Source organism: Megascapheus bottae, chromosome 7 (genome assembly GCF_031878675.1).
Source record: "Megascapheus bottae isolate mThoBot1 chromosome 7, mThoBot2.hap1, whole genome shotgun sequence".
NCBI classification, from domain to species: Eukaryota; Metazoa; Chordata; class Mammalia; order Rodentia; family Geomyidae; genus Megascapheus; species Megascapheus bottae.
Window position 1 is genome coordinate 7,328,050 of NC_143515.1, and position 72,089 is coordinate 7,400,138.

General features: G+C 41.7%; 1 protein-coding gene across 1 annotated transcript; it reads left to right on the forward strand.

The window, feature by feature from the left end:
- Window positions 1–6,362: 6,362 nt before the first annotated feature.
- Ckap2l (cytoskeleton associated protein 2L) lies at window positions 6,363–36,289 on the forward strand. The gene is made up of 9 exons (XM_090336364.1): window positions 6,363–6,474; window positions 9,896–9,962; window positions 12,316–12,367; window positions 19,424–20,595; window positions 23,604–23,811; window positions 30,222–30,377; window positions 33,116–33,179; window positions 34,543–34,717; window positions 36,026–36,289. Exons 1-9 carry the CDS (start codon window positions 6,444–6,446, stop codon window positions 36,249–36,251), a joined length of 2,151 nt encoding a protein of 716 aa, XP_090192490.1. The 5' UTR covers window positions 6,363–6,443; the 3' UTR covers window positions 36,252–36,289.
- The last annotated feature ends 35,800 nt before the right edge of the window (window positions 36,290–72,089 follow it).

Below are 72,089 nucleotides of genomic sequence, written 5' to 3' on the forward strand. Positions count from 1 at the left end.
GTGTGAATTTTTCAGCTTCCTTCAGGACATCACAAGTGGCTGCTGCTACCCATTTAAGGAGGCTATCCTTTGTCTATGTAGTCCAGCTGTTTTGAGACATAGACTCCTCCAAGCACTGGGCTTGAACTCAGCGTCCCATGTCCTTACTTAGCTTCTCTATTCAGGCTGGCACTCTACTACTTGAGCCAACTCTACATCTGGCTTCTTTTTCTAGGTCATTAGAGGTAAAAGTCTTTTAGACTCTTAGGCTGGCTGCAAACCAAGATCCTTAGTTCTCAGCCTCTAAGTAGCTAGAATAATAGATGTGACTCATTGGTTCCCAGCCAACGAGCCAATGTTGGTTTTTGTTTTTGTTTGTGTCAGTACTAGGACTTAAACTCAGGGCCTGAGCACTGTCCTGTAGCTTTTTGCTAAAAGCAAGTGTACTACCACTTGACACAGCTCCACTTTTGGCTTTTTTGCTGGTTAACTGGAGACAAGAGTCTCGTGAACTATCTATCCTGTGTTGGCTGGCTTTGACACTTAGATCTCAGTCTCCTGTATAGCTAGGGTTATAGGCATGAGCCACCAGTGCCCAGCCTTAAGTGTTTTGTTCTTGTTGTTGCTGTTGTTGTTGTTATGTAGCCCCAAAGCAGAGGCAGACGTTAATTTTCCCTTGAGAATTTTAGAAGCAGTTTCATAGCCCATTGACAAACTATTGGCTCAAGATCTTTCCAACTCAAACCTCCTGTAGCAGCTTTGCTATTAGCCCAAAATTAAGTGTCTATATTCACAGTAGCCTACCATCCCTGGAAATGTTCGCAACTCTTTTTAGCTCCTACGAATTTGAATGCAAGTCTTTTCTGGTTGTATAATTAGGTCTTGTGGACCGCATGTAAACAACTTGTTCGTTGAAAACTTGTACTTTAGAGGAAGACAGCTTATATGTACATTCAGCAAGTGATTAAGAATCTGATTAGTGTTTCCCAGCAAAGCTCCTTAGTTCTGCTGGCCATCAATAAATCAACTACACATTGCAGCTAGATTCTCTGATTATTTCAACATTCTTAGATCTTCTATTCAGTATCTTACCAAAGACGATAGGTAAGTGTTTGTTTTTGTTGTTTACCTACCCTGGGCTTGAACTCAGGGCCTGGGTGCTGTCTCTGAGTTTTTGTGCTCAAGGTTAATGCTATACTACTTGAGTCACAGGTCCACTTCTAGCTTTTAGGTAGTTAACTAGAGATAAGAGTCTCATAGACTTCCCAGCCTGGGCTGGCTTTGAACTGTAATCCTCAGATGTCGGAGTCCTGAGTAGCTAGGATTACAAGTGTGAGCCACTAGCACCTAGCTAGGTGAGTTTTTTAAATCTTTGAGTGAGCATTTCCTGATACTAGGCACTGAAGAATAATTCTAAAGCATTTTATTTTTATTGGAATCAATCAGTTGCATAAGAGGATTTCATTTTGACACATACAATGTGCCTTGACTAGATTTTTTCACCTCTGCCACTCTCTCATATCCCTTTCTTCACCCCTTCTCAAGCCAAATTCAACAAGTTTCATTGGTTGGTTGGTTGGTTGGTTGGTTGGTTGTTGTTTTTGCCAGTTCTGGGGCTTGAACTCAGGGTGCTATCCCTGAGCCTTTCTGTGCTCAAAGCTAGTATTCTTCCACTTGAGCCACAGCACCACTTCTGGCTTCTTCTGCTTATGTGGTATTGAGGAATCGAATCAGGGTTTCATGCATGCCAGACAAGCACTCTACCAAGCCACACTCCCAGCCCAATGGTTCTATTTTTTTTTAAGTTTTTTTTTCTATATTCACCCTCGTTTGCCCTCTGTTTGCTCTTTCCTCTTCCACTCGTACCTGTAATCCAGACAGAACATGTTTCACACACCTCGATTCTGCTTTGACAATCTAGTTTTGGAAAGTATTGCACATGCTGTAAACCCACTGAGAATCTGACCACTCTGGCAAGCTCCCTGGAACAGAAAGCTGAAGTAAAACTACAAGAGGTCAGCAGTTCATTTCTTTCACATCTTAAATGCTTATAAACCCCAGCCCTAACCCCATTTGTGGTCAACACTGTCTTTCAGTGTTTACCCCCTTTTTTCTCTCAGAAAAGGAAATAAACCTTTGCCTCCTTGATTTCTACCCTGACTCAGGGTGAATTCCTTCAGATCCGAAACACCAACTGAAGACCCCAGACCTAAAGCTCAGAGATAATAAGAACACTCAATAGCAAAAAGACATGATTAACAACACGGGTGTTGAAAAGTTTATTTCAAATGCTGTTGAAAAGTAGAAATTTTAAGGGGTAGCAAAGTGATGAGGGCTTGGCTTGCATAAATGATTTAATGCTGTAATGCTGTTATTGCGGAAGTGAGTTAGCTATGTGAGACTAGTTCCTGATTTTTTAACAAGTCCAACAGCCCCTCTCCTGTCTGTCTCACTCTTTCTCACACTCTCTCCCTTTTCTCTACTTCCCTCCTCTTGCATGCACACATTCTCTTATCTTTCTTCCTACCTCCACAAGATAATAGAGCATTAAAAATAATAACAAGATGTGTTTCCCTTGACCTTGGACTTTCAATCCATCAGAAGTCTATTTGAGAAAATATTCAATCTCAGACATTTTGTAATGTAATGACCCATTTTAAAACAGGCAAGAGCTCCCAATAGAGAGATTCCCCCTTCTAAGAATATATGAAAAACCCATGTCTATTCAATAAGCATATGAAGAGATGCTCAACATCATTAGCCATCAAGGAAACACAAATGAAAATCATATGAAATGCTGTCACACACTAGGATATAAATATAGGAAAAAGCACTGTGGCTCCAAGTGGTTGAGCACTAACCTTGAGCAAAAAATAGTTCAGGTTCAGTGCCCAGGCCCTGAGTTAAAGCCCCACGACCAACCAGAAAATGGAGGAGGAGGAGGAGGAGGAGGAGGAGGAGGAGACAAAGGATGAGGAGGGGGAAAAGGAAGAGGAGGAAGGAAGAGGAGGAGGAATGAAGGAGGAAGAGGAAGAAAGAAAAGGAGGAGGAGGCAGAAGAGGAGGAGGAAGAAGAGGAAAAAAGAGAAGGAAAAGGAGGAGGAGGAAGAAGGAAGAGGAGGAGGAAAGGGAGGAGGAAGAAGAGGAAAAGAGGAGAAGGAAAAGGAAAAGGAGGAGGAGGAAGGAAGAGGAGGAGGAAGGAAGGAGAAGGAGGAAGAAAGAAAATGGGAATGAAAATGGAGCAACTACTTTTGGAAGATATTTGACAGTTCCTCAAAATGGTTAAACATGGAATTACCATATGACACAGTACTTCTATTTATGAGATATCTCACAGGCCATTTTCTGTCCTAATAGAACACCTGAGACTGCTGTTGCTAAAGGAAAACTCTTTGTTTAGGGATAACAGTTGTAGAGGATGGTAAGTCAGAGACTGGATTACTCCATTTAGTAAGTCACACTGGATACACAAGGATGCTATTTCCTTATACCATAGAGGACAAAAGAAGTGACTGCATGCAGAACAAGCAAGAGAGGCTGAGCTCTTCTAATTGCACATTCTCTTGATAACTTATTGAGATCCTTACCTTAAGAAAATATTTAGTATCACAAGAAAAGTATTCACCTCTCTACAACCACTGCAGTACCAAACAAATTCCAATGAAGTTTCAGATGGGGCCAAACAGAACAGATATATATACCTATTAGTATTGAAAACCTAAGTCCAAACAGACCTTGCAAATGAAAGTTGATATTCATAGTAACCAAAAAAAAAGCAGAAACAATCAATTGTCCATCAACTGAATGGGTAAATAAAATGTGGCATGTCCATACATGAAGTACTGATACATAATACAACATGGATGAATCTTGAAAATAATATTCTAGTTAAAAGGCCACATATAACACAATTCTGTGCACATGAAATATCCACAACAGATACATCTATACAGCTAGAAAGTAGACTGGTGATTTCTGGGGGATTGGAAGGAAAGAGTGAAAGGGAACTGACTGCTAATGAGAATGGGACTTCTTTAAATTGATTTTAAAAAAATGTTCTACAATTGGATTGTACACTATACATAAATGAGTTCTGTAACACATAACATCTTATTATTATCATAAACATAATAATAATTAAGTAAAAGACATGGAGAGAGCTTGAATTTTCAGACTTCAGAATAGAGAAAGGAAAAAACAATGTACTACTGTAAGCAAGAGGAAAGCAGTGCGAGCTACTGTGGATAAGTTGCTGGATGAAGTAAGGATTTTTTAAACTGCCTCACTTTTCCCTCACATTTTCTATCCTAAAAATTCAACTATTCAAATAATGGAGAAAAAGGTTCAGCTCTAAGCTATGTTGCTCCAAAGGCTAAGGACCAATGCAAAAAAGACACTAAATGAGTGACTTTGCTTTACACCTGTAATCCAAGGTTCTCAGGTGCTGAGATATGACAATTGCAGTTCAAAGCCAACTCAAGAAGAAAAATCTCAGAGATTATTATCTCCCACTAACCTGCAAAACATAAAAATGGAGGCGTGGCTCCTGTGGCAGAATTCCAGCCTTGAGAAAAGAATGCTCATCTGGAGAGAGGAGCCCTGAGTTCAAGCCCTAATACTAGTACCCAAGGAAAGAATATGTTTGAACTCCTTTTAAGGAAAATTTCATAATGTCCCTTAAAATTGGTGAAACAAGACAGCTTTCCAACACCAGGAGCATTTCTGCAAAGTACAATACTTGCGTGTGAGCTGGAGAATACCCTAGCATTAGGTAGGAAACAGGGCAAGATAACTTCTAAAATGGACACCCATCCAGTCACTCCGATTCACCAAAGACCAACCTCACTTTTCTTATACTATCAAGAATCCCCTTTCTTATTCATTCTCAAAGTGGTTCTGTAAGGTCTGCCGAAAGGAAACTCCACGCAGTTCAGAAGAGGGTTTATTGTGTGAGAAAAGAGCAGACCCCTGCCACCCAAGATGGAATCAGGCGGGCAAGAGAGCTTATGGCGGCATGTGAGAGATTATATAGGGGGAGCGGTATAGACACAGGGGAAGTGGATGTGATCTCGGATGGGGAAATACCTCAGTGGGGACCTTCCACTGCCCCCAGGCATGCCTGTTGCCAGGGTTACAGGTGCTGGGCGGGGATTTCCAGGGTGCAGGGGGAGAGAGCCAAGGGAAGAAGTCAGTTCTTCCAGGGCATCCTACCAGGTTCTTGCCAAGCTACTAGAATAATCATGAAGCACAAATTCATAATCCTCATAGCCCTTGTACAAAACAAACAAAAAAGCCCATTTATGCTACTAATGTAAAAATCAAAGTGCATAAATCCATAAATTCTATTGTGGCTGTTCCAAACTGCCTATACAGAGCAAAAAAAGAGAAGTTTGGTTCCAGTAGCTTTATGCCCAGTACCCCACTGTTAAGCCAGTAACCAAAGACCCAAGTATGTGCTGCTCTATCTATCAACCTCCCAAGGACACAAGAGTGTCAAGAACATTTCCCAAGAGCTTCACGAAATGGCAGAATGTCTAAATAAGGGGGAAACTTCAAATAGGGGGACGGGGGAAAGACTGAAATAAGGACAAAATCCAAGGGACTGAGACAACTGACCTACCCTCTGCCATTCCAGCTGAGGAGGCCTAATAATTTACATTAAAACAGAGCCACCTGTCAGACGTGGTGGTCTATGTTTGTAATCCCAGGCACTCAGGAGGTAGAAGCAGTAGAATCAGAGTTTGAGGGCTTTAGGGCTGTGGCTTAAGTGACAGATGCCTTGCCTAGAAAGTCAAGTCACTGAGTTCAAATCCAGTGAGAAGTGAAAGAAAGTCCAGAGGGAGGGTCCACCACTTGAAACTTCAATTATGATGTGAGGCAACAGTACTGCTTCTCAGTGTATTCCCAGCGAAGAGATAATTGTGCACCAATACTCACAATAACATTCGCCACAATAGCCACAGGGTGGAAGCAACTCACAAATCCATCTACGGATGGGTGAATAAACAAGAAAAACGTGCTACAGCGGACTAAAGAAGAGACTAGGTACAATAATACATAACACTAATATACACTTATAATGGAAATTCATCTAACTTTTTAGATTTGGGGTGTGCTTGTTCTCCACTGTGCCAGTGAATAGGAACGAATACCTAAGCCCGGGAGTGCGGCCTAGTCCGCCGGGGCCCACCGGGTCGGCCTCTACCACAGGCTTCCTGGACCGACAGCGTCCGCGGTGACGTCATCCCCACAGGCCGAGCGGGGCCGGGGCCGACTTAGCCACGCCTTCTGCCAATCAAAGCGCCCGGAGCAGCCTGGCGGCGTGCGTCTGTTTCCTGCGACCGCGCTTCTGATTGGCGAGTTTCAAACTCACGGAAGCCAATGAGCGCGCGGGCGCGCGGTTCCGCCGCCGCGGCTCCCGGCGCGGCGCGGCCTTTGAAGGGAAACTGCCGGTAGTTGGGAGTCATGGTGGGGCCCGGGCCCTCCGCAGCCGCCGGTGAGTACCAACGCGCGTCGCGCTTCTTGCAGACGTTAAGCACAGGCAGGGAAATAGGGAGTCCACTGGGGGAGTCCTTGCAGCCGACGTCTGGTCTCGCGGCTGCCTCAGTCTCCCCAGACCCCGGCCCGGAGGAAGAGGCCGGGACCCGGGATGACGAGGAACGTACGCGGGGGCCAGAGGACCCCGGGCATCTCCAGGGCCCACCAGGGGTTCGCGATATAGAAACGAGGGCCCGCCCCGGGACCACACCCCCAGGGCCCACCAGGGGGAAAGGTGAGGCCCGGCGCCGGGGGTGTGGCCCAGGCCTCGGAGCCGGCCCCCGGCGCCTCCACACCGCTGCCTCCTGGAGCTTGATTGGACGCGGGCGCGGGGTGCCAGGCCCCGGGGATTCCTGGAGCTCTCGGATGAGTCTGGAGCCCTTTCCTGCCCTTCGGTGTGTCCCGGCTCAGGTGCCACCAAGCCATCTCCAGGAGACACACCCGATCATTTCCCCTCACGTTTTTCATTGGCGCTTGGCGTTCGTGCTGGAGGCTCCGTCCTAGTATTTCCACACATGCATATACTACGCTTTGATCAGGTTGATCCCCTCTCTCAATTTCCCACAACCTACCCACTTTTAAAAAAACTTTCTTACAATTTTTCATGAGTTTTATCATGACCGTTTCACACAGACCTGCAATTCTCTCCCATTTTCTCTCCCCCACTTCTCCCAGTTCCCCTATCCAAGTAGTTTCCCCATGTTCCATGTTCATGTCCATTTTTTTAAATTAGTTTCTAGAGAAAACATGCAATATTGGTCTTCCTAAGTCTGCTCATTTTGCTTAGCATGATGATCTCCCAGATCCACTGGTTTTCTTGCAAATGACATAATTTCATTTTTGTTTTTTTCTTTACATATATAGTGTATATATGCCACATTTCCTTTACTCACTCACCTGTTGATGGACATCTGAACCGGTTCTATCGGTTGGCTATTGTGGTATCTATGGTGTGCTGACTCACATTTCCTCCATGCCCAAGAGTAGTATAGGATGATCATATGGTAGTTGTTAGTTTTCTAAGGAACCTCTGTGCTGATTTGTGTAATTGCAGCACCAATTTACATCCCCACCAACAGTGTATCAAGATTCCTTTGTATTCAGTGTTGATTGATCAACCATACCTGTTGATGGCCATACATCCTGGGCCCTGGCCTAGGTGCTTCATGCAACAGCTCTTCAAGATTTAACGTCCTAGATGTCTCAGAGCTGTGACTCCAGCCCTGTATGTGAGACTCTACACATTGAACATGAACCTAAGTATATTTCTCAGAGCCATCTGATAGAGATGCAGCACAGTCTGAGAGGAAACTCAGAGGGTTAAGAATAGTTTTGCACCTCTGTAACCTTTAACAAACTGATTATGTATTTTCATCTTTTCAAATGATTTGCTCCTCCTACCATGCACTGATGAAACCCCACAATTTGTTTTCTTTGACCTTTGCTTAGGCACCTAGAATTTTACCATATATAAGATATGTTGTGCTGTGTATTATCTCCACTACTAGACTGAAAGTGTTCTGGAAAGCAGAAGAACAGTTTAATTGTCCCTTATCTGAATTACTAGTGATCAGAAGGGTTTCAAATTTCAGATTTTGGAATATTTGTATAGATGATAAAATATCCTGGGGATGGGTTCCAAAACTTAATATAAAACTAATTTTCATTTCTTTTTTTGACAATACCTGATTTTGAATTCAGAGCAAGTACTCTACCACTTGAGCCATGCCCCATCTCTTTTTGCTTTAGTTTATTTTTAAAAGAGCTTTTGAGGGGCCAGGAGTTTGGCCTAATGGTTAAAGTGCTTGCCTAGCATGCACGAAGACCCAGGTTCGATTCCTTGGTACCACATATATAGAAAAAGCTGGAAGTGGTGCTGAGGCTCAAGTGGTAGAGTTCTAGCCTTGAGAAAGTCCAAGGACAATGCTCCGGCCCTGAGCTCAAGCCCAGGACTGGCAAAAAAAAAAAAGAGCTTTTGCCTGGGCCAGCCTCAGACTGTAATCCCCCTACTTGTACCTCTTGAGTGGCTGGGACTATAGTCATATGCAATTACATCATGCTTGTTTTTGAGATAGGATCTTACTACTTTTTTCCCTAGGCTGCCCTGAGTAGCTGGGATTACAAGGTGGGTCACCATGTCTGGCTATGGTTATAGTATATATACATATATATATATATAATATATATATGTGTGTGTGTGTGTATATATATATATATATTACATATAATTTGAAGGTAATTTCATGCAGTATTTGTAGTACACATGTGTTTTAATTGATCAGTTATAGGAGGTATGGATTTTTTTTTTTTTGCCAGTCCTAAGGCTTGAACTCGGAGCCTGAGCACTTTCTTAAGGCCAAAACTCTACCACTTGAGCACAGCACCACTTCTGGCTTTTTCTATGTATATGTGGCACCAAGGAATTGAACCAGGGCCTTCATACATGCCAGGCAAGCACTCTACCACTAGGCCAAACTCCCAGGCCAAAGCATGAATTTCTATCATGTTGGCCCTTTTTAATTTCAGGTGTTAGATGAGTATATTCAGCCTATACTTTTTATCTTCCCATAAATGCCTGGCATAAAAAATTCCTGCCATGAAAAGTGTAGATGTTCACTAGTAACATCCCCACCTTGCCCTGCTAACCTGGCTTTTTTTTCTTTAGTCACAAAAGGAACTGAGTAAGGGTTTGGGTGTAAAAAAAAAAACTCTGTCCCTCTAAGAAGAGAGATAAAAGAAACTACACCAGTTCTCACCAACTCAGGTGGGCCAGTTAGAGTTTCTTCATGTAAAGTATGGTGTGTTATAGCTAAGAACAGTAGTTTAATTAAGGACTCTGGGAGTCAATAAATGTGGTTTCAGATGCTACTTTTGCTTCATACTTGGAATTTTGGAATGCACTATACCCAATAGGATCATTGTGTGAATTAAAAGAAGTATTACAAGTATAAGGAACTTATTATGAGACTTGGATGTTGTTGATGTTGACCCTAACCAGAAGCTGAACTTAAAGACTGGCTATGGCTGGGTGCCACACCTGTAATCCTAGCTTCTCAGGAAGCTGAGTTTTGAGGATTGCAGTTCAAAGCCAGCCAGGGCACGAAGGTCTGTGAGATTCCTACCTCCAATTAACTACCAGAAAACTGGAAGTGGCACTGTGGCTCAAATGGTAAAGTGCTGGCCTTGAGTTGAAGAGCTCAGGGACAACATTCAGGCCCAGAGTTCCAGTCCCATGCTGACAAAACAAAAAGACTGACTACTTTATCACAGTATGTTATAAATCAAAATCATGATAGAAAAGTGACATGTTTTAGGATATATATGAACTTGGTAAAATTGCCAGCTAAATTCTGTTGTTTATATGATTCTGTGTTTTACAGAAGAGCGTCAAAGAAAGCTCCAGGAGTACCTAGCAGCCAAGGGAAAATTGAAGAACCCTAATACCAAGTGAGTTTGTCTATGTATTTATGCCAGTTTTGTTGCCCTTGTTAATACTAACTTAAATCATTTTTTAAAAGTAGTCTTTTTCTGTTTGCAACCTATTCAGCCCATATTGTAGATCTGATGATAACTTAAAAAGAACACTTGAGTCCAGATATGACTAGCACTTGCTAAACCTAGTCTATTGGCAAAGATTTAAGCATTATTATTGTGTTCCAAAAAATGGAAGACCTACAGTATTAGTTATCATGCTGGAAATATTCTTGTCTCTTCTTTTTCTGGGGAAGTTGATTCTTACAAAGATAATTTTTGGTCTATCAGTTGAATCACCCCAGTTTGAGTCTTTCTTGTGCATCTCTTATAGCCAGTTCTCAATATTGGCATCTGAGAGCTCCCCACATGCACTTTTGTAGATAGAACATAACCATTTCACTCTTGTCTTTTGTCAATGTATTGTCTTCCCATTGTATTACCCAATTTTACTTGAAAATTGGTTTTTACAAAGTTAATAGTCACCCTTAATTTTGCCTTGGGTTTTTAGTCACCTATTAACTATTAACTTCAATTAATTTGGTTAATTAAACTGAAATCATTTTTCTTTTGAAACAAGGTCTTACTGAGTATACAGTTTACATGGTAAAACCCTTGTCTGGAAAACTATATTTTGTGTTCAAAATCCTACTACATGGCTGGAAGAGCGGCCTAGTGGTAGAGTGCTGGTCTAGTGTGCCACATACACAGAAAAAGCCAGAAGTGGTGCTGTAGCTCAAGTGGCAGAGCACTAGCCTTGAGCAAAAGTGCCCCAGGCCCTGAGTTCAAGTCCCAAAACTGGCAAAAAAAAAAAATCCTACTACATAAGGGTAAGAACCTCTGTGTCTTATTAAGTATATCTCTAGCATTGATTCATAGAGCCAGATACTGGTGGCTTATGCCTATAATCCTAGCTACTGAGGAGGTTCACAGCCGGTCTGGGCAGGAAAGTCTGTGTGACTCTTATCTCCAATCAACCACCAGAAACTATCTCATTATGAGCTGTGGCAAAAGAGCTCAGAGACAATGCCCAGACCCCTCACTAACACACACACACACACACACACACAGCGCGTATTTGATAGTCTGGGAGTTGTAGCACACTCCTGTAATCCCATCTCTCAAGAAATTGAGGCAAGAGAGTTATGAATTTGGATTACCTTGAGCTAAATAGCGAATTCTCCCCTAGCCTGTACTACACAGCAAGACCGTTTTTCTGTCTTTTTTCCCAATGGAGATTTAATCTTTCCAAATTCTGCTGTTTTCCTTCTATTTTATTTTATTAGAGTTTTACTTCACTAGGTAGATAATAGACCTGTTTTTGTTCTTGTTTTGTTTGTTTGATTCATGCCTCAGTGTACATAACATTGATTCTGAGACTACCCCCAGATGCCAAAAGCCTAAGGTACTCAAGACTTCTATAAAATAAAATAGTATTTGCATATAAACAATGCACAATCAGCTGTCAGTTACTTATGATACCTAATATGGTGCAATAGCCTACTGTTGTTTTTCAGCAATAATTACAAAAAAAGTTCACCATGTTCAGTGACAATGCAATAACATTTTTCAGGTTTGGGGGTTTTTTTTAACAGAGGTTGGTTAAAACTACAGCTGTAGGGCCGGGAGTTTGGCCTAGTGGTTAAAGTGTTTGCCTAGCATGCATGAAGACCAGGGTTCGATTCCTTGGTACCACATACATACAAAAAAGCCGGAAGTGGTGCTGAGGCTCAAGTGGTAGAGCTCTAGCCTTGAGAAAGCCAAAGGACAGTGCTCAGGCCCTGAGCTCAAGCCCAGGACTGGCAAAAAAAAAAAAAAAAAAAAAAACCTACAGCTGTATAGTCCACGGATATGGAAAATCAGCTATATATCACTTTTGCCCCTGAAAAATCCAAGATTTGGAAATACTTTAATAATGACCTTTTTAAAAGAAGTAGATAATTGTCTCATCTCCAGTGTCTGGCACATCATCAAGTCAAAGAATGATGTTTGAATAAGACTACACATATAATGTAGAAACCAGATTGTTTTATTAGTGTTATTAGAATACTGCATTTATGCATATGTTATCTATGAAAGGACTACCACAAAGTTGGTAAGAGCTGGGATACTTTCTTGAGGGAATATAGGACCAGGAAAGTATGATAATGAGACTTTTTACTTGGTAATTTTGGGTTCTTTTGTCACATACAGAAATTCTTACGACTTGAAAATTTTGATTGTAATTGTTAATCCCTATCCTTCCTAGTATACATATATATATCATATATATATTTCAGACTTGCTGATCCTTCTGTACTAAGGATTAATTTTATTTTCTTTATTACAGGCATTACCTAAAAGCCAAGAATAATGATTCGATTCCACCACCTTCCAAATCTGTAAGTAGAAATTAGTCTTTTTGACTAATTTTGAAATTGATAAGTAATAAAAATATTAAGGATGCAGCCTCAAGAAAATATATTTTAAATAATTTCTCACAAATGTAAGAGCATTTGGCTCAGTAAGACAAATATTTTTTGAAAACTACAACAAATTATAGCTTCATTTTGTAACAAAAAAAAACTAAAAATATCTTAAGTGGTCTTTCAATATAAGTTTAATATATGCTAGCTAGCATTTATTGAATGCTTAATATCTGCATAGCACTTTCTGATTTTACACTACTTGTTGAGTTCTCACAGACTGGCCACAGACAGACCCCCCCCCCCCTTTTTTTTTTACCAGTCCTGGGCTTGAGCTCAGGACCTGAGCACTATCCTTGGACTTTCTCAAGGCTAGAGCTCTACCACTTGAGCCTCGGCGCCACTTCCAGCTTTTTTCTATGTATGTGGTACCAAAGAATCGAACCTGGGTCTTTGTGCATGCTAAGCAAGCACTCTACCACTAGGCCAAACTCCCGACCTCTGACACCATTTTATAAACATGGAAACTGGTAGAAAAGCTTAATAGTTTCCCAAGGTCATGTAGCTATTAAATGACAATACTGAGTGTCAGTGGTCTAAACCACTTTGCACACTGCCATGAAGTCGAGGAGATCAGGGAGGGAGCTAGATGAACACAAGAGAGAAAGGTAGTGAGAATGCAGTCATAAAATTCAATGCATATTTTATGAAGTTCAGAAAATTGAAGAGTGGGATTGGGGAGAGAATGATTAAAGGGGTAACATATTCATAAATGGCTTTGAATGGCAACTGTTTTATGCAACTACTTAAAGATAATTTTTTTAATTGAATAGCTCTGTAGTCACTAAAGGAGAACACTGACCTCTAGCACCACCAAGAAGTAAACAAACAAAAGAGTACCTTTGTTGAATATTTTTAGTTGCTTAATAAGAATGTAATTCAGCTATAATGTGAATAAAATAGATTCCTAACATACCAACATTTTTAAGTTTTAAGAAGTAGCCTTCTGTAATAAGTATCCCTAAAAATCCTGTCTCTAGTTTCCAAAACCATAATTTTATTGAAGTTCTAAAGTGCTTTGTGTTGCCCAAGGTAAGACAGGTATTGGTACCAATTTGAATAAGATTAAACAGCTCCATTACATGTATGAATGCACATATACATATATGTATATGTACAGACATGTTGTGTTTACATGGATATCTATTGCATGGGTATTATGTGTCATCTGTATATGTGACATGGTTAGGTACAGTGAAGGATTGAAAAGTTAATGTAAGGCAAAATTATTATGCAATGATATGAACAATCAGAAAAGCATTTGGTTAGCCTTCTTCTATCTACAGTGAAGATTGCACTGTATGACAGAAGTTGTAAAGAATGATTCCTCATACAAATTCCCAGAGGCATATCAAACAGTAACAGTGCTGTCTTCAGCAAATCATCTTTTAATCAAGCAAATCATCTCTTAATTGAGCATAATACCTCTCTTATCTGTTTTATATAGTGTAAAGATAAGGATAAGGAAGGCAATTCTGAGCAAGTTTATAGACATTGTTACATAACACACTTTATAAAACATTTGGTACCTAATATAATAGTTAACTTTTGAGTACTTACTGTTTGTTTCCAGTGCTGGGCAGGGCCCATACATTATCTCAGTACTCAGCCCAGTAAAAAGGTTGGCCATATGAGTTTATGATCAAACCAGAACACTTGTAAGAATAATTATTATGGACCAAGAAGCCTAAGTTAAAACTAACTTATAAAAAGCAGAATGTATGACACTAGAAGGTAGATATTATTGCTAATATTATTATTATTATTATGGTAATTTTACAAAATGACAGGACTGAGGTTTAGAGAGATTTAGTATTTGGTCAAACAATGCACCAAATAAAGATAAAATCTAGCACTCATGAACAAAGCTTTTCCAGGGTCCTCTTACTACAATGTTAACCACTCGCAGGATCATAGCTTTTCATTTCCTGCTCTTGAATAGGTGTGTGTGTGTGTGTGTGTGTGTGTGCGCGTGCGCGCGTGCGTGCGTGCGTGCGTGCGTGCGTGTGCACATGCATACACAGACTAACCGTAGGGCTTGAACTCAGGGCCTGGGTACTGTCCCTGAGGGTTTTTTTTTTGTTGTTGTTTTTTCCTGGGCTTGAGCTCAGGGCCTGAGCACTGTCCTTGGACTTTCTCAAGGCTAGCACTCTACCACTTGAGCCTCAGCACCGCTTCCAGCTTTTTTCTATGTATGTGGTACCGAGGAATCGAACCTGGGTCTTCGTGCATGCTAGGCAGGCACTCTACCACTAGGCCAAACGACCAGCCCCTGTTTCTGAGTTTTTTACTCAAGGCTAGCTTGCTACTGCTTTAACCACAATTCTGGTTTTTTGGTATTTCATTGAAGATACGAGTTTCACAGGCTTTCTTGCCCAGGCTGGCTTCAAACTGTGATCTTCAGTTCTCAGGCTCCTGAGTATTAAAGGATTATAGATGTGTGCCCACCTGTACATTGATTTTTTTTTAACCTATTGAACCAAGATATGAAAAAGAGTCCTTGAAGACTCTTTAGAAAATTTACAGAGAAACAGTAATGTAAAATAATTAAGAGCTGCCTGGGTCACAATTCTAAATTCATTTTATAATAAAATGACCTTAAGTGTGTTTTTTAGCTGTACGTGTAAAATGAGTGTAGTAAGACCTCACAGAACTGTTTGAAAGGACAGAGTTAAGAAACACTAAGACATATTTATTGATACCTGCAGACTGGAATTTCTGTTGAGGTAGATAATAGTATGTGGACACACATTTCAACAGAACCAGTTCCCGATCTCCAACTTTCACACTTGCTTTTACCTAAAATTGATTTGTTTTAGAATCTGCCTGACCTGCAGTTTCTCTTTTCCAACCACACCGGGTACCTTCATCCTTATGCTTGCCAAGCAGGCACTCTACCACTTGAGCTACTGTACTTTTCTCATTGGTATTCTGGAGTTAGAATCTCACTTTATGCCTGAGCTGGCCTAAACTGTAATCCTCCTATTTGTGATTTCCTGCTTGCTAGGGTGACAAGTGTGCCCCACCATACGAGCTACTGTACTATACCTCCATGGTTGGAAGTCACAGGCACCAGCTACTACACCCAGCCTAACTTTACTTTTTCACAAGAGAGGAAGGTTACTGGGTTAGCTTCACACAGGACAAGCCTCCCAGGCTCCACCTCACAAGCAGGTGAAATTATTAATGTAATCATACATCTAACCAGACTATTTTTGGCAGAGAGATTTTAAGCACATACATCTTGCTTAGCTCAAAATGAGGAGTATTAACTGCTGTCATCAGTCTAAGCCAGGCGCCAGGTGCTCATGCCTATAGTCCCCAGCTACTCATAAGACTGAGCTCTGAGAATCACGGTTTGAAGCCAGCTGGGCAGAAAAGTCCCTATGAGATTCTTACCTCCACCAAAACTACTCAAAAAGGAGTGGCACTGTGACTCAAGTGGTAGCCAAAAAAACTTAGGGACAGTGCCTAGGCCTTGAGTTCAAGCCCCAGGATCAGTATACACACACACACACACACACACACACACACACACACACACACACACACACACACACACAATCACAAAATCCCTCTAGTCTTACCTACTTATTAGAAGAAGAAAAAGAAATAACAGTGATGTGCATACAACCTTATTCCAACAAAATATATTTAATAACTAGGCTTGAACACATGAACTAATTGTGGGATCCTGAGTTATTAAAAGGCTAGAGTGTAAGAATAAAATGTTTGGACACCACTATGCTCTGCCGTCCCTACCAGCCTCTACAGTGGCCCTTATTTCACTAAAGCATACTTTTCTTGTGTTATATCTTTTTTTATCAGGATAAAACTCTCCTTAGAGTTTAGCATAGTGCCAATTGTACAGCCACCTGTCTCTCTTGATTTAAACCTAGTTTTATCCATTGTGAATTTTCTTCCTTCTACTTCATATGTCCAGAGAACAGATAGCAACTTTAGTTTGAACCATTTCTTTCTTCTCCTACGAACTGTCTTGTTATTTTTGTTATTGGTGTTTTGTCTATTTCAATTTTGTTCAGTTATAAGGTGGGTTGAAAAAGACCAACAGTCAGAGTCCAGAGTTCAAAAACTGAAATTCTACCTCCAATCTGGCCTCTAATTCTCTACCTACTCTTAAGCAGGTTATTTGCTCTCTCAGATGAGGGGACTGAATTTAATGATATCTAAAATCTCTCCCAGTTCCAATGGTCTGGATTTACTTATCAGTTGCTAGCCTTATAACAACTCTTCTATACCCAGTTTCTTTCTCACTGGGATACTTGAAACTGCGTAACTAGTTCTATATCCTATAAGTTGGCCAGATCAGACTGATCTAAAATCAAGATATAAAAGATGTAGAAGTGTAAATATTTGCAAGTCATTTATCTGCTAAGGCTCTAGTATCCAGGATATATGACTCTTACAACTCAACTACTAAAAGACAAACACTAGTTTTTAAATGGACAAAAGATCTGATAAGACATTTCTCAAAAGATAAAGATATGAAGAAATTCTCTACATCATAACTGTCAGGAAAATACAAATCAAAGCCGCATTGAGATTCTACCTCATACTAACTGAAATGTCTTCATTTAACAAGATAAATAGGGTTGGGATGTAGATAAGTAGTGGCAAAGTGCTTGCCTAGGAAGTCTAGCATCCTGGGTTCAATCCTCAGTAAGAAAAGACAAGACAAAAAAAAAAAAAAAAAACAAAGAAAAGGCAAAAGTTAAAAGCCAGGGTGGTGGCTAACACCTATAATCCTAGCTACTCAGAAGGCTGATATCTAAGAATCATGGTTCAAAACCAGCCCAGGCACAAAAAGTCTGTGAGACTCTCATCTCCAATTAACCACCAGAAAACTGGAAGTAGTGCTATGGCTTCAAGTGGTCGAGTGCTAGCCTTGAGCTGAAGAGCTAAGGGATAGCACCCGGGCCCAGAGTTCAAGCCCCATGACTGACAAAAAGGTTAAAATCATAAAAAGGCAAGCAATAACTAAAATTGAGTAGATGTAGGGAAATTAGAACCTGCGTACATTATAAGTAGGAATGTAAATTGGTTCAGCTACCTTGAAAAATAGTTTTTAGCTCCTCAAAAGTTAAGCTTAGATTTACCATATGACCCAACAATTCTGCTTCTTGGTATATATTATATAGGTAAGTATGCCAGAAAATTAAAACATATACTCTCACAAAATGCACACAGATAGTCTATAGCAACCCAAATGTCAGTTGATAAGTAAATATATATATATAATGAAATATTTACCCTAAAGAAGTAATTAGGTGCATATTTGGGAAAAAACAATTAGGGTATCCCTGGGTACTTTCTGGACAATTTTAAAGTGAACCTAAAGCATTTCTAAAATAGAAGTTATATATAACTTTGATAAAATAATGAAGCTTTGATACATACTATATATACACCATGAGTGAATCTAGAAAACATGCTAAGGAACTAGACACACAAAAGGCTATATTTTTTTCCCTAGGTCTAAGGTTTGAACTCAGGGCCGGGGCACTGTCTTTGGGCTTTCTCAAGGCTAGGGCTCTATCACCTGAGCCATAGCACTGCTTCCAACTTTTTCTGTGTATGTGGTACCAAGGAATTGAACCCCAGGCATCGTGCATGGTAGGCAAGCATTCTACCACTAGGCCATGCTCTTGGCCCATGATTCCATCAGTACAGATATACAAACAGAAAGTAGATCGTTAGTTGCCAAGGGCTATGGGGAGAGGGAAGTAGAGTAACTGCCAACACTTTTCTGGCACTACATAGTAGTGATAGTTGTCCAGCCTTGTAAGTACAGTAAAACTCACTGGGTTGTATACTTCAAAATGGTAAGTTTTATACTATATGAAGTAACTATATCTGAGTTTCATTAAATATGTAAGATAAATATATAAGGAAAGACAACAAAAATAACACATAGGGAAGCGTTCATGCCACCATTTCCACTTTTTTTGTTAGCAATGATGCAGAGATCTGAGATGGATATAAATGTTGGGGCCAAGGAGTAACCCCTATATTTGCCAGCTATCTCTCTGCCTTTCACTTCCATACTCTTGTACCCCACTCTTAGCAACAGTAGCACCAAGAGTTTTCAAGACAGATATCTCTTGCCATTAATGTCATAAAGCCTCAGAGTTCCTTTCCATACTCATTACGTAGTTCTTCACAATAGTCTCAAGAGTATGGTAACTGTCAACACTTCCATCTCCTTTCTGGGCCACCAGGTATTCTTACGTTCCAGAATCTCTGTTCTGACTGACTGCCTCCACTGTGGATGCTTTAGAATCCACAGCAGCTCGTTCCTATTGGTCATCATGTCAGTTCTAAACTCCTCTCCCTAGTTTCCAGATTGCTGTAACCTCATTCCTCCTTTCTGATCCAAATTTAAACCATGTGGCTAAAATACTTGCATATTAATAATAAACACTCTAACTTAAAGCTTAGTGCCTTCACAAATATAACTCCTACTGAGATGTTAGGTGTTTAGCGAGGTGCTCCAGTACGCTATATTTCTAGTAGGAATTCGTTATAAAAGTCACTCGTTAGTGAGCTGAACCTTTTTTCTACTTTCTTAAATGAAATTCTAACTTATGCTATCTAATATATGTTTAAGCAGTTATTTTTCTTGTTATTGTAAAACAGTGATCTATTATAATTGGAGGGGGGGGCTAGAAGAGCTGTTCCTGGGGTTTGAACTCAGTACCTAAGCACTGTCCCTAAACTCTTTTGCTCAAGATTAGCACCCTGCCACTTAAGCCACAACTCCACTTCTAGCTCTTTTGGTAGTTAATTGATGATTGAGTGTCATGGACTTACCAGTGTGGGCAAACTTCGAACCATATCCTTATAGGCACGAGTCACCAGTGTCCAGCATGGAGCTCTCAAGTCAGGGACCCTGCCACTTGAGCCACAGCTCTACTACAGATTTTTTGAATATGTTTTTCTTTGTCCTTTCAGACTATTAGACCCAAAAAGGATATTACCAGCCATGCTGTTTTGCCTATCAAATCTACAAGGACTGTCAACATTAAACTCCAGTTCAGACCAACTAATACTATCGGGTCTCAGAAGCCAAAGTTAGAGCCACCTCTGAACAAAAGGCCAACTTCAAGATATGCTTCTTCTAACTCAAACTATAAGCCACCCAGCAAGAGTCACCAGCAGCGTGAAGCTGGGTCATCCACCACTGAACTGTCAACAAAACCTGTGCGGTCCTCTACTACACAGGAATTGAAAACCACAAAGCAGCAGGGAGCCGGCCAGGGAAATGCTAAATGGATGGACTCCGTGGATCATTCCCACACTGAAGACAAATCTGTGGGTGGCTTTCTAAATGAGATGAACAAAGAGAACTTGCTCCAAACCTCATCAGAACCTAAACAAAAGCCAGATCTTGAATTACATACTATAAGCAAGCCAAAGACCAATACTTACAAGCAAATCAAGTGCAGCTTGGCTCCTAAACAAGTGTCTAGCAAAAGTTCGGTTAACAGTGCTGTTCTGAAAGACAGGGTTAATAAAAAGTGTTTTGGAGAAACACAAATCCGGGCTCTACCAGTAAAATCACAGCAACTCTCTAGAGTTGCAGATCTTACAAACCCAAGAGCAAAACCCTCAAGGACAGTTCCCTCTCACTTTATTCAGACTCATAGGACGTCTCAAGCATCCAAGAAACCAGTGGTTAAGGACATAAATCATATACAGGCTAACAGAGGTAAATATGGAAGACCAAATAAAACTGAGTTACAGTCAGTCCATGGTACTGAACAAGTAAAACCTAGACTTACAACACATCCCAACTTGCTTCAGGGAGCACCAACCAATCAACACCCAAGCATCAAGAGAGACCAGAAGACTACTCAACATTCTCTAAGGCCTCAGACCTCGGTCGTTCCAAGTACTCCTAGCATAAAAGCAAACAAAACCAATGATACCAAATTTAACAACCTCCTTCAACAAAAAGCACAGACTTTGAACTGCAAGTTGAAAAATGCTCCTCCCCAGAACCACTTTCTGAACAAGACAGCTCCCAAAAGTCAAGCAGGAATCAAAACTATAAATGGGAGAGGAGACCCAAATGATACCCAAACCAATCCAGATATTAAAAAGAAGCCTGCAGAGGATCGAAGGTTCATTGTTTTGATTCTAAAGTGTCGTGACTTAGATAATCTGTTATCAAGAATATTTGATCAGGAAATGGTTTCTAAGTTATTTTTAATTATAGCCTATAAAAAAAGATTTGGATTAACTGTAGCAAATGTTGAGACTTAGCAGAGCTAGGTGATATGTACATGTGTTGTAAGTTATTCTATTGTTTAAAAATAATTTTTCTAAACATTGAAACAGAGTCAGGCATGGTAGCTGACATTTACAATCCTAACTACTTAGAAGACTGAGATCTGGAAGATCAATGTTCAGAACCAGTCTTCAAAATAACCAGCAAATAATTGGTTATTTGAAATTGGACAGGGAAGGGGGGAAATTTGTGAAGTCATGCACCTTCTATCTGGTGAATATAGTGTAACCCTTCTGTTAATTACAATAAAAAAATATGAAAAAAAAAAATAACCAGCAAAAAGCCAGGCTACAGATGTGGCTCAGGTAGTAGAGTACCAAATGAGCAAGCTCTGGTACTAGCCTAAAATTTACCAAAAAAAAAAGTTGAGACAATAGATGAGAAAGAAATCAGGGTTGCAGGTATAGGCTGCTCACTCAAGAAGTACCATGCAGGACCCAGGCATGGTGGCTCACGATGTAATCCTAGCTACTCAGGAGGCTGAGATCTGAGGATCAAGGTTCAAAGCCAAAAGTATCTGAGGCTTTTATCTCCAATTAACCTCTAGATAATGAGTTCACATGAATAGGAGGTAGAAAGTTAGTGGTTTCTTGTCAATCAGGCCTGTAAAGTTCTCAGGGAAGAAGAAGGGGAAGCTGCATGAGTCAGAGTGGATAAGTTTTAGAAAGTAAGCTAACATAGAAAGAGCACTTGTCCAAATGTTGCTCTCCAATGGTAAAAGTAAGGTTCTTGTGTTACTGGGACTCAGTATTAGCATGCATGATACTTGAAACTTGAGCCAGTGAACGTCACTCATAGTCTCAGAATGCAGATAAACCCACCAAGAAGAGCACATGCATGTATGTGGTTGCAGTGTGCAACCAAATGATAGCTAAAAGGTGCCAAGACAGGAAAGTGAGGTCAGGATTTAACCTCTGGATAAACACAAGCTCTTTGCCCTCGTGCACAGATACAAATTAAATTTAGAGTGACATAATTACAAGGGAAAGGGCTGAGAGGACCAGCTTAGCTACAAGGCTCAGGGAAATTATTCCAACAGTCACATCTGAGTTGAGAGCTAAGACTTCATGGCAAGAAGGACCAACCTTCTGAGTGCAAAGAAAAGTGATTGGGAAACCCCTGAGGTGGTGAATGGGTTCCCAGCCCAGGTCAGACAAGAGAGAAGTGGCGTGTTGAACATGGTTGATTACAATAGTTGATGGCAAAGGTTGCATGCACTCAAATATTCCCCGTGTGTTCCTTTAGCAACCTCTGATGTGCCAGGCACAGGAAGGAGCTAGAGCATTGAGCACACAGTCTCTACCGCTGCAGAGCTTATGGTTTGGGTGTATATGGAAAAGTCTTACAGAAATACAATGATGGCACTGAGGTGCAAGGTGATTATGATGAGAGAAGGAAGGCTGAGAATGTAGGAAGAATTCCAGGGACTCAACTTCTGTTGTTAAGTAGGCGGAGTGAAAGTGAATGAGAAACACAGAAGCCAAGATAAGCTATTCATAAGTACAAATGGTACTCTGGAATCCCCCCCCCCCCAAAAAAAAAAGAGCTAATAGCATCCATTTCTTTGTAATTACTTACTAACATATGAAAACTAAAACTATAGGACCAAAAAGAAAAGCCAAATTGATGAATTGTAGGAATTGGAGGGAAGATTTGAGGTTTATAGTACATGGCAAGAGGATTAGAATATTGGGCTTGCCTTATATCTTGATTATAGTTACATGCCTTCATTTATACTCACAGAATCACACACTTTAAAAAAGATAAAATTTACTGGACATCATTACACACCTGTGTGGGGCTGGGTACTGTGCTAGGCAGTAGACATTCATTTTTGCCTCACAGAGCTTGCATCCTTCTAGAAGAGACAGACAGTATGCTGACTAGATAAGATTGGCTGTTCACAGACAAGTACTCTTCAGGGGAGTGCCATTGGAACAGGGATGGAAGGTGCAAGAGCTTGAGGCAGGAATGGGCGTGGATCAAGAAAAGAAAAGGATGCCCTAGTTCCTGGTACATAGTGGCCAAGAGTAGACTAGCATGGTGTTTACATAATTACAATTTAACAAAACTAGGGCTTATGCATTTCACCACTCGGAAGGATGACCAGACATACAGTCCAATATACATATGTGGAAGTGGAACTTGAGAGAGTGGTAACTTGAGAAGATGGATGGGGTTGAATGGTAGGGAGAATGACCAAGATACATTATACTTATAGACTGACATAGTGAGTTGAAACCCCTTTGGACAATGACTTAATGATAATCGTAACTAAAAAGGACAGGGAGAAGGGAATGTGAATAATGCAAGTCGGAGCTACTTTAGGAAACAGTTCAGAAAGCCAGGCATATTGATGTCAACATGTAATCGTAGCACCAGAAAGTAATAAAAACTTAAAGAAAGGAAAGAGTCTTGAAAATATTAATCTAGTTTATGAAAGAAAGAAGGAATGTGTGGTCAGAAGAGCACAAAGGATTGGGTGAAATTGCAGAAGGCAGAGATTTATTGGTTCTTGGTTGAATGACCACAAGCATCTGGTAGGAAAAAATGGTAAGTTGAAAAGCTATCCTAGGAAAGCAAATACTCAAATTAGCATAGAGAGAAATTAAAAAATAATGAAAAATAATGAGGAAGTTGAGGTATTTAAAAGTTGAAGAGGTGGCCACCTGTAGGCACTCTTACGTCTACCTGCAGTAGGAAGGCAAGCAAGTGCTGTCATTGCCCATTGTTGATTGTTTCTTAATTCATTCTCTGGTCTACAGGTAATGTACTTCAAGCACTAGACTTTGTTTTGGAAAAACTAAAACTATTCTTCCTTACCCTTTAATTGCATAACAGAAAACAACTGGAAGAATGGCAGAAATCCAAGGGGAAAATCTACAAACGACCTCCTATGGAATTTAAAACTAAAAGAAAAATAATAGAGGAAATGAATATCTCCTTCTGGAAGAGCATTGAAAAAGAAGAGGAAGAAAAGAAAGCCCAATTGGAACTGTCCACTAAAATTAACAACACTCTGAAAAAATGCCTGCAGCTCATTGAAGAGGTGAGTACGGAAGATGAGTCTGCAGAGCTTCGAACTAGATTATTAGGTTCACAGTTACACATTGACTATTTCTCTCTTGTGAAGTTTTTAGCTCCTTTATTTTTGTAGTATGAAAAAGATACATATTTGTATCAAAATGATTTTAAACAATACAACAGTGAAATAGGCCTCTTAAACACACACACACCCTTTGTTGCTCTCTCACGTGTGACCACCGTTGCCACATATCACACCAAGCGTTTTTATGCATGTAGATACAGTACAGGGACACAGAGAAATGCAGTATATATGATCGTTTCTTTTTTCCTAGTGTCAGTATTATAATCTTTTTTTAAAAAAAGGTATCTTTGAGGCTTTATTCCTTTTCTTCTCATTTATCAATGTCAACGCAAGTTTTGTTTTTTTTCTTAACTGTTTAGTTAAAAGCTTGGAAGTTGAAAGTTATCCTCATTATCTCAAAAATATGTTTAACTCTTAAGTTTGCTCTAAGTTTTGCCTTCTCAAATCCCTCAGATTTGACTCATGTTCCCTGACATTCAGAATCTAGTCACAAGAACAGAAACTGTAGCAGCTATCTCAATAAAAAACAATTTAATATGGAAATTGGCCACACAGTGTTTTAAGTGAGTTCTCTAAAAGCAGACCCTCACAGGAGGGTGTTGGTTAGAAAAAAAATTTCCAGGGCATCCTGGGGGAGGGAAGAGCAGTGTTAAGATGGGAAAAAGAAGTTGGTCAATGGTGTGGTATCAAGCTACTACCAAGGGCAACAGGTATAGACCCAAGAGAAGCTATGGAGACAGTGTAAGCCACACCCTAAGTCACCCAGATCTGCAGTATGAATATTAGCAAGGTCATTTGTTAGTAGCTGCCTTATGGGGATATAAATTTTCACACACTGCCCACTATAGACACACAAGAAGGCAGAGACACTGGCTTTCCAAAATGAAAGCACACTGGCAGAATATGTCCCTGCACACAGTGATGACGTGACCTGCACTCCAGGCAGACAGCAGACAGGTACCTGAGGTGACACTGACAGTCACTGCAGGGCCTAGCCACTGTTCACCAGGTGTGCAAAAATACATGAAGGGGAAAGTATTTTTCCTGTTCTATCACTTAGCCATCAACATAGTGCTTCTCTAGCCAGATGGGTGACAATATTTCCTCACACAGCAAGCAGTCAACCGAGTCTTCAACAATTGCCCTGCAATTCAATTCTGATACTTCCTCCCTGGTGCATCTCACAGTTTTCAGAGTTAGTCCCAATCCCCACTCCTTAATTCCAATGCCAATTGCAAAGTCCAGGTTGTTTTGCCTATGTCAAACAAGCTATAAGTCAGGATTCCCACATCCCACATCCTGCTCCTTGCTAGAGCAGCTCACATAACTCGGAAATACTTGTGTTTACTAGTTCATTCTAAAGGATTTTACAAGGACTACTGAGTAAGGAAATGGAAAGGAATGCAGGTCTTTCATTGCCATCTCCAGATACACTGCCTTGCAGGAATTCTCCTGTGCTCTGCTGTCTGGAAGCTCTCTGAACACAGTCTTCTGGGGTTTTCTAGTGACTTCTTTACATAGCCATGATGGAGTCACTGGCCACTGGTGATGAATTGAACTTTCAGTCCCTCCCCAGAGGTTCTAATCCTGCCCAGGTCTTTCCAGAGACCAGCAGCCATCCTGAAGCTATATCGAAACTGCTAGCCATCCATCAACTCAATAACATATAGAAGACATGCATTATGTTTTTACTCAAAGGATTTTAGAGTTATGTGCCAGGAAATAGAATATGGTAAATGTATATTTTATAAAATCATACTAATAGGGAAGATCCAAGTCTAAGAAGAGTGTACTGCCCAGCGGATAGAATAACACGGCGCCCTGGGCCTCAGATTGAAGAAAGACCGCTGCTCCTAGGAGCCCAGAGAGGAAGGAAGAGAGAGGCCACAACCAAGTGCCGAGGCTAAGGTGAAAAACGGAAGCAGACAGGAAGAAGGAAGCCTCTCCTCCCTTCTCCATCTCTGCTGGCCTCTCTAATGCCTCATAGTGGCAGAGTCCAGTAGCTACTGTCTAGAAGAAAGTCCTTAGAGTGCAAGTGTCACAAAGATTACTGGTGGACTTAGAGACAAGAGACAATAGTTTAGTTTACTTATGAACTGACATATATTCTCACTGCTCTTCATTTCTAAATAGTCTGAGGTCTCCATTTAAGGGCTTGCCTGGGCCACATGGTAAAACCCTATTTATCTTTCATTTCTAGGATTTTAGGGGGAAGGGAGGGTTTCTTGCTTTCTTTATATTACTTTTAATTATATTGTATTATGATTAGTAAGTTGTCCTTTGTGTTTTCTGCTTGATGGAATTGGTTAAAATTTTCATTACAGTTTTACAATTTCCCTTTGCATTTCTGTTAAGTTTTACTTTCTTATCTTTCCAAATCTGTTTGTTAGGTACCCAAAGATTAATGACTCGCTTTGATTTCTCTTCTGTCTGATAATTATCTTACCACATCTGGTTCTTCACAGAATTTATCTGCGTGATCTTTTTCTATTCCTTTGGGATTTTTTGTTGTTGTTCATTTATTTGTGTATTTGGGAATTGGAGCAGTTACCTGGGCCCTGGGCTATACTGAAGACCTTGCTCTTGCTAGGCAGGCACGCTACCACTTGAACCCCAACCTTAAACCATTTCACTTTCTTTTTTTGTTGTTGTTCAAAAAGGATCTTACTTTTTTTAATTTTTTTTTGCCAGTCCTGGGCCTTGAACTCAGGGCCTGAGACTGTCCTTGGGCTTTCTTAAGACTTGAGCCACAGCACCATTTCTGGCTTTTTCTACGTATATGTGATACTGAGGAATTGAACCCCAGTCTTCATGCATAGCGGCAAGCACTCTGCCACTTAGCCCAAACTCCCAGGCCCAGGTCTTACTTTTTTCAGCCTGTGGTCCTCCTGTTTATGCTGTTTGTTGAGATGAGATATTAAGAACTTTTTGCCTACAGACTACATTTCTCCCAATCTCACCTTCCCAAGTAGCTAGGATTACAAATGTAAACCACTATACACCAAACCATCTCTAGCTTTAAACTTTCCTGGATTGATTTATTTGGGGAATGTCTCATATGAATGTATACAGGTAAATTTTTAAAACAAATCCAAAGCTCTCTGTGTTAAAAAGCAAATTTAGCTCCTACATATTTATGATGAGTCATATGTCTAAACTTAAACCTGCCATTTGGTTTTATAATTCAATTTATTTTCTAATTTATTTTTCCTGTTTCTTTGCTTGATACAGTTTTCTTCATAATGAAAACAGTAAGTCAAAAACAAAATGGGGCTGAGAGTTGGGCCAAGTGGTAGAGTGCTTGCCTGGCATGCATGATTCCTTGGTACCCCATACATAGAAAAAGCAGGAAGTGGTGCTGTGGCTCAAGCAGTAGAGCATTAGCCTTGAGGAAAGCCCAAGGACAGTGCTCAGGCCCTGAGCTCAGTCTCCAGGACTGGCAAAAAAAAAGTGGTAGACGAACTACTAAATGATAATTCAAACATAACTTGAAAACTTTCTGAATCTTTATATTTGTGAAAATGTTATCATTTTACCCTTGTTCTATAATCAGAATAAGAGTAGAGATAACTCCTAATTTCAGATTATTATCCTTAGAAAACCTGAAAGTTAATTTTTTAACTTTCTTAAATCTGGAGTTGCTGATTTATTAAAGTCTCATGTAATCTGAATTTTATTGCTCTGTAAATACCATCCTTTTTATTCCCTTCTTTGGAAGCTTTTAGGATTATCTTTTTATCCTTAGTTTTTTGGGGGAAAGTTTTATTGTTATTATAAAAGTTATCTGCAGAAAGGTAACAGTTACATAACTCAGTAAAGAATAAATTTCTTTTTGGACATGTCACCCTTTTCCCCTCTCTCTCCCCACCCATAAATTCTATAGTTCATTTTCAACATAGTCTAGAGTTCTGCGTTTGTTCACCCTTCGTCCCTCCACTTCTGTGCCTCCACTTCCCCTCCCTAACTAGATAAATGAACAAACAAGACAGAAAGAAAAGAAAACAGAAGCAGCCACAAAGAAAAAAAATCCTCATTTCTATTTCTCCAAGTTCATTTTGATAAATATTTTATATAAGCGCAAGCATGTAGACATTGCACCTTTGTGTTCCTCCCCTGAGAGTCTTCTCCTTTGGTCCTACTATGTGAATGCCTAGAGTCCTATGTAATTTATCATGACCCAATGTGTTTTTAGATCTAGTTTCCACAGATGAGAGAAAACATGTGCCCTTTGTCTCTCTGTGTCTTTCATTTTATAAATAGGTTTCTTTCATCATCCTCCTTGACTATGTAGATTTTTTAGTCTACGCAATTTTCTGTTGCTGATGGCGGTAGTAGTTATGATGGGGTTTGACTCAGGGCCTGGGTGCTGTCCCTTAGCTTTTTTGCTCAAGTCTAGCACTCTACCACTTTGAGCCTCAGTGACAGGGTTTTCTGGTGGTTAGTTGGAGATAAGCTTCCCGGTCTTTCTAGCCCTCAGTAGTTGGGATTACAGGTATAAGCAGTGGTATCAGCTAGGCAATTTGTTCAGTTCTTGGACATTTTTCTCCTGCAGCTTCTTTCAAATATGTTTAGCTCTATTCACTTTTCTACTAGAAATTCTATTAAAAGTATATTGGAATCACCAATAAATGTAGCCTCCAGAACTTTAAATTTCTATTTCATTTTGATCTGTTGCACTAGAATTTGGGGGAACTTTTACAGTTGAATTTTCAGCTTACTGGTTTATTCTTCTGCAGTATCTATGCCATTCTTTGTTTATTTATGTGTGCTACTGGTGATTGAACCAAGGCCCTCTCACTATTCACTCTTTTTATAACAGCCCATTCTAAGTTTATAATAGCAATATTCTCTTTATCACTCTGCCAATTTTGCTGGTGGTATTCTTCCAATGTATCCCTCTTTGCTCTCTCAACTTTTTACTCCAATAATGTTCCTTCTTGGTTGAATTTTGTAATTTTTACATACAAAATTGGTTTCCCCAAACACTGATTTTTTTTTTTTTTGCCAGTCCAGGGGCTTCAACTCATGGCCTGGGCACTGTCCTGGAGCTTTCTCAAGGTTAGCACTCTACCACTTGAGCCACACTACCACTTCTGGCCTTTTCTGTGTATGTGGGACTGAGGAATGGAACCCAGGGCTTTGTGCATGCTAAATAAGCTCTCTATCACTAAGCTCCAAACATTGATTCTTGATTGTACCTTTATGAGTGTAACTCCGTATCTCAAGAGCAGCACAAGGGGCTGCTTGGCTAAATGTGCCAATGCCTGGGCTTCAGAGCATGGTAGTTCCTTCTCTCTGGTGGTTCCCACCACTACCCTAACCCCCCTCTCCCAACCCCCCTACAATAGTCCAGAAACCATGTCAAAGCTCATTGGTAAGGAATTTAATCTCTTCCATATACATCTACATGAATCCCCAACACACACATACACACACTTGACCTTTGCATACCTCTGCCATACTTCATGATGCTGTTAGGCTCATGTGGAAACCCACTGCTCACGTTATTATAGACATGTTGTATCATGATTATCAATATGTAAGTACTGATAACTCTAAAGTTTGATTTGGCTTTAGCTTTATACCCTATAAAAATATGGAACATATTCCTTACCTTCTGATATATTTTTTATGCTTGACCTAATGTAGCTTAAAATTTCATCATTAGTTTCTAAAATCATTAAAATATGCAGTTAAAATGTGTAGTGTAGTGTAGTGTGTGTGTGTGTGTGTGTGTGTGTGTGTGTGTGTGTGTGTGTGTGTGTGTGTGTGTGTGTTGTTCTGGAGCTTGAACTCAGGGCCTGAATATTGCCCTTGAGTTTTTTGGTTCAAGGCTAGCACTTTATCACTTGAACCACACCTTCACTTCTGACTTTGTGGTGGTTAATTGGAGATAAGAGACTCATGAGCTTTCTTGCCCAGGATGGCTTCAAACCACAATTCTCAGATCTCAGTTTCCTTAGTAGCTAGGATTACAAGCATGAGCCATCTTATGTATATCATACCTCAGTGCAATTAAAATTTAAATTTAGAAAAATTAATGGTTGGGTGCTGGTGGCTCATTCTTCTAATCCTAGCTGCTCAGGAAGATAAAATATGAGGATTGAAGTTCAAAGCCAGCCTAAGCAAGAAAGTTCATAGACTGTTATCTCCAATTAACCATCAGAAAGCTAGAAGTGGAGCACAAGTAATAAAGCAGCCTTAACTGAAAAAGCTAAGGACTAACCTCTAGCCCCTGAGTTTAAACCCTACTACTGGCACTAAAAAAGGAAAGGAAGGGAAGGAAAGGGATGGGACATAACAGTGAAATGGTAATAAAATATAGATCTCTGGGTATTTTCTCTTTTCAGGGTGTGCCTTCTCATGATGTGTTTACAGTATTATCCAGTATTCCTGAGGTTGAGAAATTTGCTAAATTCTGGGTCTGCAAAGCAAAGATATTGGCAAATAAAGGCCCCTTTGATGTTATTGGGCTTTATGAAGAGGCCATTAAAAGTGGCGCAGCTGTGAGTATCTGTCTTGAGTGGGTGACTCTTAAAATTCTCTTTCACGTGTTTTTTCTGATGTTGCTTAAGATAGCTATATAATATACAATGTGAAATTTTTTTTTTTTTTTTTTTTTTTTTTTTGCCAGTCCTGGGCTTGAGCTCAGGGCCTGAGCACTGTCCTTGGACTTTCTCAAGGTTAGAGCTCAACCACTTGAGCCTCAGCACCACTTCTGGCTTTTTTCTGTGTATGTTGTACCAAGGAACCAAACCCAGGTCTTCGTGCATGCTAGGCAAGCACTCTACCACTAGGCCAAACTCCCAACCCTACAATGTGAAACTTCTGACTAATGAGGAATGAGGGGTAGATATGATTGAAGTATCTTATGCATGTATGAAAATGTTCTGACGGGGGCCTGGAATTTGGCCTAGTGGTTAGAGTGCTTGCCTAGCATACCCAAAGACCCGGGTTCGATTCCTTGGTACCACATATATAGAAAAAGCCGGAAATGGTGCTGAGGCTCAAGTGGTAGAGTTCTAGCCTTGAGAAAGTCCAAGGACAGTGCTCAGGCCCTGAGCTCAAGCCCAAGACTGGCAAAAAAAAAAAAAAATGATCTGACAAAACTTATTTTATATAATTTATATAAACCAAACAAAACTATGAAAGCCAGTGCCAGAGGTTTATGCCTATAATCCTAGCTATTCAGGAGGCTGAGATCTAGCTTTAACAAGAAAGTATTTTATCTCCAGTTACCCAACACTTGAAGATATGGCTCAAATGGTTAGAGTATCAGCCTTGAACAAAAAAGCCAAGTGCAAGCACAAGGCCCTGAGTTCAAGTCTCAGCTCTGGCACAAAAACAAAAAAATAAAAATAACTTGATGAACAATATGAAGTATAATGTATCCTTTAATATATTAATAGAAAAATACATTTATAGAAAATAATGTTACATGTAAACCAATAGAAAGTTTTATTGTTAAGTAATCATATCTTAATGCTAATTATAGAAATATGCAATTATAGAAAGTTAGAGCTATCAGTAACTAATTCACATTAAACTTTACCTCAAAGAACCTAAAAAGATAAGTTCAACACATCAATAACCATAAATCAACAATTCAGAGTCATTGAGTGAATAACTTTAATTCTAAATCCTAGAATAAAACCATCTTTGAACCATGATTTTGGACAAAGACTGAATGAATTAATGTTATAACTTTTTGCTTAAATGACATTTTTCTGTTTCATACTCAGTATTCTACAGACTATTTCCATGATTATTCACAAGCACAGTTCAATAAGTTTCATTCAATAGGACTTTTGCTTCCTTCCCTCCCCCCATTTTCTACTTCCCAAAGAAAACTGATTACATTTTTACCTCTATTATAAGAAAATACTCTTCTGTTATTGTTTTTCTTGACCTTTCATCACTCTCTCATACTCTGCTTCCTTCTTCAGTTGGGCATTTCATTTCCTAATATTCTGTTAAGTTTTCTTCCTCCTTAACTGGCTGTTTCTTTCTTATCAAGTGATACCACCTTATATGTGTGTGTGTGTTGTTTGTGAGTGTCTCTGCCTCTATCTCTTTTGTCTCTATGTCTCTATCTCTTTTACACACATACACTATTGTTTGCTTATTCTCTATTATTCATTACAGATTTTATTCAGATTCCAATGGCACTGGGCTAGTTGAAAAAGTGCAAAACTCTGGACATATGGATTCACACTAGTATGATCTGGCTGTATAGGTTGGTTAGATAACACTTTATCACTATTATTAGATCTTTTCTTTTAAACTGGTCATATTCAAAGTTCTAGTCTCCTTGCTGGAGCTGGATGCCTTTTCTGCATGTTTAGGGGAAGAGGAAAGCTACTAATCTCAACCCTCACCCTGAGAATTTGATTTATCCTGTTTTCAGAAGACACCTCTGATCTTGCATGATATATACTTCCCCACCCCCACCCTTGACTTAGAAAATGTATCCCTACTTTTCTGTTGGGATAAAAGGGCACAGTTCCCATCTGCGTGATTTTTCATAGAAATGGAATGGATTTGGAGGACTGAATCTGAATAGATGTTCTAGAATCCTCTTGGTTAGATCCCACCTCCCTCCCTCGCCCCACCAACCCCTGCCCTCATGCTTGGGCTTGAACTCAGGGCCTGACCTTTTAGGATCACAGCTTGTCTTCTACCTCTTGAGCCACAGTTCCATTTCCAGCTTTTTCTGTGCTTAATTGGAGATAAGTCTCCTAAATTTTTCTGCGCTGGCTAGCTTCTGACAGTGATCCTCAGATCTCAGCCTCCTAAGCAGCTAAGATTATAGGCATGAGTCACCAACCCCTGCCTCCATCTCCGATTCTTAACCTATCAGGAGATCTGTAATATGATCACGTTTCCATGGCCACACTGCCACGTTAAGATTCAACTCCATAGAGTAGTCACATTGGTTACCCTCTTCCTTCTGCCTTCCAGCTTCCATCTTTTAAATATATATATATATATATGTATATATATATATATAATGCACATGTATTTTTAATGTGAATTAGTTACTGATAGCTCCTCATTAATTTTATTTCAGCTTTTAGCCAATGTTTTCTCCACTCCTTTATTTTTCTATGAAGCTTTAAATTTGAAACTTTTTACGTACATGATATTTATAGCTAATGTTTACTCTAGAAAGTTTAACATTGCACTAAGTTCTTCAGCTCATTTTTTCCATGAGTTAACAATTTGTTTATTCTCTTCTCTCTAGCCAATACATGAGTTACGGGAAGTTGTTCTTAATATTTTACAAGATCCAAACAGAACCATAGAAGGTACTGTTGTTATTTCATTTCAATTCATTCTTTCTAGCTGTATGAGTAAAAATCATCCAGAAACTCACAGGTGGAAAGAAGAAAAGGAGTTATACATTTCCTCAAAACTGACTTCGTGGATTTCATGGCCTGGCCTTTTCAGCCACTTTCATCAACTCACTTGTTTCGATTATGCCTAACACTGAACAAATGGTGTTTCCACCAAAGCAATAGACTAAACTACCCTGCTTTCCTAGAGTTGCAGGAGAGAGGAGACAAATGGCTATTAGCAAGAATCTAGGTCATAGGGAAAGAGGCTTTGGTTTAAATTACATGCTTAATTATAATAGACTCACCATTACTTAGTTGTCTGAATTCATGTTATTTCTTTTTTAAAAAGCCATCTCAAAAATCTCTTCACCTAAGTAACCATTACTGTCATTGGCCAGTCTTTAAAGGAATTTTCTATGAGAATTATAGTGCCAAACACAGTGACATGATGTAATTCCTGGTGGCATTTGCTATGTGAATGGAAAGAAAAGGCAAGCTATCTTTTGAAACTAAAGTGCATAATTCTTCTTCTCTTACAAAATGGCAAATATTTTTTCCTTTATGAGTAGATTGAACCAGAGGATAACCAAGCCATGTGGAATTCCAGCCAGATATCCCACTACTTTGGAGAATAAAGTTATATAGAGTAGATGTACATAATAGCAGACTCTGAGAATGATGCTACAACTCAGATATTAGGCATATGTATTTATGATGTATGGCAATGTTCTTCAAAGGGATAAAAAGAAGAGCCAAGAATTCATTCCTTTGCCACTTGATAGCCTGTTGACTTTGCTTCAAATCTCAGCCTCTACGCTCTGTGACTACCTGTTTCAATCTGATTTACTTTTCATTTTGGTTGTTGTGATGGGCCAATCGTGAAAATTATGCCAAAGCAAGACATCTCGTATTCACTGTCCAAAGTAATAGCCATGTGGTCATCTCTGGGTAGAAAGCTGATCTAGTACAGCCTAATGGTAGAAAATCAATGCCCAGTCTCTAAGAGAGTGAATGGGAGATTAGGGACGTGGTAAGTATTCAGGGTCCATCTTGAAGTGACAAGGAGACTCGGCATGTTCCACTGGTTAGTGGGATAGACTGATGTCATTGGCTTTGCTGTAGGGCTTAGTAGGATAACCCAGTTAGAAGTCCCACTTCAAACGAGTCACCATTAATAGAGTCTATTATACTCTGAAATCATTGTCTATATTACTGTTTCATTTTGTTAATGTTTAGCTTGAGTGTTACACTCCTAATTCTTTCTTTCTTTCTTTCTTTCTTTCTTTCTTTCTTTCTTTCTTTCTTTTTTTCTTTCTGATCTTGCATACACAAGGAGTTATTTCGAACTCTTTGGTTGCTGAAACTAATACCACGACAATGGAAGAGGAATCTGGGCAAGCTTGCCTTCCTCCAAAAGAGAAGCAACAGGTTCCAGCAACACCCCACGTAACCAAGACAGAACAGGATAATCTTCCTGGTATCAAATTGCAGGTGGCCTCAATCCCTAGGTAAGCAAACTTTGTGATTACAGAGCTAATTCTACTTCTGTTCTCAATTTGTCCTCCACTGACCCAGAATATAAGCAATCTAGAGAGTACCTCTGTTCAGATGAGATCAGGTGGTCACTTTAGCTTTGCCTTTGAGGAAGGAGTGGAGGGTAAGGGGCGCTTGGAACTATTGACAGGATATTCTTTGTCTTTTCTCTGTACACATATTTCCCTCTCTTCTGGCATCAGTCATACCTCTTCACTCCTATTTATCTTGTACCTGGAGACCTCCTCCTATCTTTTCTGCCAGCCTGACACAGGTAAGACAGGAAGGGGTCAACCTGAACCAAATCCCAGGCAGAGGCAATCACTTGAGCCATAAGAGCAAAGTTAAAGGTAGTGAGTAGCTCAGTACAAATAAGAAAAGTAGTTAAGGATATAGGAGCCCAAGACTACTCAGAAATGTTGTATTTTTCTAAGAAATACGCTTCTAAAGCAGAACCCATTGATTTAGGAGCTGTGTGAGGATGGCAGGGTCACTTTCTAAAAGTTAAATGTAGTCTCCCTCAAGCATTCATAATCTTTAAATAATTCCAGACTATAGTGCTAGGACTACAATTCTATGTCTCAGGGTCCTGGTAAACACAATTGGGCCTTCCAGTCCTAGATTCTTCTGGATATATCACTGCATGCTACTGTTAGCTCAAGGATGAATGAAAATGGGCAAGTGATTCAAAACCACCTTTTATTGGCTCTTGAATGAAAGCTTTTGGGAAGAAGACTGGCTTGCAGATCCTGCTTAGGCTAATGGAACCAGTGGCTTTGTGAGTTGTATACAAAGGATTCTGTTCTGTCCCCCATGCTGCTTCTTACTGGAATGCTTCTACAGTTTTACATTCCAGTTACAAGCTGTAGTTTGATCCTCCATCTTTGAAGATCGTTCTAGCCCTGTTACTGTCAGAGCTAGAAAGAAAATTAAAATTCATTAGTCCAATCAAATGTGGTGCTAGGCTCAGTTTCCTTAAAATCTATAAGCTCCTTTGAAAGCAATTACAAAACAGGTAGCTTCAAATAAAAATCATTTATTAAATCCCTATGAAGAAACCCTCCGGCAGCACAGTACATTTCAGAAGTCAGGGAAGCTCCATGAAAGCTCGAGAACTACCCTAGATTTATCTCTTATATGAATTTAGGTCGAAATGTCTGTCATGTTTTATTATAGAATAAGAAATACATTATAATTTAATGAAATAAATTATAAATATTATATATAAACTAGAGTTTCTGGAAGCTGTAAAGCTTTTGAATGCATCTTTTGCAATCTCTCAGAATAAATGGAATGCCAGAAGTGCAAGACATGAAACTCATCACTCCTGTAAGGCGTTCGGCACGCATCGAGCGCACCATGTCCCGCTACCCTGAAATGCTGCAGGCACACGATCTGGTTGTGGCTTCTCTTGATGAACTGCTGGAGGTGGAGGAAACCGAGTGCTTTGTATTCCGTAAGAATGAGGCTTTGCCTGTGACATTAGGGTTTGAGATCCTGGAAGCATAATTTTTACACGTGTGTGTATGATTCAGAACCTTGAAGAAATGCCCTTGTCTAGATGACCAGAAGAAAATGTCTAATGTAGAGACATCACATAAACAGAATATGAATTCTTCAAATTGAAGAAATCATTCCCTGGATTTACCCTCAAGTTTATACCCACACAGGAAAGTATTCCATTTATGTGCTTCAGACTGTAATTTGCTGCAGTTTTGTAACATGAATGTCAATAATGGAATATTGAATATTAATTGACTCCACAACTTTGGGAATCATTTGCACATACTGTTCTACTTTAATCCCATTCCCACAGTCTTGCAAACCCTAAGATTAGGGCATCACAGGTGACATTTGCCATGGCCTGTCTGGACTTCGCGCCCAGTGGCCCTTCAGCCCAAATGAAACACAGTCCTGCAGTAGATGGTGACTGAACTTTTCATATCCAAACCCAGTTTTGCATGTATTATTCTGAAATGCTCCAAGAAAAAAATCATAGGTAAAGGAACAGGTGGAAGGGAGAGGATGCTTTCTGCTTTACTTCAGTTCTCTCTGTCAAGGACAGCTCACCTAAAAAGGCCATGTGAGCCTCACAAACAAGTTGCTTTTTCTTCCTTCTGGGTAGTAAGAAGAATCACAGTTAGTCTAATTTAGAAATGTAAGTATAGAAAAGTCTAGTCAACATAGGCACTATTCAGTTTCTTCGTATTTATGTATGATCTATAATAAAAAATATATATTGCTCATTCTTGAGTATTTGTTTACTTTGTTACAAAACAGTGGTAATGGTGTGGCAAGAGAACTAGGGGTTTCAGTGAATTAAACCCCTGACAGGGTGCCCAAGAGACATCACGGGGTACATTCATTGCCAGGAGAAGTCACCTTAATCACTCTAATCAGGTCACACTAATCAAGGGTCTTGGCCATAAGCCCCACCCAGAAACTGGAATATTTCATTGCGAGGGAAACAGGACTCTCTCAGGACCGGGTTTATATAATCAGGGATCATAAAAACTGAGCTATAAAACCATAACTGTCCACGAGAAATAAATTGTCCTCACAGCTGAAATGGAGGAGTCCTTTCAGCCACAAAGCCTGACCGTGGGACTTAAAGGAGTCATATACTAAAAGCATCCATCTAAAGTAAGTCCCTCCATATATGAGGAAGATGCTTGCCTCACACCCTAAATGACCTTGAGACATCAGACGTGTTCTCAGGAGCCCCTGCTCTGCTGTTTAGCTCTTGTGCTTAACTTTTCCCTAGCTTCTAGAATAGCTTATCCTCTGCTCCCTCCCTGAATCTGAAAAATACCTAATTGTGCTGCTTTTTCCACCTCTATCCTCAACCCCATTGTCTCCATTTTGCAGTCCAGTTCTCAGAAGAGCAGCTTTGCTTACTTCACTGCCAGTTCTCACAGCAGGTGCCTGCCACACACATGTAGGTTGAACTATGGAAGTGTAATCATGTGTAATTTTTTAAATGCCCAGTTGGAAATTTTGAATAACCTGAGCAGACTAGTCTTTCTAATACCAAAAGCTGTGGAAATGATCATGGATGCTACAGCAATTTCAGAAAACTACCTTGTAGATCCTCAGTAACCTATTTAGTAAACAGCAGTTCCTAGAAGGAGGGAAAGGAAAGCAGGCCCTTAATCACTGAGGAAGAAGATTTATGGGGAATTGTTAGGAAATGCAGGCCTTTTCAGAAAGCATATCCAGAATGGGTTAGGAACTACTTTTGGGGGTGAATTTTAAAATAGAATTACAATAACATTATTGAAGAATGACATGGATGAGATAGGATGATTTTCATTCATTAGTGTTTTCTCTACCAATATTCTTCTGAGTCTTTTACATGCTCTAAAAGACTTTTTTCCTACCCTGCATGTTCTGCTTCTATTAAGAGGCCCCCCAGGTTTCTCAGAGCCACTTCAGGAAAGCATGGATGCTGGGCCAGACCAGCAAGAACCTGTATGTTCTTGGCTAGGAATATTGACTGAGTCATATTCCAGCCAGAACCAGTGGGACTCCCTTTTCCCTGGTAAAAATGCTATTAAAAAAAAAAAAGTAAGATAGAAATCTAGACTCTGGGATTAGCTACCTTAGAATCAGGCTCATGGTTGGGAAAATAGTCTCACCTACAAGCGATAAACTTCATACTGGACAGTGTAAAGTTAGGACAGTAGAATAAATTTGGACCTGGAGGTGGCCTCACCTAAGACTTCACAGTTACAGAAGTGGAGCTGTGATTCAAATGATAGAGCACCAGAAGAAACTAAGAGAAAGCACCAGGCCCTGAGTTCAAGCTTTAGTGCAGATACAAAAAATGAAAATATTTTATAATTAGGAGCTGATAATTTCCATTTTCTCTAAGCTCATTTTATTCAGGCCTCTGTCAGTTACTAGTGAAAATGTCCTGCCTAAAACACACACATACACCATAGTACAACATACTGGTGCTTGTTTTGGCCCAGCTCCATGTATACCCTCTCAATAAATTCTCACAATAGCTTGATAATAGATTTGGAGACAGTAGTAGTAAATTCCAAAGCGGAATTTCAAACTCAAGAACTGTTTGACTCTAAGTCCATAGTTTTTATGAAGTCCTGTCTATAATACAAGGTGGTAAATATGTAAATGATAATAGGGGAAGAACAAATCTGAGAGAACAGTTTTTAAGGGTTTGCAGTTTGCCAAACAAGTCACCTTGAGAATGCAGGTACTGTGACTTGTCCTGCATATAGGGCACTTCGGTCTCTTTCCCACTAGGTCACTACCCCATGGAGGTTTCTGTTCTCTTCATTTCTTCAGTGCTGAGGACTCAGAGACAGAATTAGGCCATTGATTTGGATCCATTGCCACAATCTCAGTGAATAAGGCACCAGGCACTCTCCACATCCCTACCAGAAAACCAGCTCCATGTAGCTAAAGGGGTCTGGCAACCAACTCCTCCTGAGTCAGAGAAAGGGGGAAGAATTGGGGAGCGGGGGGCAGTGTGCCTCTCCTAGAGGCCACAAAGCTTGGAAATGTCCATCAGATGACCACATGCCAACCTAAAAGTCCTTCCAGAAATGGGTGATGACTTGTCTTGCAATAGTGAACAGCTCTGTCCCTGAGGCCCCTAAGGCACATCTTCTGTCCATTTATCCCTCAGTCCTAGCTTTCTCTCTGCCCTGGAAGAGAATTCTAGTGGATTTTTCTAATATTGACCACTAGTCTATAGTTTAGAACTTTTCTAGAAAGGCATGGTCCCCAGGGACTGAGCAGTCTTAATAAAAAATTTTTAATGGTAAAAACTGTATTTACCTTTATAAATACATCGCAAGACAAACCTTTTCCAAAAAAAATTTTAATAAAAGGAAAGCTCATAATAGATAGGCAGGATGTCTTGAGACCTCTTTTTGTTCTTAAGGAGAGCTCTCTGTAGTATGGGACAAGACAGTTTCCACACACCCAATACTGCCTTGGGTTTGGCCCAGGGGGTGGGGGGAGCAGCCCAGCCTCTGGACCAAGTACCCTCTTTTGGTCACCCACCAGAGTTCTGCCATCGAGGATCTATCCCTAACACTCTAGGATTTTCTAGTATGGATCCCATTACAGTTGGGCTATGCTGTATACAATGTTACAACTACGAACATATCTCTGCATATATGTGTGAATTATAAAGTATATGTGGGTCTCCCAAGTTCAACAAACACAAGTTATTCTCTATGTGTTCCCAGTGTCCTTAAGAGGCTCTGTCAACAAGCCATTCATCTTTCCTGGTTCAATAACATCACAAACATTTTTTTGTGTGATCTAAAGAAGGATAAAGATGAGGGGTGAAAATAAACTTTTGCCTTTAAAGAGTTTATCATCTTCAATCCCAAACTTGGGAATTGAATGAGAACTACTATTATTATTATTATTATTATTATTATTATTATTATTATTATTATTATGCTGTCTCCAGAATGATCACACCATTACTGTGAGGAGTGAGGCATTCTCTCAGCCTCCTCCCTGCCTGCTGGACCATAGTACAGGCCACCCCGGGCCTTCCCCTGGGCTCCAGCCCTGAAAAGTTGCCTGAAGGAGGGAGGTCAGAAAGATCTGCCTTTACAGGTTTTCCAGATTGTGCTAAACTTTCTTGGTCAGTTAAGATTCCACCTCCATCTTTCCAATATTTTCCAAGCAGATGGAGTCACTTGGAGTCAAAGATGGTATCAGGAGGGTGAGGGGCCTGGTGTGGCCAGGTCGTTCAGGTGACTGGAGTTTCATGAGTTGGGTGGGGTGAGGAGAAATGAGGAGGTGTGTTTTCAACTCAGCCACTTGAGCCAGGATGGCAAAGGGTCAGTGGCTCGAGTGGGCAGATGTGGAGAGGATTCTAGAAAGGGATCCAGTCTGCTGCTTTGGGCAGAAGTATCGAGTTATTTTTACAGAAAGCAACAGAAAAATTCAATGTATTTTTTTCTGACTACTGGAACGTGGAGAGACGCTCAAATTTACCATTTAAAGGAACAAAAGACATTTTGAAAATCTCTGTCTAAACTTTGGTTTTCTTTAAAAAGAAAAAAATGAAAGAAATATAAGTTCAGGCTGTAGCCAGGTGCTCCTCTCTCCGTGGCAGTCTTTTGTGCAAAGTAAAGCGTACCCTTGCTGTCCAGGCCCGGGAAGGGCTGCCCAAACCTGTCCACTCACCAGCAGAAGCCCCGCTTTCTGCCTTTGGAAGGGCGGCACTGCTTCTTATAAAAGCTGTTCTTGTCACAATTGAGGCTCTGGGGCTCAGCACATGGAGGAACTTCAGATGATTCAGATTCAGCGTGTCCTCCATCTCTCTGCGGCAGGGACCATATTCCGTCTCCTGCTTGCACTCGGCCCACGCGACAGCCTGTGATAGCTCTTGAATATGGATCTACTGTTTAAAGACCCAAGGCTGGTGACTTGGATCTTTTGCTGGAACCTTCCTTGGGGCCTGCAGATTCAGGAGCCCAAACATCTAATCCAGGAAGAAGGAAAGGCCTTTCTTAAGCTTCTGAAATGCACACACAGATGTCATGACCTGCTTGCCTTGGTGGTTCTCCTGGTCTTCCAACACTGTTCATCTCCAAAATTATAAAAATAAAAAACTTCACCAATAGGCCTATTCCTTTCAGGACTTGCTTTATTAAAGACTAACCTGCGTGTGTAATCTAAGCCTCCACATAATGCCAGCTGGTACCAATTTTTTGTTCAAGGCTAGCACTATAACATTTGAGACACAACTGGCTTTTTGATGAATAATTGGAGAAAAGAATCACATAGAATTTCTGTACAGTCTGTCTTCAGACTGCATCCTTAGATCTCAGCTTCCTGAGTAGGAAGAATTACAGGCTTGAGCCACTTGTAGCTAACAAAAGCACTGCTTTTCAAAAGAGATATATTAGCCGAGGGCCAGTAGCTCACATCTGTAATCCTACCTACTCAGGTGGCTGAGATCTGAGAAACAAGGTTCAAAGCCAGCTCGGGCACTAAAGTCCGTGAAACTCATCTCCACTTAATCACCAGAAAGCCGGAAGTGGTGCTGTGGCTCAAGTGGTAGTGCTAGCCTTGAGCTGAAGAACTTGGGGACAGTGTCCAGGCCCAGAGTTCAAGCCCCACCACTGACAAAAGAAAAGAAAAGATAGCAGGAAATGTAGAAAACAGAAAACCACCCTGATGATCCATTTTTAGTCCAGTGGTGGGTATCTGGAAGCACTAGTGCACATGCTCCAGGAAGCCCTGCTCTGGTCACTGCCAAGGCTCCTGCAAACTCTTGTCCAGTGTTGTCCCAGCTGTCCTTAATTCCCTCATCTTATCCCAGCTCCGTTTTAGGGTGTCTCAAAGGATGCTGGCTCCCAGAAGTCACTGCATGTTTACTGCATATAGTATGGAATGGTTTCTACTAAGAAAATAGCGTAGTCTCAATTTAGAAGCAGGAATTATAGTGAGGCATGACTAAAAATGACTCCAGCTTTTCTCCTTTCATTTTGTGCTGGTCCTAGGGCTTGAACTCAGGGTCTGAGTTCTGTCCCTATAAACTCTGGGCCTGGGCACTGTCCCTGATGCCTACAGCTCAAGATTAACACTCTACCACTTGAGCCACAGCACCACTTCTGATTTTCTGATAGTTAACTGGAGGTAAGAGTCTCATGAACTTTCATGCCCGGGCTGGCTTTGAACTATGATCCTCAGATCTCAGCCTTCTGTGTAGCTAGGATTATAGGTGTGAGCCACTGGTGTCTGGCTCCCTAAGCTTCTGTTTGCTCAAGGTTAGGGCTTTGTGATTAGACCCACACTGCCATTTTCTGCTTTTTTCTGAGTAGCTTATTGGAGATACGGGTCTTACAGACCTTTCTGCCAGGACTGGCTTTGTACCATGATCCTCAGCCTCCTGAACAGATAGGGTTACACGTGTGAGCCACAAGAGCCCAGCTTACCTTTCTTTTTTTTTTTTTATGTAACCTTAATTCCTTCTGCACATTCTGAATTGCAAACAGTTGTACCCAAGGCTTTGACTCACTTGTGTCTGGAAGTTGGAATGTGGGTCTGTGATCTTCCTAAGTTCCTGCAGACCTCCTAAGCTTCTGCAGTGGGGACCACTGAGTCCTGGGGTGCAGAGTCAAGGATGGGAGATGGTCAGGGATGGCCGGGGAGGTTCTACAGAGATCTACCAGTTCCAGAACTGCTCGAAACAGCAAGGTGAGTGGGCAGTTCAGGAAGGTAATGGTGCAGAGATTGGCATAGCACTACAGCTGACTCCAGAGGAGGGTCTGATGGAAGCAGTATTGGAACAGGCTGCCCATAGTACTGTAGCACAGGTCCAGCTCCTGGGTGACTTTCTAATCAGATGGAAACGTTGGGGTCCTGACCCACCTCTACCTGCACTAGCCACAGCACTGGGCACCTATCCTGAGGGTGATCGCCCCCCCTGCTCTGCCCTCATTGGCTCTCTTCTTGAGGTCTGAGGCGTGTGCCCAACTGCACAGAAAAAAGCTCCTCAATCTTAAACTCATAAGCTGCACACTCACGCATCTACACTTCAAGAGATGCCACTCTAGACTAAACCCACAGCCTAACATACCATCTGACACCTCAAAAGAAGATTTGATAAGACCCACACATCGAGCCCTGTGGCTGCTCCCTCACAAACACCCACCCCACCTCCAGGGTCTGCTTTCAGAACATAGAGAATTCACTGGTCCCAGCATTGACTCCAGAGTAATCAAAAGCAGGCTGTTTCCCTCACTTTGAGCCTTAGCATACTTATCTGAAGAATAAGTATGACATTTCTCATCGAGCCTACCTGACAAGGCTGTGGGGATGTTTAATGGCTGTGCTTTATGTTCCTTATACTCGACAGCTTATAAAAAGTTCCACAAGGGACTGGGAGTTTGGCCTAGTGGTAGAGTGCTTGCCTAGCATGCACGAAGACCCGGGTTCAATTCCTCAGTACCACATACATAGAAAAAGCCGGAAATGGTGCTGAGGCTCAAGTGGTAGAGTTCTAGCCTTGAGAAAGTCCAAGGACAGTGCTCAGGCCCTGAGCTCAAGCCCAGGACTGACAAAAAAAAAAAAAAAAAAAAAGTTCCACAAGCCCCCGTTGAGGCCTGTGATTGCCAAGCAATCTGAATCCCCGTCACTTGGCTGGCCTGTGGGGATATACGAGCTTCTGTAGTGGCCATTCCCCTGTGGCCAATATAGCCACCGGAGAATAGTTCCCTTTCCCCTTTTTTTTTTTTACCCAGTACCTATTCGTTCATTGGCCCTCCACAGTTTCTCAGGCCCCTTCTCTGGTGGACCCCAGGCAAAGCTAGTTAGTCGACTAGCAGGCGATTTTCAGTAGTGTTTGTTAATGATGAGGATTAAGGGTTTAAAAGGAGGCAAATCACATTTTTTTTTAAAAAATCAGGCTCGGGGCCGGGAATTTGGCCTGGTGGTTAAAGTGCTTGCCTAGCATGCATGAAGACCCAGGTTCGATTCCTCGGTACCACATATACATAGAAAAAGCCAGAAATGGTGCTGTGGCTCAAATGGTAGAGCTCTAGCCTTGAGAAAGCCCAAGGACAGTGCTCAGGCCCTAAGTTCAAGTCCCAGGACTGGCAAAAAAAAAAAAAAAAAAAAAATCACGCTTAACAGCCCTTCTGCAACAGCATACTGCTGTCATTTGTAATATCAGACAGCAGAGGGAGCAAGATGACAAAGTCAGGGGCCCTTGGGCAACAAGGTTAAAGAAATTCCACTAGCTGAGCAGCCCAGATTGTTCAGGAAGACCACATGGGGGCGCACCCCCTCCTCCGCTACTGGGCATGTCCACGTCCTCTCACTGCATGTAGCTTTTACCTGAATCTCCTTATTGGTGGAGCTGATGACCTGTGGCCAACAAAGGCTCCCATCCATGAGCCTAGTACAAAGTGATCAAATGACCTAAGGGAGGACAGGAACATGACCTCTTTAGGCTCTGTGGGGGATAAACATCCACTCAAAGGTATTCAGAGCTGGGCTCTGGTGGCTCACACCTGTAATCCTAGCTGCTCAGAAGGCTGAGCTCAGGCACTGTGGCTCAAAGTGGTTGAGCGGTACCCTTAACTGAGGAGCTCAGGGACAGCGCCCAGGGTTCAAGTCCCATGACTGACCCAAAAAAGGGGGTGAGGTATTCAGGGTGCTGGGCTCAGCTCACCCATATATGTAAGAGTAATTAGTGGGTTAGGAGGAAATATCCAAAGCTCATGGGCTATGAGTAGCCCCAAGTGCGTGAGCAGGGTCCCCGTGTTCAGTTTACCAGGGAAGCTCTGTCTGATCACAGTGTTTTGATATGCTGATGAGGCTAGCCCAAACCTGCCAGGAAAAAAGTTGTCTGCAGCCTTAAGTTTCTAGGTTTGATTCTAACCACCCCCCCCCTCTCCTCTCAACCACCCAGAAAGACCAAGGCTCTTCCTGATACAGTTCTGCCAGGTGGGTGTTCAGACTCTTCGGATGTCTAAGTGAAAAGTGGGTATAGAACGGCATGGTAAATACCAGTCCATGTCACCCTTTGCCTATTTTTGTCTGCCAGGCCAAAGCCAGGGGTCTGCTCCCTGCATCGGTAACATCTTTGATCCCTTCAGTCAAGTGAGGCACCACCCAGAGCAAAGTAAAAACAGCACAGGCCCCATGGGACAGGTGACAGTGGCATTCAAGGAGTCAGGTGACCTTCCCAAAGTCACAAAGCAATGACTCAATGTCAACAGCTCTCAGAACAAACTCCAAATTGTTTGGACTAAGCCCAAAAATGGCTTTACTGCTTTCAGGTGGAAAAGTGTATATGTCCTTGGGACAGACTGGGAAACAGGATAAGGAGTAGGAGAGGAGGATCTGGGTCCCGATTTAACCAGCCACAGAACAAAGGGGAGGATGGTAATGGGATAGACCAGGACTTGAATGGCCAGTGTCCTCTGCCCAGGGCCTCGCCCTCCACACCCATCCTTCTCTTGGGCCCAAAGGCTCGGCTCTCAGAACAGCTTAGGAACTGCCAAGCAAGTCCTCTGGTCTTGCTGTTTAAGATCTGATCTCCTATGTACAAGATGTCATTTCTCCTCGCCCCAAGCAGCTTGCACACCACATCTGATGAAGAGAAGACAGACTCTTTTACCTTCCCTCCCTGGTGGACAGGTTAGGGACACGCGTGAGGATAGGGAAGACTAGCGGGCTGGAGTGGCAAGGGTAGCCTCAGAAACAAGGGAGACAGGAGGCCACCCAGCCCTCCAGTAGTCCCCTAGTTCTCTGTCTCCAGAAACTGACACCAGCAGTAGCCACAAGCAGGTCAACTCTAAGGACAGAAAGTCTCCCTTCTACCAAGTCGGAGTCAAGAAGACCAGGCTTCAGTCTGAGCCATTACCGTGTTGACTTGTCACCTCTGTAAAGATGGGGGTGTCTGTGTATCTAGCACACCCAGGTGGAGTAGGGTGGCTAGGGCCTGGCTGAGGCCTCGAGCTGTGGATCAGTATAGAGAAGGAAAAGAGACAGGTGTAGACAACATACCAGGCTGAGAAATCTGACTCTGCCATCACAGTCAAATGAGACATCCCTGGACCCTGAGACACTGAGCCGCAAGCGTTCAGGTGATTGTAAAGATGAGTGTTGACAAGGTGCACACTCAGAGCTGCCTCCAGTATTGCCCATAGTACAGCAGAGACTCAGGACCATAGGACACCAGTGCAGTCATCGACCTATGACCACACCTATTTCGCAGCCAGCAACACTTACTCAAGTCCAGGGCACAGGACTTGCCATAAGCTTTCCTTGTTGACCCCATCTCACTGCCCCCCCACCCAACACACACACCTCACTCTCCCATCCCTCCCTAAACCTCGTTAAGGCTCTTGCAGAGCCTGGAGAAGGGCCATTGGTGTGTAGGGACTACTCACATGCTGGGTCCTTCCCCAGGGGAGGACTGGACATAAGAGAGGCTGGCCCTTCCCCCACTCCCAGCCTCCCTAACTCCAGATACTTACCTCACCACTGGCACACAGATAAGTCATGATGGCCTAGAAAGGACAGAGCGTGAGTCAGAGCACAGAGCCGGAGCTGGGCCAAGAGGCTTCTGCCTGTGTCTGGCCTCACCCTACCCTCCACCCTCTTAGACCCACAGAAGAAAGATGGTGGGAACGTTACCCATTCCACAGAGGACTGGCAAGTGGAACCCAAGCTGCCAGCAGGTACAGGGAGATCTCTGTGCCTCTCTACATCTTTCATTATTTCCTACAGTGTTTTCATGTCTTCTCAGGGGAGCCAGAAAGTGGGGGGAGACCCTGGCCCTCCAAGAACACAAATACAGTGGTGTAGTTGTGGCTGCTGTTAGTGGCCAAAACCACATCCCCAACCTCCTTCGTCTTGTCCAGCAGGGTGGGAATCATGCCTGGGGACAAAGGAGTGATTTCCCAGCCACCTAAGGACTTCTTTGGAATCCTCTACTTGGGTTTCAGTGTCTGTCAAGTCACTCCTCCAGGTACACTCCAACCATCTCCTGGGGTTGACTGAGCAGTGCTGCCAGTGCTGCTATGGGAATGGTAGGGCTTGATTGGTCCTGGTGTGACCTACACTAGCAGAGTGGAAACCAATGGCCTCTCCCCATGTTCTGGTGGCCATTTCCACTGGAGCTTCAGCTGGCTTGGTTTCAGCTGCCATTTCAGGCTACAACACTTTTCCAGACCCTGAAGTTCCTTCACTAACTGAAAGGCCATCACAGGACCCTTCTTTTTTTCTTTAAGCTGTTCCTATTAGGTAATTGTACAAGGGGGTTACAATTCCGTAAGTCAGGTTAGAGTGCAATGCTTTTTGATCGATGGCATCCCTTCTTTCCTTCTCTCCCATTACCCCCCTCCTGGCCCTACCCTCAAGTTACATAGCTCATTTTTTACACAATATGCCTTGAATATAATGACTACTCACCCTTCCTCCTTCCATTCCTGTACCCTCCCTTTACCAGCCCTCCAAAACATGTCTCCACTTCCTGGCATTCATGTTCATAAGCAATACTTTAGTTGTTCAAAGGAATTATGCCTTTGGATTCCTCCCTTAAGTGTACCCTTCTTCCGTCAGTTTGTGTGTTTGCCTTAGGACCTATTTTGACCCCAACCTTGAATTACAACTTCAGGTTCAAGAGCTGGCTACACTCCAAGCCCAGGAAGAGACAATTTGTCATAACAATAGGCAAGGAATATCTGCCTTGCTTTTACTAAGTGGAAGGCCTGTAATCATCCTTCTCAGTAGACTCTGGGCTAACAGATAGACTCTGAATTAACAGATGTTTAGATGAGGCAGGAAATGTATCTGGGGGAATATTCTCGAAGCTAATAATATGACAGAGCAAGAGTACTTTCCAGCAACATAAAAGACATAAGAAGGCTGGGGAAATGTTCCAGATTAAAGGAGGCCAAAAAGTCAGAATAAATAAATCCGATAACCAAGTCCACCCAGAATCCCACTGCAGAAGCATTGAGTGCCAAGGATATTACTAGGTCCACAAACATGATTAAATGTAGATGGGAAATTAAGGGAGAATACTGGCTCCATGTGAACCTAGGAAGTGAATGACTCTGCTGTGGTAATAGAAGAGAATGCCCCTGTTCTTGGGAAATACTCACTGAAGGACTGGGGGTAAAGGTCACAACATGTGTCACTCGCTTCTAGATGGTTCAGAAAAAGCAATTGCGCATAGTTATGTATGTACATACACGGAATCAGGGACCAAGCATAAAACAAATGGATCAAAATATTAGCAATAAAGGAATCTTGGTTTAAAAAAAGATATGAGGATATTCTCTGTGGCATTTATAACTTTTCATTAACTTAAAAGTATTCCATTTTTTTTGCCAGTCCTGGGGCTTGGACTCAGGGCCTGGACACTGGCCTTGGACACTTTTTGCTCAAAGCTAACACTCTGCCACTTGAGCCACAGCCCCATTTCTGACTCTTCCTGAGTATGTGGTACTGAGGAATCGAACCCAGGGCTTCATGCATGCTAGGTGAGCACTCTACCACTAGGCTATACTCCTGGCCCCTCCAATTTTTTTTTTAACTTAGCTAAAGAGGATTTGTGTTTCAAGACACCCAGCTCTATACCCTTGTAACTCCACTGTACTGGATCGCTTTTCTCACTCTTACCCTCTGAGTCGTCTGTGTAGCTCATCTTCTCTGTTAAAGGCAGGAAATGTACACAAACATACATCTGTTTCTACGTAAGTCTGGGTCAAGGGCAAGAATGTGAAGGCTGTGTTGCCTATACCCAGAGAGCTAAAACAGAGGTGCTTGGCAGAGTGGAAGCTAGGGATCCGCTGTCACACACACATCGTCTCAACAGCACACTGGCTTATCTATGGCAGCTTTAGGAATATGGGAACTCACATCCTGCAGCTAAAAAATGGTTTATAATACCTTGAACTTGAAGAAACCTTTTTTTGCTTTGCCAGTCCTGGGCCTTGAACTCAGGGCCTGGGCACTGTCCTTGGGCTTTCTCAAGGCTAGAGCTCTACCTCTTGAGCCACAACACCACATTTGGCATTTTTCTGTGTATGTGGTACTGAGGAATCGAACCCAGGGCTTTGTGCATGCTAGGCAAGTAGTCTACCACTAGGCCAAACTCCTGGCCCTGAAGAAACCTTTTGAGGAGACTGGAATCATCCTCCCTAGAATCTGTCCTGAGGATATTTAACACATGTGTAGCTGCCACAGGAAGATGAGTGCAGGTGATACACCAGAAAGTCTTCTTACCAGGAAAAGTGCCTCAGATGAGGTCTCTAGGGAAACGCAGTTTTATTCGATTAGAAAAGAACTGCACAGAACCAGCTGTAAACTCAGTGCTAAGAGACAGAAGAAAGTGAAAAGCAACAACAACAACAAAAGCATCACAAAAATGGCTAACCCATCAGATCCAGCCAGGCTGTTGGCCCAGTAGCCTTCTTCCCTCCAAAATGGTCCATGTGCTAGAGTAGATGAGACAAAACTAGGATCAGTTGGTGGCAGGAAGGTAAACTCCACTTGCTGGGAAGGGCCTGAGTGTAAGTCAAGACCAAGCCGTAGAATACTATGTTCTAGAAACAATTCTACCCCTCCCAGGGCAAAGGCTGCATCCACCTTAGACAGTAAACACAGAGACATTCAAGGAGAAAGCTTAGGAAACTCTCCCAAACTTTCTCTCCTTCCTTCTAGACAGTGGGAATTGTTGGGACACGTTGATCAGCGTGTAAATGTGTATGTGTGAATGTTGGTAGGGGGCAGGGGTCTGCACCGATGTATGAACAAGGCTAAGCATGAATGTGCAGGGAAGCAAGTTAGACTCAGTTTGAGGGTGTGTCAGTGACTGAGCTCTGACCTAAAGCTGGAGCTGCCGGAAGCCAGGAGCTCTGAAGAGGAATGGCAGAGAACAGAGATGCCACCAACACAATCCATATGGCCGTCCTGAAAGAGCACAGATTGGGGCTAGATGAGACCGGGGGACAAAGACTCAATCTCTCTCTCTCTCTCTCTCTCTCTCTCTCTCTCTCTCTCTCTCTCTCTCTCTCTCTCTCTCTCTCTCTCTCTCTCTCTCTCTCTCTCTCTCTCTCTTTCTCTCTCTCTTAAACACACATGCATACACACCCAGACAGCTAACCATGGCATCAAAGCAAGATGCTTCTTTTAGATAAAACCTATCCCAGTGAGACCCGCCCTGAGGCTCTGTACAGCCCTGCCTGGCTTGGGAGCCCCTGGGAAGAATCTGAAGATTACCGGTAGTAGAGGGTAGGAGGCAGCTGTGCCCTATCCTTGAGGATTGTGCCAGGCCTATGGTAAAGACTCTAGATTGGCAGGCAGAGGGCAGAATGCTTAGGAGAGCCCAGGACAAAATCAAGTCCACCGCAAACCTGTTCAGCTACCTAGGGAAGACTTTGAATACAAAACTCTGGGATCTCCCCAGGAGACACTTCCCAACTCCTCACTGATTTTAAGGATCAGAGGCAGAGCCGGAATTAACTTCAGTGACAGGGTACTTTCCCAGAATGCGCAGGACCCATAAATAAATGATCAAAATAAATCAGAGTGAGGAGGGGCTGTGAGGCTACACTCTAGGGTCCTGGCAAGATGAGCTCAAGCCCAAGAAGACGGCTGTGGATCAAAGGGGAAGCCGTGTGGGAGACAGCTATTTTGCATGTGTCCATCAGTTCCTACGCCGTAAGTCATTAGAATAATGCAGCATCACTTATTAAGTAACTGCCTCACACCAAGCTAGTCCAAAAAAGCCAGGTTTGAAATCGGGAGTAAGACATGTTATTTGTTCTTTATGGAAGTCTATGAGGGAAAGCAGTGTGCTTCCTTTGGGAACAGTGAAAAGGGAATCCTTGCATCAGTCTATCAACAGCTGGCCGGGCATGGGCTCACTTCGCATACTCTCCTGAGTGGAGATGGTGGGGTAGTTCTGTATCTCAAATACCGAGGCAGGGTCCTTCGAAGATTCTTGTTGTGCAGCCTCTAGATCCTTTGAAATACATATGTCTAGTGGTTTAAAAAAGAATAGATTTGCACCAGGCACAGCAGCTCATGTCTGTAACCGTAGCTACTTGGGAAGCTGAGATCTGAGATAGAAGGGTTGTGGTTCACAGCTAGCCCAGGTAGACAAGTTTGTGCGTCTCTTTTTCTTGGTGGGGTGAGAAGGGTCAGTCCTGGGGGTTGAACTCAGGGCCTGGGCAGTGTCCAGGAGCTCAAGGCTCTTTCACTCAAGGCTACCACTCTACCACTTTGAGCCACGGCTCAAATTGGAGACAAGAGTCTCACACTTTTCTGGCAGGAATGGCTTTGAACTGCAGTCCTCAGACCTCAGCCTCCTGAGTAGCTAGGATTATAGATGTGAGCCACTGGCACCTGGCTGTGATACTCTTATCTCCAATTAAATGGCCAAAAAATTGGAAAGGGAACTGGGGCTTAAGTTGTAGAGCACTAGCTTTGAGCACACAAGCTCCGGGACAATGCCCAGACTCTGAGTTCAAGCCCCGGGACTAGCATAAAATAATAATTAATTTAAAATAAAAAAATAACAGATTTGAGCTGGGCACCAGTGGCTCATAGCTGTAATCAGGAGGCTGAGATCTGAGGATCATGGTTCAAAACCAGCCCGTGCATGAAAATCCATGAGACTCTTATCTCCAATTAACCACCAGAAAACTGGAAGTGGTGCTGTGGTTCAACATGGAAGAGCCTAACCTTGAGCTAAAGAGCTCAAGGCCAGCACCCAGGCCCAGAGTTCAAGCCCCAAGACCAATTTTAAAAATAATAATAATAACAAATTGTCTCTTCTTTTTTAGTTGGTCCATGTTTTTCTTGCATGTTTTCCCATACCACAGGGTCCCTTCCTGCCAGTCTCTGGGTTAATTACATCCCACTTAAGCACCTGGCCTCCCAGCCTCTTCCTCATTCACACTCCCCAATCCCTTATTAAGCAAGTAATATTCTGGCCTGCCACATTCACACTGCCCAGACCATTCATTCTGGTTTCCACAGATCCTGCTTGTGCTTCTGCAGCTCTCACTCATAGTTGCCACTCACAAGCTAGGAGGCATGGAGCCAAGGAAGACTTAGGAGTTGTAGATTAATAAGCCCTAATCTGAAACTTTGGCATCAGAGTAGTTCAGAATTCAGTGTTTGCTAAGTGTAAGAGAAGTGCATGATTGGGCCGGGAGTTTGGCCTAGTGGTTAAAGTGCTTGCCTAGCATGCATGAAGACCCGGGTTCGATTCCTCGGTACCACATACATAGAAAAAAAGGCCGAAGTGGTGCTGAGGCTCAGGTGGTAGAGCTCTAGCCTTGAGAAAGTCCAAGGACAGTGCTCAGGCCCTGAGCTCAAGCCCAGGACTGGCAAAAAAAAAAAGAGAAGTGCATGATTTTCTATTTGAATTCAGGAGCGCACTCTTGATTTGGGGCAACTATTCATAATCAAACACATTGACATTCCTGGCTTCAGTGGGTGAATATTCGTTCACACGAAGTAGGCACAGAAAGGCAGAAAGAAACCTCATGCAGGGATGAACAGACACCAAAAGGAGCCTCAGCGTTTGGATCTAGAGATGAGAATGAAGGATGTGGCATCTAAGCATCTAAGAAGCTGAGGACTCAGCAGCAGGAGCTTAGGGGAAGATGAGGGAGAGGTGGAGACAGGAGAGGATTCATCAGAGGCCAAGAGGGAGCAGGCAGGAGTGCAGGGGAGAACTGCACAAACTATGCGAAGACAGGCAAGCCAGTAGAAAGGCAACAGTGGGGTCATCAGTGGTGGGAAGAGACAGGAAATGAGGGGAGGGAGAAGACGGAAGTTGAAGCAGCCTCTCTTGGCAGAGAGAAGAAGGGAAGGAGGGAAGGAAGGAAGGAGGGAAGGAAAAGGGAAGGGAAGGGAAAAGAAAGGAAGGGAAAGGAAGGGGAGAGTAAGAAACTTGGCAGGTCTATAGGACTGGTGGTTTCAGTGAGTGGCCACAAGGCTAAAGAAAGGTCACTGAGCTAACAGAGACAGTGTTTGTCTATCACCTACAGGTATAAGAATATTCATCCTCACTCAGCGCCATCCCCAGCTGGAAACAATTCCATCAGAACCCAAATTAAAAATCTGCTACCCTCAGTACATCTTACAGAAATAATCTTGGGCACAAGAATACATATATATGTACATTATGGCTCAACTTAAGAGAATGAAATAGGATTCAATTTTAGGTCTGAGATGTGGGACTCTCAGGGAGCTGATAAGATTAAAGGTGTCCTGTCCTACAGAAGAGTGAAGACAGAACCAGGGATGTGGATGAACTTTGAAGGTGGAGGGAGGTATGTTCCAGAGGACACCGAGCTCACTCTACGGCATGCATGGGTGATGGCAAAACACTAGGAAATAGTGAAAATGAAGCCTATTGTAATGTGCTTTCCAGACTTCTTTTTCTTGACTGTCCTCAGTTCTTCCCTGACTCCCTTGTAGCTTCCTCTGTCCAAGACTGTGCATGCTTACATACATACATGCATACACGTGCACGCATTCGCATGTGCACACACACACACACACACACACACACACACACACACACACTTTGCAAGGGCCAACCACGTATTCCGGTTGCATACTGGAATACAACAAGACTAATCAGGCGCTGATGGTTCATGCCTGTAATCCTAGCTCCTTTGAAGGCTAAGATCTGAGGATCCCAGTTCAAAACCAGCCCAGGCACAAAAGACCTTGAGAGTGTTATCTCCAGTTAAACAGCCAGAAATCCAGAAGTGGCACTGTGACTCAGGTGGTAGAGCACTAGTCTTGAGCTGAAGAGCTCAGGAACAATGGCTAGGCCCAGAGTTCAAGCCGTAGGACTGTAGGGTTGAGTTGTCTGTGTCAGGCTCTGTGTCAGGATGGAGCACAAATTCAATGTCTGAGAATGCTCCGTGCCCACACCTGCTCCCAAGCCTCTCTCGGACCTGAGCATAAATGATACAGGACATAACAGGAAGACCATTGAGAACAATGAATAAAGAGCCTGACCATCCTCAAATGGTTAAAACATGGACTTCATTTTGCCTTCTCCAACACAGTCATGTCTGAATTAATTTTTAAAAGAAGACTTGTTAGAGAGGGATGAGGGTGACAGCTCCATTGGGCGACAGTTGACAAATTTCTCAAATTCACACCAAGCAGAAGGCAGGCAGAGGCACAATCCATGTCTGCCTACGATAGCCTCAGAAGACCTACAAGGTGGGTCTCCTCTGAATTCTGGACAGCCTAGGCTTAGCCCGGTGCTGAGATTCTAGGTCGGCAGGAGAGTGACCTAATTAAACACACAGGCTTATTCTTAGACAAAGAGTCCCAGTTAAGGTCCCTGGGCAGTCACAGTGCACAGGCACAGTCCTCGAGGTGACCGAATGATTTTTGCTTTTAAATAGCATTTACTTATTTCTGATTATAAAAGTAGCATATTCACCGTAGAAGTGTTTAATGTGCACAGTACTAGAAATAACCACTGTTTATATTATTTCTTTCTGGCCTTTTTTCAGACCTATTTAGATATTTAAATATGGAAGGGAAATGTTTGTCCATATAATGTAAGTGGAAAAGAGGCAAAGAGTTACAAGTAGAATTCCAATTTTGCCCTATGAATAGGACTGTCATGTATATATTCTGTATCCTGCTTATTTTACTCAGTATTAAAACACAACCATTTTCCCTACGTCATTATATATTCAGCTGTCTGATTTTTATTTTTGTCAGCACTTGAAACTCAAGACCTGGGCACTGTCCTTAAGCTTTTTACTAAGGCTAGCATTCTACTACTCTGAACCACAGCGTCACTTCCAGCTTTCCGGTGGTTAGTTGGAGGAAAGAGTCTCAGTCTTTATTCCCCAGGGTAACTTCAACCCATGATACTGAGATCTCAGCTTCATGAGTAGCTAGAATTACAGGCGTGAATCACCAGCACCTGGCATGATTTTTTATGACTTCATAATATTTATCATAGAATGATTTATACATTATATATGCATTATTTATGCATTTATTTATGCATCATCTATGCATTATTTATGCATTATTTATGTGTGTTTCTATGATAGGGATTCTAGGTGGTTCTCATTTGTTTTAATAGCTCACTGATGAAACTCTATTCTTGAGCTATTTTAATAACTCATTTATGAAATTCTCTATTCTTGAGCTATGCTTAAAAATTATTTAGAACTCTTATCATTCACTGCCAAGTGGCTTTCCAAATGCCACCAACCCCTGGTATTGCTGTAAAATGAGAGTCTTTGAAACACTGGTAGATTCCTTGCCTCCTAAAATAACAGTCTAAATGTTTATCAGCTCACAGTGTGTCCAGATCAAATGCAGAGGTCACCTGGTCCTCAAACTCATCTCCTCTCACCTTCTGGGATTTTGTGAGTAAGCATAGCCTAGCCTTGTTTCCCAGAATTAACTAGTTTTCACAGGGTTACCCAGGACTTGGGGGAGGGGTGAGAGAAGGGATGTATGCACATGTGTGCGCCCCCCCACACACAGATTCTACTACACACACAGATTCTACTACTCAACGCCTAAGTGCAGCTCCTTAGCTTTTTCTGTCAAGGCTACCACTTGAGCCACTGGTTTACTTCCAGATTTTGGGTTGTTAATTGGAGATAAGAGTCTCACAAACTGTCCTGCTGGCTTGAATCCTTAATATGCAGATCTCAGCCTCCTGAGTAGCTAGGATTATAGACTGTACCATTGACTGCTGCCTTAATCCCAGGGTTTTAAGGAATTATAACAAATAAAATTTATTTGTCACTCACATTACTTGTGCAATGTAAATTATTTGACTTTTACACCATGACTTTTTATTCTGAGGCCCAAACTGAGAAACAGCCCAGCCCCTACCCTCATTCGCATCATAAAGGTCAAAGGCCTCATCAGAGTCTTATTTGGATAAGGCATATATCACTCTACTCTCTTCCCATTGGCTTACAGAGGTCACATGGCCAAGCCTGCCACCCATAAGAGGAAGGAATATATTCTTCTTATATGGAGGTGCCACAGGTCACTGGTGGAGGGTGACACAGGGCCGTGCTACAGAGCAGACAGATAATAGCTGGGAACAAGAACAACCAATCAGACCTATAAGCAGTGAGAAATAATGCCATGTGTTCACCACCACATTCCGGCCCTAAAGCTGACATCAGAAAGATAACAACCAAGAAACTTTCCTTATATTGGAAAACTCTATGCCCTAGAAACATCCTCCAATGACTGGTGAAAGGAATTATCTAGATTTCCCTTTCATGAAAACAAAAGAAAATGTAGGCTAGACACTGGTGGTTCACGCCTGTAATCCTAGCTGCTCAGGAGACTGAGATCTGAGGATCATGGTTCAAAGCCAACCTGGGCAGGAATGTTCATGAGACCCTTCTCTCCAATTAACAATCAAAAAATCCAGAAGTAGAACTGTGGCTCAAGGGATATAATGCCAACCTTGAGCAAAAATGTTCAGGGATAGTGCCCAGGTCCTGAGTTCAAGCCCCAAGACCAGCACAAACAAAAAAGGAAAAAGCAAGAAAAGAAAGAAGTAATGGAGGAAGGAAGGAAGGAAGGAAAGAAGGAAGGAAGGAAGGCAGGAAAGAAGGAAGGAAGGAAGGTAGGAAGGAAGGAAGGAAGGAAGGAAGGAAGGAAGGAAGGAAGGCAGGCAGGCAGGCAGGCAGGCAGGCAGGCAGGCAGGCAGGCAGGAAGGAAGGAAGGAAGGAAGGAAGGAAGGAAGGAAGGAAGGAAGGAAAGTGCATATGAGCTGGGTGTGGTATCTCACATCTGTATGAAAATTAAAGAAAATGCAAGCTAGGCACTGGTGGCTCACGCCTGTAATCTTAGCTACTCAGGAGGCTGAGACCTAAGGATCATGGTTCAAAGCCAGCTCAGGAAGAAAAATCCATGAGACTCTTAGGTCTGATTAACCAGCAATAAATCAGACATGTAACTTAGGTACTGGTAGCTTATTCCTGTAATCCTAGCACCTCAGGAGGCTGAGATCTGAGGATAGCAGTTTAAAGCCAGTTGCGGCAGAAAGTCTGTGAGACTCTTATTCCCAGGTAACCAGCAAGAAGCCAGAAGCAGATCTGTGGCTCATGTAGAGCAGGAGAGAGAGCCCATGCCCTAAGTTCCAGCCCCCATTCTGCAATAAAGGAAAAGCAGAGAAAGAGAAAAATGCAAATGAGCAGGAAGCATTCTGTGTTACCAGAGAGTAAAGAGTACCTAAAATTTTTTTCTTACAAAAATGGGTGGATGGATATTAAAAGAACTCAAGTCAGCTATAAAAGTTCTCTTAAACTGAAATAAATTCATTTACAAAAGTATGGATTTATAACCCCCAAATCCAAATAACCAGCCACAAATTCATGTTAACAAACATGATTTAAATGGTTAAATGGGGATGACTTTCTTTACAGAAGAATTCTGATTAATACTTACCTATATGTTATGAGCGAAATGGGGAAATACCATTACAAGTCCACAGCCCCTCACTTATTTTGATGTTTATCTGTCATCACCAGGAAATTATTATTAGCATGTTTTTAAAATATGGGGGTCCTATATTTTCATTTTACTCTTCACTTCACAAGCAGCTGGTCCTGGTTGTAGCAATTAGCATGGATGAATGTTAAAAAATAAGGCATGAATATTTAAGAATCCTAGACTATTTCCATACTCACCAAGTAACTTTTTCAATATATGTATCAATTTCAAATGAGGAAAGTAGGAACCGTGCTGTGGAGAAATCAGGCAGATATTATCTTAACAAAGTGATCAGTGTTAACAACATGTACCCCAATAGAAGGACAGAAAAGGGCCTATCACTCCCAGGTTCTCCCCACACACAAAAAAATAAAAATAAATAACTTTTACTCAATCAAAATACTGAACCGCCACTGTTTAAGAACTGTCACAGTCAGGAAAGCCAGGACTTGGAAACCGTCACCAAGGGGTGACTAAGGCAACTAAATGAAAAACAGAATCTTTCACTAACACATTAAGGATACCTGAGCAAAGACTTTATGTAGGTTAATACACAACTCTGAGACAATTTTAATTTTCTGATTCCAATCCTTGTACCATAACCATGAAAACATTTTAAAAAAGGCACAGGAAACTGTCTATACTATCTTCTTAATCTTCAACTCTAAAATCATTTCAAAATGTAAAAGGTTTTAAGCAATTAGCACTTAAAACAATGAGAAAGTAAGAGTATAAACAACCTTAAATTTGGTGGTATATGCCTGTGATCCCAGCACTCGGGAGGTTGAAACAAAAGGATTATGAAATCAAGGCCAGCCTGGGCTATTTAATGACCTTATCAAAAAACAGAGGAGTGAATCCAAAAACATGTGGTACCTATACACAATGGAATTCTATACAGCTATTAGAAATAAGAGCACGGTGGCTCATGCCTGTAATCCTAGCTTCTCAGGAGGCTGAGATCTGAGGATCACAGTTCAAAGCCAGCCTGGGCACTAAAGACCATGAGACTCTTATCTCCAATTAACTACTAGAAAACCAGAAGTGGCTCTGTGGCTCAAGAGGTAAGGTGGTAGGTAGCCTTGAGCTGAAGAGCTCAGGGATAGCCCCGGCCCACACTTCAAGCCCCATAACCGACAAAAGAAAAAAAAAGAAAAAGAAAAAGAAATAACAATAGTATGTCATTTACAGGGAAATGAATGGACCTAGAACAAATCACGTTAAGGGAGGTAAGCCAAGCTCAGAGACACAAACAGTGCATGTTTTCTCTAATGTGCAGAAACTGGACCTACTGTTCACTGGAACATGATAAGCTATACAGCACTCCAGCAAAGGAAGACATTCTTAGGAGTGGAGCACAAAGGCGCAATGCCCATTGTAGCTGGTCATATAGCATAACATTTCTCTAAATGAACTCCAGGAAATGGAAACCAGAGGGGTTGTTTTGTCTTTTTTTTTTTTTTTTTGCTGCTTTTCTTTTCTTTTCGTCCTGTTTGTTTGTTTATATATTCATTGGGAGTATAAGAGGAGGCACAGAAAAGGAGGGACAAAGCGTGAACAAATGCAGCAATGATATTCACTCGACACTTATGTTTAAAATGAATTATAGAACTTGTGGATGGGGTGGGAGGGAAAAACAGAGAGAAGGAAGGTGAGGGAAGGGTGACATTATCCAAAGAGAAGCGTGCTCTTTACCTAACTTACGTAACTGTAACCTCTCTGTACATTACCTGCATAACAATAAAGAAACAGATACATGTTATAAACAAAGCCAAAAGAGGTGTCACAACTTCAGGGAAGAAGACTTGTAACTTGTATCATAGACAAAGGCCTAATACAAATAAATAACTTTTTAATAAAGAAATTCTAAAAGAGAAAGAAAAGGACAGAATGATCGAATGATTTTTTTAAGCACAAATGGCTCTTAATTGTATAAAAAGATCGTCAAACTTGTTCATCAGAAAGCTGCAAATTGAAGATACAGATAGCAATTCTCACCTATCATATTGGCATCAATCCCACCAGTGGAAAACACTGAGATGGCAAGTCTGGAGATTTCACACATCCTCTGTGAGCATGTAAATTGGCTAGAACTTTTCAGGGAGGCAGTGTAGCAGCATCTATCCAAATTAAGATAAATCCTCTAATCCATAGTTTTCTTTCATATGGGTCACTGACCTGTACAAATCCGAAAGACTAGGTTGCTAATTGCAACAATGTTCATAGCAGCAAAAAATATGTAGTATATGCTATGGTAGAGGGCTTATTAAATACAGTAAGGCCCCTCTTTCATCATCATCATCATCATCATCATCATCATCATCATCATCATCAACACACACACACACACATCTATGGAGAAGGGTGAACTTACAGAAGAAATAGGGAAAAGAGAGAACTAAACTAAAAGAGGTTATTAGTCCAAAGATACAAAGTTTCAGTAAATTCTAGAGGTAAGCAGAGTGTGTACAGGTTACAATTCTTCATTATATCCTTGAGAGGTCAGGCCTGATGCTAACTGTCCTTATCATCAAAAGCACAGAGGGAAAAAAATGGGTTATAGGATTCACAGGGATGGTTTCATGAGTGTAGACTTGTCTTCCAACTTCTCAAGTTATATAAATTAAATACATACAACTTTTCGTATATGTCACTCAGCCTTAAATTTGAGGAGAAAGACTGGAGAAGTTTTCCATCTTTTCATAAGGAAAGGTCTCCAAAATGTGCTAACTGAGTGAGAAAGAGCTAGAGATACAAAAAGAATGCCACGGGGTCTATATTTAGGCTATGTTTATATTTGCATAAAGAAGCTGAAAGAATATGTGCAAGATGAAAAACAGTTTCTGAGGGCAAAAAGGTGATAAGAGATGAGGAATAAAAGGAAGGAACGAGTTTGTCACAATACTGTGACTTATTTTGAAGTCATGGTCCATGCAATATGTTACTCAAAAGAAGGAAGTGGAAAATTACAGAGCAATTATAATGAGTGATTATAACCAAAACCAAATCACGCTCGGAGCGGCACGCTTATTCTTTAGAATCAAAGATATTGTTTTGAAATTTGGGTTGACAAAACAAAAAGCATGCATAAGACCCACACATTTCAAAGACATATTTTGTCATATAAACATGTCAACCCTGAATCACCAAAGCCAAGAACAGGGCAGGTTTTATTTTTGTTCTTGTTATATCACCATCGGCAAAGCAAAGTTTTTGCTTGTCATTTTGTTGGATGGAAAGAGGCAAGGAAGAGAGGAAGAAAATGAATGAAAAAGGGGCAGAGGAGGGAGAAAGGAAGAAGGGTCTACAGACATGCCAGGGTCCAGGACATGATTTTGTTTGAAAACATACACATGCACAAATCCCAGACAGCTTATCCACTTAGGACTAACCCAGAAATAGAGCAGATTCCCAAAGCCTGTTAGACAGGATTTCTCATTAAATAGGGCATCTTGTGCTCTTTTGGACAACCAAGTCTTCTAGGAGAAAATAAGATCTATCTCTCCTGAGGCTTCTTCATTTTACCTATTTATCTGCTACCTATTCATTACTGGCTGTGGCACTTAACAGGTGACTTGAAAGTTCACTGGCATCTTTCACCTCTAAGCAATAATTACAGATGGACAGAAAAACTTCAGCCCAGCAGTGGGTGGCTCAGGCCTATAACCCTAGCTGCTCAGGAGGCTGAGATCTGATGAACACAGTTCAAAGCCAATCCTGGCAGAAAAGTCTATGAGACATATCTCCAATTAAATACAGATAAACCTGGAAGTGGATCTATGGCTCAAGTCATAGAGTACCAGCCTTGAGCAAACAAGCTAAGGGACAAGTACCCAGTATCTGAATTGGTTTAAGTCCCAGTACCTACACACACACACACACACACACACACACACACACACACACACACACACGACGAAGAAGAAGAAGAAGAAGAAGAAGAAGAAGAAGAAGAAGAAGAGGAGGAGGAGGAGGAAGAGGAGGAGGAGGAGGAGGAGGAGGAGGAGGAGGAGGAGGAGAAGGAGAAGGAGAAGAAGAAGAAGAAGAAGAAGAAGAAGAAGAAGAAGAAGAAGAAGAAGAAGAAGAAGAAGAAGAGGAGGAGGAGGAGGAGGAGGAGGAGGAGGAGGAGGAGGAGGAGGAGGAAGAAGAAGAAGAAGGAAGAAGAAGAAGAAGAAGAAGAAGAAGAAGAAGAAGAAGAAGAAGAAGAAGAAGAAGAAGAAGAAGGAGGAGGAGGAGGAGGAGGAGGAGGAGGAGGAGGAGGAGGAGGAGGAGGAGGAGGAGGAGGAGAAGGAAGGAGAAGGAAGGAGAAAAATGGACAGAGGAGGGGAGAGTGGGGGGGGGGAGGGAGTAGAAAGGAAGGGGGCAGATCTTCAAGTACTTATTCAGAGTTCAACACCTTGTTTCCAGACCAGGATTTTGGGTTAGAGAAGTGAGTTTAGGGGCCTCCTAGTGAGTCCAGAAATCAGTGAGGATTTGGGGGGATGGGGAAGGAAGATTCCATTACTATCCTGTTCCTTCAGCTTCCTTTTCAGAGCCCCTGGCATCGACTGGCTCTCTGGCTCCCTTTAATCATTCTCCAAGCAGAGTCTAAGACACCTTTGCAAAACCAAAGAAAGATCTGATAGCTGCTCGACTGTGTTGGCGTTCCTTGCCTTAGTAGCTTGTTTCCATGCTATGTCTTCCTGACCTCTGCTGTCCTCTCTGCCCACCAGCTCCATCCCATCTCCTTGCTTACATTCCTCCAGTCACAATGGCCAGGCTGCCACCTTCAAATTCCCCAAACCCAACTCTGTCCTGTTCTAGGGCCTCCTAGACCTTAGCTTTCCTAGACCTTCCATCCATGTTTCACCTGTCCCTTGTCCCAAAAGGGACAAATGCTTCCTCTCTGGATGGGCAGATGGCCAGCTAGGCTGAATTCAGAATAGAAGAGACCTTTCGAGGCCCTTCTGCTCTCAGTTTTATGCATAGTTCCTGTATGGACCTTCAGGTGGTAAAAAAAACACCCGAGGAGAGAGTGTGGTGAAGACAATGGCACGATTGTTTATGTCACCCCTAATTGGTGTGTTGAAATGTTGAGCCTCCATAGGACAGTGTTAGAGCTGGGAGGTGATGAGGCCCAGAGGCAAGGTCTTTGTGGCTGAGATTAGTGCTCCCATAAAAGAGGCCTTACAGAGCTTTCTACCAGGGGAGGATACGGCTCAGAACCATAGAGAGTGCGCACTTGCCAGACATTAAAACTGCCGGGACCTAATCTTTAACTTCTCAGCCTCTAGAAGCATGTAAAGGAAGGTTTTTCTGTTGGCCATAAGCCACCCCATTTATGATATTTTGCCATATAACAGCCCAACTAACTGACAGAGATTTGTCCAGTCTGAAGAAAAAGATTTCTCAAGCTTCTCAAAAAAAAAAAAAAAAAAAAAAAGGTCAGGCCCCAAAGCCTCTTTCTTCATTCATCATCCTGTCTAATAAACAAAATCCCAGGAAAGAGAGACTAAGGAAGAGAAAGGTAAAGCATACCTGGGCCTACTACATTAACCAAGAGTAAGTTAGCACGAACAGTGAGTAACATGGGCCTGTATTGTCAGCTGCAGAAAGCTATTTGTCCCCGGATATACTGTAAATGAAGAACATGAGTACTTGTTATGTTCCTGCTACAGATGATGCAATTCATGTCTACAACTGTTGCTCAACCCTAAGAAATGAGCTAGGTCTCAAATCCAGTTCTGCTTTTTCTTTTTGCTCGAAACACCAGGCCCATATGCTTGCTCTTTACTGAGTCTTAATGAGAAGGAAATACAAGTGACAGTGTCTAGACATTAATGGGCTCACAGTTGGATATATTCATTTTGTGCAAAAAAAAAAATTCAAAGGTCCTGTATTAACACTGACTGGCTAGGATAAGGGCTTGTGTTCAGCAGGGAGAATGTCAAGAAGCCTCAAATCCCAGAATCCTAGCACTCACCAGGATATTGCTGAGGCCCAAGTTCATGCATTCATTTCCACTTCCACTTTTTCTCCCAGGGACTTACCCCCTCTTTCTGCCTTCATCCACTCACACATGCCACTCACTGCCTCCCCAGCAAGCGTAGGAAAGACTGGACTAGAAGTTGCCAGTTTAGGGAGAAACTAACCCAACCACCAGGGATTCAATGATTCCAGCATCTAATGTAGGGGGAGATTCAAGAATTAGGGGGTCAGGAGGGAAGCGCAAAGGCAGATAGAATGGCGGAGAGCTGGAGGAGTAGCAAAGAAGGCCCACAGCAGAAAAGACTGCAAAGAGCTGGGCCAAGAGGAGTTGGGAAAGGAGCTTCTAGTTACTGGGATTGCCAGCCTGGCTGCTTGCAGAAGCCAGTGGTCAAGTTCAAGCTTGCTGGTTTCTAGCCACAAGAGCTCTGCCTCTCCTCAACGGGAACCCCCTTATGGCTGTCAGGGCACCTGTGCCATGAGTCAGTCACATTGTCCTAGTCCTGGCTTTTCTCTAGGTTGAGGTCAAAGGCCAGGAGAGAGTTCCATGTCTGCCTGCCTCAGAAGGAGCCACATTTCTTCACACGCTGGCTACTGGGGATGCTTCCTCCAAGACAGCACTGAAGTTGGCCAGGAAAACTCTTCAGAATCAGGCTTGCTACATCCAGAATCCATTCATTCACCTGCTGCAATCCAGATGAGAGCTGAGAAGTCACATGATCCAAATTCTCTACTGTGGTCCAACAGTGGAAGGAATGATTTCCTGGTTTCACATAAGGAACAAACACAGGGACATTTTACATGTCTCCAAGGTATTGTGGCAAATTATCAAATAAAGCCCAAGCACTTCCTCTAATTTAGCAATTTCTGAGGATGGCATCAAGTCTTTCAGTTCTGGGTAAGGACTTAGCAGTCATATGGAATGGGACGTGTCAAACACTGTGCACATAGTTACTGTTTGGGTTGTGACATTTCTCATGGCCGATCCCCTCCCAAGCCCCCACTCAGGTTTTTACACCACCCACAAAACATATGGGAAGTTGGCTGGAAGCAACCCTTGAGAGGCCATCCATCCCTCCATTGCTTCACACCCACTGGTGTTAAGGACTAGAATTCTTCTCCAGCTGGACTGTTATGTCTCTCCTTACACAAGCACAAGGTTACAACACCATTTGAATTTCTGAAGACTGACAAGCTAATGGCCAACAGGAAAAGATGCATAAGAAATCATGGTTGGTTCACTTTTCAACCACCAAAAGAAATAAGGCAGAGAACCCCAACAGTATAAAAGGGGAATCAGCGCTAGTCTATGCTATTCAGAGCCATTATGCAGATGAAATAATGCACATTTTAAAAACTGCATACATAGCCAAGTGCTAGAAGCTCAGACTTGTAAAACCAGGCCTGGCTAGCTACTCAGGAAGCTCAGGATTGAAATTCAAAACCAGCCCAAGCAGAAAAGTGCATGAGACTTTTATTTTCAGTTAACCACTGAATATGCAGAAGTGGAGCTATGGCATGAGTGCTAGAGTACTATCCTTAAAAAAAAGCCAAGGACAGCACATCGGTCCAGAGTTCCAGTTCCAGGACTGACGCACACACAAAACAAATCCAGAAGTGGAGGTATAGTTGAATGACAGAGTGCAAACTTTGAGCAAAAAAGCCATAGTAGGGTACATGACCCTGAGTTCAAGCCCCAGTCCCTGTGCACACACACACACACACACACACACACACACACACCTTATATATTTATATTTATATATATTTATATGTGCACACATATGTGTGTCCTTTATCATTAATAAAATCATTAAAAAACAAGAATTCAAAGTCTCCAGGCTCCAGTGGCAGAGCTGTAGCCTTGAGAAAGCTCAAGGACGGTGCTCAGGCCCTGAGTTCAAGCCCTAGGACTAGCAAAAAATAAAAAGGAGGAGGAGAAGGAGAAGGAGAAGGAGAAGAATTCAGTTTCCCCACTACCTGCTAAGAAAGGAAGGCACTCTGTAGGCTGAAGAGAACTGAGCAAGACAGAAACCCTAGATGAAAGAGGAGACTTTGAAGTTCAGATGAAAGATAATGTTTTGAAGTGTGTGTGTGTGTGTGTGTGTGTGTGTGTGTGTGTGTGTGTATCCATATTGCACACATGCGCCAGTCCTGGGACTTGAACTCAGGGCCCAGGAAGTATATACCTGATCATCTTGTTTAAGGTTATTACTCTATGACTTCCAGCTTTTTTTCCCTAGAGATACAGCTTTTTTTTTTTCGATTAGAGATACAAGTCTCAGACTTCCCTGCCAGGGCTACATCAAACTGTGATGCTTAGATCTCAGCCTCTTGAATAGTTAGGATTCTAGGAGTGAGCCATTCACCCCCCAGCTCTGAGCAATTGTAAGAGAGGCATCATAGACAGTGGGTTTTTTTTCTTTTGAACCATCCAGCTTCTGTAATCCCTGTTATGTGAAAGGAATCTCTCAGCCTAGAGGGCAGAATTTCTTGTACCATCTAAGCTGAAAAGACTTATATTTCCAGTTTCCCTAGCATAGAAGGTATGAGCCTGAGGCTTCAGGAATCAGATAAACTCACCCAGTATTTGAACTTGAAATTAGTGACATGGAGACTTCTGTAAAATTCATTCTATCGACAGAACCACAGTCATGGCAGTTCTTTAGTGTCCATAGTAGCCAGAGCCACAGATACTACAAGTCATCAGGTGGGTAAAGAGTTCTTATGAGCACCAGCGCCCCAATCAGTAGTTTTGATGTTTTAACCAGGCTAAGTCAACAACATGATTTTGGGGTTTCTCTTGCCTGCAAAACCAACTATGAGCACCAATATTTTCTAACAGAGACCAGTGTTTTCTGTTGTACTCAGCCAAATATCCTGACAGGGGCATATATCCTTCTTTTTTATTTATTTATTTATTTTTGCTAGTCCTAGGCTTGAACTCAGGGCCTGAGCACTGTCCTTAAGCTTTTACAAGTCTAGCACTCTACCACTTGAGCCACAGCACCACCTCTGACTTTTTTTCTGTGTATGTGGTATCAAGCAATGGAACCCAGGGTTTCACGCATGCTGTGTCACCATGTGTTTTTTGTTGTTTCGGCTTTATTTTGTTTTGTTATTATATGAAATGTCTTGATGTTGCTTTATATTACTTGTGTGATAAATGCTTATTTAAGAAATAACCTTACAGGGCTGGGAGTTTGGCCTAGTGGTAGAGTGCTTGCCTAGCATGCACAAAGACCGGGGTTCAATTCCTCGGTACCACATACATAGAAAAAAGCTGGAAGTGATGCTGAAGCTCAACTGGTAGAACTCTAGCCTTGAGAAAGCCCAAGGACAGTGCCCAGGCCCAAAGTTCAAGTCCCAGGACTGGCAAAAAAAAAATTTATGAGACTTTTATTGAAGATTTCCAGTGGCTTCAAAACTACCACTGGGCTCAAAAAACATTGCAAAACAAAAAATCTTTTGCGAAGTAAAAATGACTCTCTTAGAGCCATTAAAAAAGCATAATATGCCCGTACAATGGGGTATTGCTCAGTAATATAAAGGGACCTATTACGTACAAAGCCTCACAGTGTGTTGACTGAAAGAACCAAGCTCAAAAGAAAACACAGTGCCTAAATTCATGTCAAATTCTGAAAAGGGCAAAATTATAAAGCAGCATCAGATGAGATGGACTTCAAAGAAACAAGAGAGAAATATGGGGGTAATGAAAAGTTAAACTTATAATACTAATGTTTACATGGGGTATATAATGTCAGATTTGGTCACATTGTATACTTTAAAATGGGTGCGTTTTATTGTATGCAAAAGTATACCTCAATAAAGTTGATCTTAGAAAATAGGGGAAGGATTTTGGTGATATGCTGATATTACATTTACTTATCTTTGTATGCTTGGTGATGTTTATGAACAGTGAAGGGTATAATCACCTTTTTGTCCAGTTGGATTTAGGATGTACTAGACTTAGGCAAGGTATTAAATCATGTTAGAACAAAACAAGTAGTCTTTATTCATTCATCTCCCCTGTTCATTCATCATCCTCTGTTTTGGACATCCAAGCAGACCAGGCCAAAATGAACAGATTCATGTTTAGCCCTGAAGAGGGATTCGATGCTTTTCAAGTCAGTGTTCATCCCTACAGAGCATAGACAAGCAGCAGCCTGAAATGCAATGCTTCTTCAAGTCCAGTTAGAACCCACAGAAGTTGTGGTCTTGGGGCTCCAAGAACCTTGCTGTGAGAGTGAAGAAAAAGGTCAAGGGAGCCCTAACCTTAGCCCTCAATTCACTCTAGGACAACGGGCAAGAATTCAGCCTCTAGTTATCACTAGCCATCAGGTCTTGGGGTGAAGGGTAGGACAGCCCTCTAACTTCAAAGGAAAAGAGAGACCAGGAGCCTCATGGGAAGATGTGAAGAGCCACTAACCCTGGCTATAAAAAGAGGAGCGGTCAAGAGGAAAAGGTTACAGTGAATTCCAATGCCAGCCAACTCCCAGAGGCTAAAAGTGGACTTAAAGGTGCCAGAATGAGAAAGTGGGCTCTAGGGTTAAGAGCAGAAAAACATTTTTGTCTGGGAATTAAAAGAGACCAAAGCATTTGATAAGAAGATTCTCCAAAGATTCATATCAGTTGCAGCTTCATGAGAAGAAAATGACTAATAATGATAAACGGCCACCAGCAAGCCTTTGTAACATTCTGGTTGCCTTGATTTAAATAATGCAACTGATCTTCGTGGAAACATTAAAGACAAGGAACATGTCCAGATTTAAGGTCATGCTGTTCAATTTTAGATAGATTTAGAAAACCACCTCAAATGTCAGGAGTGATGGTTTATGAACCCTGAGAGAAGAGGATTGAGAGCTCCAGGCAGGCCTGAGCTATATGGCAAGATACTGATGTTTAAAAAAGAGAGAGAAAGAGTGGGGCTGGGAGTTTGGCCTAGTGGTAGAAGGCTTGCCTAGCATGCACAAAGACCTGTGTTCGATTCCTCAGTATCACATACATAATGGGGATAAAAGCCAGAAGTAGTGCTGTGGCTCAAGTGGTAGAGTTCTAGCCTTGAGAAAGCTCAAAAACAGTGCTCAGGCCCTGAGCTCAAGGCCCAGGACTGACGAAAGATGGGGGGGGGGGGAGGGAAAGGGAGAGGGAGAGGGAGAGAAATTGAAATCATCAATTAATACTGTTTGACACCATTAGGTAAAATGGTCTATGATATTAAAATACCTACAGAGATGTTTGTGACATTTTTAGAGACATCTCTGTCTATGTTGCATAACAGGACCAGACTCGAGTGTGGTCCTCCCCAGTCTCCTAACTCACTCTAAGCACAGACTCTTCGTGTTTACCCCATTCTGTCCCTTAGCTTACCTTTCTGTCTGTGGATCTCTATATACAAGTTAGTGGAACAGTATTTGCTTTCATTGTTCTAATGTTTTCATTCAAAAAAAAAAAGCACTTAAATTTATGAAGCACACAGACTCATGGAATAACACCCAAGGAAAACTAGGGATTAACAGGTTTTTTTGTTTTGTTTTGTTTTTGTGGTTTTTGTTTTTTTTTTTTTTTGCCAGTCCTGGGCTTGAGCTCAGGGCCTGAGCACTGTTTTTGAGCTTTCTCAAAAACCCTAGGAATCGAACCCGGGTCTTCATGCATGCTAGGCAAGCACTTTAACCACTAGGCCAAACTCCCGGCCCAGGGCTTACCAGTTTTGACCCCAGGAGTTACAAACTATCTTGCAGTGTAAAATCCAAGCTCCATTCCCCACTTCTGTACACTGAGTCTACAAGAGAAGGTGCTTATGCTGCCTCGAAATTAGCATCTCTGAAAGCTCTTGATTACCACCTGACACTGCAACCTCTTTGCTTTGAAGTTTCAAACAAAGACAGAAAAATTGTGCTTATCATATCAAAACACAGTACCTCTTAGAAAATTTTGAAAATGCAGAAAACTATGCATTAAAAAGCAATCTATAATCCATACAACTTCAGTGAATTCTACCAAGTGTTTGGTAACTTACATAAAGAATTATTTATTGATTTATATGACCAGACCCTGCATTTGTTTTGTTTATTGCTTTGATTTTTACTTTTTTTATAGGCAAAAAAAAAATGTGAAAGCCAGGTACACTAGCTCATCATACTTGTCACTCTAGCTACTTGGGAAACTGAGATTAGAAGAATTGCATTTTGCAGCCAGCTTGAGGGGTAGAAGGACGTTCTTGAAATTCCACCTCATCAGAAAAATCTGGAAATGTTGGCATATAGCAGGAAACATAAATGGAGGATTCAGCTTGGCTTAGGCAAATAGTGAAATGCTGTTTTAAAAACTAATCAAAGGCGGCCGGGAGTTTGGCCTAGTAGTAGAGTGCTTACCTAACATGCACAAAGACCTGGGTTCGATTCCTTGGTACTATGTACATAGAAAAAAGCCAGAAGTAGTGCTCAAGTGGTAGCACTCTAGACTTGAGAAAGTCCAAGGACAGTGCTCAAGCCCTGAGATCAAGCCCAGGACAGTGCTCAAGCTGTGAGTTCAAGCCCCAGGACTGACACACAAAAAAAATTAATTAATTAAAATAAATAAATAAAATAAAATAAAATAAAAACTAATCAAAGTAGAAAGGGCTGTAGGAGTAATAGTAACTATACAATAATATTTTATTTTATTTCCCCCTTCTGAATAAATAGCAAACATTTTTCCCAAAGCAGACTGCTTACACTGGCATTACATCTTCTTTATTCAGTGTTCTCCAGGGTTTCTCAATTGTAATAAAGCTACAGTGAATATTCTTGCAGGGGTTTTTTTTATTTGTTTGTTTGGGGTGTAGGGTGCCCATTTTCATGATTTTTCTTCTTAATGTTTTAATACCAACAATTGCTCCTCCACTAATACTTAAAAATAATAGTTTCTTCAAACTCCCTGACACATATAGGGTTTTATCATTTTTCATCTTAAATTTTGTTTCTCTAAAGAAAACTGAAGGGGCTGGGAGTTTGGCCTAGTGGTTAAAGTGCTTGCCTAGCATGCATGAAGACCCGGGTTCGATTCCTCGGTACCACATACATAGAAAAAAGCCGGAAGTGGTGCTGAGGCTCAAGTGGTAGAGCTCTAGCCTTGAGAAAGTCCAAGGACAGTGCTCAGGCCCTGAGCTCAAGCCCAGGACTGGCAAAAAAAAAAAAAAAAGGAAACTGAAGATCATTCATGGGTTTTATATATAAACATAGATATAGATACATTTTTTTCCTTGTGCCAATACTAGAGCTTGAACTCTGGGCCTGGTTGCTGTCTCTTAGCTTTATCACTTAAGTCTAGGTTTCCATCACTTGAGCCATAGCTCCATTTCCAGCTCTTTTTTTTTCTTTTTCTAGTATAATGTTATTGTTATTATCAAGGTTTTGAATGGAGGAGTTACTATGTCATAAGTGAGGTGATGAATATATTTCTTTTTTTCATGTTTTTGCTGATTAATGGGAGATAAGAGACTCACAGATTTTCCTTGCCTCACTGCACAGATCTATAGCCTTCTGAGTAAACTAGCAACCACAACTCCTGGCATGTATTCTCTTTAAAATAATGTTCCTAGGCATGCGTTTCACTTGTGTTTTTTTCCCATTGTATTCTATTATCTTTTCCTTAATTACTTATAAGTGTTCTTACCATGCTGAGACTATTAATCCTTTGTCTCACATGTTACACCTCTTAGTGGTTTATTTATATTATCTATATTTTATTTATTTATTTATATGTTTATTTATATTGTCTTTATAATCATCTCACATGATTATAAAGTTAACTCAATTAGTATATTTTTTTATCATTTTCACTTTATATGAGTCACAATACCCTTATATCATATGGATGAAATATATTCATTGTTTTCTAATGCTTACTAAATATCAAAGATATTTTTGATTCGATTTGGGTTTTTACCTGAAATTAGTTTAGCTATGATTCTGATCTAATTTTTTCTTAGCCAATTGTTTCAAATATCCCATTTATCCCAGAACCTCTCAGCAGCCGCACTGGTCACTTCGGGGGCTGGATAACTCTGTTCGTTAGAGGTTTCTGCAGCAGCCCTGACTTCTCTCACCTTCTGGCTGCATCTCCCCAAGTTGTGGCAATTTAAAATGTGTCCTCAGAGAAAAACAATCATTCTTAGCTGAGAGCCACTGGCCTATTCTTTCCTCTCTCTGAGCATACAGTTCTTAGACACATAGCACATATTTGGGCCTATTTCAAGGGCTGCTTACTGTTACACTGTTTTCATTGTGGTGGTTTTTGTATTAACTTTTAAATCAGTTTACATTCTTGATGTCCTAATCTATCTGGTCTTTTTAGTCCTATACAGAGGATCCTTATCTTATTGAACAATTAAGTAAAAATAGA

Bases quoted from the DNA above. Each gene is read 5' to 3' on its own strand.
- Ckap2l (XM_090336364.1), top strand. From the start codon at position 6,444: ATGGTGGGGCCCGGGCCCTCCGCAGCCGCCG. The intron at 12,368-19,423 runs GTAAGTAGAAAT...TTGTCCTTTCAG, and splicing joins TTCCACCACCTTCCAAATCT to ACTATTAGACCCAAAAAGGA. The intron at 23,812-30,221 runs GTGAGTACGGAA...TTCTCTTTTCAG, and splicing joins GCCTGCAGCTCATTGAAGAG to GGTGTGCCTTCTCATGATGT.